Below are 72,089 nucleotides of genomic sequence, written 5' to 3'. Positions count from 1 at the left end.
CTAAATACTGCGGCAGAGAAAACATGGTTTTGAAATCAGACAGATCTCGGTTCATATCTTGAGTCAGCTTTTAGATGAAAAGCAATATCGTTAACCTTTTAAATTTCTGTTTCCCCATATATGATTTTCATTATTATCATTGATTAACTCTTCCACGAGTTATAAACTCCTCTAGGGCAAGAAATGTGTCTTGCTTGACTTTTTATTCTCATAAATCAACCATGGCTCCTGGCATACAGCTGCTAATCATTGATGCTATTTGCTGAATGACTGAAAATAATAATATCTACGTCACAATGCTAACATAAGAAATAAATTAAATGTGATAAGTGTGACTATATGTCAGGAAGCCCAAACAGCTATGTGGAGGGGCCCATGTTGAGGATAACCAAGACCCTCAGCTAACACCACTAGATGAGCTATCAATCAGCAGCCAGCACCAGCTTCCAGCCATGCAAGTGGTGTCATTTTGGACTTCCCATTCACCCTGGCCCTCCAGCCAACACCATAGGAAACAGAAAAACCACTTAGTCAATTGACAGATTGTTCATATATAATAAACTGTTATTGCTTTAAGTAACTAAGTTTTGGAGAAGTACAGAGATAAGGTACAACTGTAATATAAAACCTAAAACATATGGTATTGATTTTGAGCTTGGACTATAGGGAGGAATGAACAGGAGTAAGAAGACTCAGTAGGGGCTGAAAAGGCAATGAGGAAATTAATACTGGGGACTGAAGGAAAGGTGACCAGTCTTAAGTAGTGATGGAAGATTTGGCAGCCCTGTCACCTACTGTAACATGGATGATAGAAAATATAACTAATGAACTTGTGGATTTACCAAAGTGATTTCCAGGGATAATGTTGAAAGTGTCAGTTGTCTTCTTTTAACTGCTGATAATGGAATGATGAAAGAGAAAGAAGACCCAAAGAAACAACTTGGATTTCAAGCAAAATTTAGAGGAAATTTTCTAATCCAGAAGTTGCAAGGTTAGAAAATAAAACTGTTTCTCATTCCAAGCCTCTCCAGATGGCAAAAAGTTGGCAAAGTAAGAAATGACTCTGGGAAAAACATCAAACCCAGGGTGATGCTAGTATAATGTGGTCTCAGGTCAAAGCCAAGTCAAGGATGTGTCTGTAAGATTATTAAGACCTCATAAAAATTAAAGCCCATGTCTCTTACACTCTCAGATTAAAAAGAAAAGCTTCTAGGCAGAGACGCTCTGAGGCGGCGGTAGAAGCTGAGGTGCGGGGTCTGGGCCAGCGGACCAGGGACCTGGGTGAGCAGCGGCGGCGGCCCGAGGGGAAATAGATTCCAAGGGAAGACTTCCATTGGTAATTTAATCAGTGTAAGTGACATTAAGGAACAATGGATATAGAAAATGAGCAAATACTGAATGTAAACCCCACAGATCCTGATAATTTAAGCGACTCTTTTCTGGTGATGAAGAAAATGCTGGGACTGAAGAAATAAAAAATGAGATAAATGGAAATTGGATTTCGGCATCCTCCATTTACAAAGCTAGAATTAATGCCAAGGCAAAAAGGCACCTGAGGAAAAACTCATCCCAGGACTCTGGCAGAGGCGATTCAGTGAGTGATAATGGAAGTGAAGCCCTTAGAAGTGGAGTAACTGTACCAACCAGTCCAAAGGGAAGGTTGCTAGAAAGGAGATCCAGATCTGGGAAAGGAAGGGAACTACCAAAGAAAGGTGGTGCAGGAGGCAAAGGTGTCCGGGGTACACCTGGACAGGTATATGATGTGGAGGAGGTGGATGTGAAAGATCTTAACTATGACGACGACCAGGAGAACTGTGTTTATGAAACTGTAGTTTTGCCTTTGGATTAAACCGCATTTGAGAAGACTTTAACACCAATCATACAGGAATATTTTGAGCATGGAGATACTAATGAAGTTGCGGAAATGCTGAGAGATTTAAATCTTGGTGAAATGAAAAGTGGAGTACCAGTGTTGGCAGTGTTCTTGGCATTGGAGGGAAAGGCTAGTCATAGAGAAATGACATCTAAGCTTCTTTCTGACCTTTGTGGGACAGTAATGAGCACAAATGATGTAGAAAAATCATTTGACAAATTATTGAAAGATCTACCTGAATTGGCATTGGATACTCCTAGAGCACCACAGTTGGTGGGCCAGTTTATTGCTAGAGCTGTTGGAGATGGAATTTTATGTAATACCTATAATGATAGTTACAAAGGAACTGTAGATTGTGTATAGGCTAGAGCTGCTCTGGACAAGGCTACTGTGCTCCTGAGTTTGTCTAAAGTGGAAAGCACAAAGATAGTGTGTGGGGTTCTGGAGGTGGGCAGCAGTCTGTTAATCACCTTGTTAAAGAGATTGATATGCTGCTGAAAGAGTATTTACTCTCCGGAGACATATCTGAAGCTGAACATTGCCTTAAGGAACTAGAAGTACCTCATTTTCACCATGAGCTTGTATATGAAGCCATTGTAATGGTTTTAGAGTCAACTGGAGAAAGTACATTTAAGATGATCTTGGATTTATTAAAATCTCTTTGGAAATCTTCTACCATTACTCTAGACCAAATGAAAAGAGGTTATGAGAGAATTTACAATGAAATTCCAGACATTAATCTGGATGTCCCACATTCATACTCTGTGCTTGAGTGATTTGGAGAAGAATGTTTTCAGGCTGGAATAATTTCCAGACAACTCAGAGATCTTTGTCCTTCAAGGGGCAGAAAACGTTTTGTAACTGAAGGAGATGGAGGTTATCTTAAACCAGAGAGCTACTGAATATAAGAACTCTTACAGTCTTAGATGTTATAAAAAATATATATAAATATATCTGAATTGTAAGAGTTATTAGCACAGGTTTTTTTTTTTTTTTGAAGCACTTGTTTTGGGTACAAGGCGTCTCTGAAATTTTATAAACTTAAAATTTAAGGAGAATTTTTAAAGGACATGTTTTTTTCTTTTTATCTTTTTCTTTTTTTTCTTTTGAGGGTGTTAAGGAGGGACAGAAGAGTAACCACTTCTTAAGTGGAATATTCTCATAAGCTACCTTTTGTAAGTGCCATGTTTATGACCTAATCATTCCAAGTTTTGCATTGATGTCTGACTGCCACTCCTTTCTTTCAAAGACAGTGTTTTTGTAGCAAAATCACTGGTTTATACAAAGCTTTATTTAGGGGGTAAAGTTAAGCTGCTAAAACCCCATTTTGGCTGCTGCTGTTGGAATACTGTGCTTTGGGAGTAAAAAAAAAAAGTTATTTCTTTGTCTTGAAGAATTTTAAGAAAATGAGTTAGTTATAAGACTTATTCATTTTTCCAGGGAACATATTGATTGGTCTTAAATTCTAGATAGTTAAATAAATGGTGGCTGGAACATCTATTTTTCTACAAAACTGAAAAAATGAACCAGGTTCTAAAAGAATGTATGACAAAATAAAACATGTGAAGCAGTGTTGATTCTTTATTGGGAGTACATATACTTAGGTCTTTTTAAAAACTTTTATTTTACACAGCAAATTTTAAATCCTATAAGGGAGCATATTTGAACCTAGTGAATTTAAATTTTGTTCTTTGCAAACTTAAAAGTACAGTAGTAAATCCTTTTAATATTATCTGTGGGAAATGCATACATACTTGTTTTTTGATCTTCTCTAAAGCTCAGTGATATTTTAAAAATAAAAAAAGAAAAGCTTCTAAAAATTTTAAGGGTGTGCTTAATAGATGCTTCAGGTGGAAAAAAGAACTTGCAAAAATTTTAGGGACAGTGTTCCACAACCAACCCTCACCCAAAGGTTGGAAGGGCCCTATCTTTAAGAGTAAATATAGCTTTGGTTTGTAGATGCTAACGCCCCAAAGTGTGTGTGGCTGCCATCCAAGGATGCTCACTCTAGTAAGAGTCATAGGAAACCTACAAAGTTTCTAAGAGAAATATCAGAAGGAAGCTCTGCTTATTTAGACTAAAAGGGACTGAGATAGTTAAAAATTAATCAAGGCTTCTGGACCCCTAACATTCTATGGTCAAGAGCAGAATGACAAAACTTCTCAACTACAAGTGTGGGCTATTTCTTTTTTTTTTTTAATTTTTTATTGTTATGTTAATCACCATATATTACATCATTTGTTTTGGTGTAGTGTTCCATGATTCATTGTTTGTTCATAACACCCAGTGCTCCATGAAGAATGTGCCCTCCTTAATACCCATCACCAGGCCAACCCATCCCCCTACCCTCCTCCCCTCTAGAACCCTCAGTTTGTTTTTCAGAATCCATCATCTCTCCTGGTTCGTCTCCCCCTCTGACTTACTCCCCTTCATTCTTCCTCTCCTGCTATCTTCTTCTTTTTCTTTTTTCTTAAAATATGTTGTGTTATTTGTTTCAGAAGTACAGATCTGTGATTCAACAGTCTGGGCTATTTCTGTGGAAAAGAAAGGATGATTCAGTGGGCAAAGCCTAGAATTTAGAAGGTGGAGCCAAAAGCCAAGGGGAATCACTCAGAGGGAGCAGAACTGGGTCCTAATCAATGTACGTTGCCCAGTGCTGAAGCAGGAAGGATAAGCAACATGTGTCTGGCTGGGTATCAGAATTTCCATAAACAAGTGACTGCTAAGTACTACATATTCCTCCTTTATGAATTAGAGTGTGTGTTATGGTGATCCTAGCTCCATTTTCTCACTGTTGGGAATAGAATTGGGGTAAATAGTTCAGAGGTTTCTGAAACCAAGATGAAAAAAATCTTTGACCTTGAGTCTGAACCTGGTGTTAAAATGGGATAAATCTGGAGATAATAGGGTGAGAATACTTTTCATGGGAGAGGAATATGAATTGTTGTAGAGAGAGGATAGTGGTAGATTGTCTTTGCAAAGATGATTGCAATGGTGTCTGCTATCCCACATATCTTTGCAATATAATCTTGTGGCTCCCTTATCAAGCTCTGGAGTATATTTCTCCTTCCCTTAAATTTAGCATGATCCTGTAATTTTTTTTTGAAAAAAAGAATAGAATAGTTATGCTGTGTAACTTCTGAGGCTGGTACTTAAAACATGTTATAGTTTCCACCTTTGCCACTTGGAACACTCCTTAGATCCTCACTCCTACTCTGTGAGGAAGTTGAAACAGCCCCAAGGAGAGGCTTGAGGCTCCTGGCTGGTGGCACCATGTGTGTTCCCCGTCAGCAATCAGTACTAACTCCCAACAACATAATTGAAATCATTTTGGACCTTCTACCCTTCCTAGCTCCCCAGGTGACACCACTGTGAATCAGAAGTACGCAGAGAATCTTGTGCAATAATAAATTGATATTGCTACAAACTCTTGGAGTGCTTTGGTACACAGTGACAGATTATAGAAACAGTAGACATTTTTAGAGACAGACTGTAAATATCCCAAGTCACTATGTGGGGGCCAGTGGAATGGTCAGAGCAGTCAGGTCAGAGTTTTCTATGACCTTCTGTAGTTGACCTTGTGGAGTTGATTATGAATCACCCAGATATTTACATGTCTGGGGCTCAGTGAATCTTTTGAGGTTTGGAATTCCTGGTATCCGATAGAGTATCTGGTTTAGTAAAAACTTAGTAAGTGAAAACAAACCTCAATGTATGTATACAGGAATACTTAGGTCTCATATTTCTTATTTCTAAATGTTCAGAAACAGGGAATATATACTCAATTTATTTCTCAATCTACTCTCAATTTATTTTGTTGGGCTTTTCCCACTATTTCATATATATATATATATATATTCCCAGCCAGTCAAAACAAACTATTCATTTCCCCAAAATATCCTTTCCTCTTCAAACTCCATTTTTTTGCTTTGATCATTTACTCAAATCATTGATGTAGAAGTTCTCTATAAATTAGAGGGGACTATAACCTTTTATAACTCCTCATTAGATTTTATGGATATATTTTCTCTGCAAAATTATAAAATCCTAAAGAGCAATGGATGTCAATTTTAGTTTTGTTCCAGCCTCCATGCATAGTTGGTAATCAAAAGCATTTTATATATATATATGTATATGGCTGTCTCTCTATCATCTATTGTATCTAAGTTCCAGATAAACCTATATCCAATCCCTATAAATCCAAATTCTTTGATGGAATGAATGAGGCCCTCCATGACTGGTCCTCTGGCCTTTCTCCAGCTTCATTTCTGGCCTCTCAACTGGTCTCACTAGGGATTTGTAGTGATGAAAACTACAAAAAAACAAATAAATAAACACCCCCCCCCAAAAAAAACCCCAGACAACAGGTTCAAAGGATTTGAGGCAGCCATAAATAACAAATATCTATTGTGTAGAATCGGTGACAGAAATTTCTATTGATTTCTCAAGATTCATTCTCCCCTCTTCTTTAATAATAGAACCTTTGAATGTTAGCTGGGTATTTGACAATCCAAAATAGAAACTACATTTCCCAGCCTTCTTTGAAGCTAGATATGACCAAGTAACTAATCTCCCTCCACTGAGATATAAGTAGAAGTGTCATATGCAGCTTTTAGGAAATGTTCCTAAAAGTTGGGGCTGAGAACTTTCACAGATTTTTCTCCACCTTCCTGCTGACTTGTGGACCTCATGGCACTTAGGAAGTCATCTTGAACCACAGGGTGAAAGCCTCATGTTGAAGATGGTAGAACAATAAAATATAATGAGTCTGGGTCTCTAATAATCACAGAGTTACCAGACAAGCTCTGAAATGTTTATCTCTAGAGTTCATTTATATCTGAGAGCAATACCTTTGAAGCTGCTGCTATTTGAGCCTCTATATCACTTGTAGCTGAAACTAGTTTTTCCTAAAACCATGCATAAACTGGGAGGATTGTTGAACGAGTAATCCCCCTGAGTATGAAGGAACAAGACTCTTATTTCGATTGAAATTTAAGTCTGGTTTTCTATCTCTGGATCAACTCAACTCACACATAGAGAGAAAATTATCACTTTCATAAATAAAAAGATTTGAATTCACTTTCAGTTTTTTTGTTTGCTTTCCATTTAATCTAGTTGAAACTGCCTTTGTATGACTTTTTGACAATAGCATCACTTCCCTAATACCCATTTCAAGTGAAAAATCACTGAAATGTGACATGCAATTTCAGAGAAAAAGAGAGAAAAAAGAGCAGCATTTTCTTCTATGAAAGGATAACAAAGTGCTGATTCCGAGCACTGTCCCTACCCATTCTGTCCTTTCCCTAGATTCCTCCACCACCTTATTTCCCAAGTCCCTTCACAGGGATGATGAATGGAACACACTGGCATTTTAACTGCTACCAAGTTGTCAACATTTCCAAGATTATCTCATCTGGCTCATGTATGTAGCTTCTTCCTGGTGCTAAAGCAGCCATGGCAGGGCTCCTTGATGCCCATAACCTTTGCTGATAGCTGTATGATAGATAGCACATCAAGCATCAGGTATGAGAAACTTTTGCTATGCAAACACCCAAATACTCGTGCTCAACTTAGAAAATGGGAATAGGGATGCCTGTCTATATAATTTCTGATTTGGCAAAGAAGGTAGGATGTCAAGGGAGCATTGTCAGTAGCAAAAGCAATGGATATGCTTTATGTTTTCCGAAAAATAGTATCTATTCAGCCAGTTGAAAGGTCAAAAGAAAGATTAAATCATTAGTTGCCTTTATTATTAAAATAATTCATTAAATTTGTGCTGTTTTAGGAGTCAAGTTTTTCTGTAAACTTTTTTATTCCTGTTAAGATTGTTTTTCTTTGTGCTTACCCTGCCCTCCATGTCTTAAATGTCCTCCCTGTTCTTCTCTAATACAGCATATTCTTTACTTCCCTTGAGATTTTGTCACAAGGACTTGCTTTCTGCAATAAAAAAGTTAAAAATCAACTAACCACCCCCAAGGTGGGGTACCTGGTGGCTACCCTTGATAGATATAGAGAGATTAAAGAGAAAATCAGGATGGTGATTATGATGAGCAGAGGGGGCTTCTTTTGAAGCATGGAATTCTAGTCCCAGATAATTGCTACTCAGAATGATACATAGGCTCCCACACTTTATAATTTCTTTGTAAAGGTAAGTCATTGACTTCTTTGTAAATATGAGTGAGTGATCCATCAGAATTTGAGAGAAAAACCAAGCCACATCACTTCATGTCTACTCTGGTGAACACAATCACTGGGTATGCGATCATGATTAAGACAGGACCCCTGCCTTAGAAGATTCCTATGCTGGTGGGGAATACAGACATAGGGTTATTTCAGAAACTTGGTTTGTAAAAAGGAAACAACTTGAGAGTAGGAAAATTAAAGGAAAGATGCATTTTAAAATTTCAAGATTTCATATATGCCAAAGAACTCAACAAGAGCACTTCTCAGTAGTTATCCCAGAGAAATTAAAACTTGTGTTCATACATTCACATTCATGTTCATTGCAGCATTATTTATAATAGCCAAAAGATGTGAACAACCAGATGTCCTTCAGTGTGTGAATAAACAAACTGATACATTCATATAATGGGATACTACACAGCAACAGAAAGGAATAATAGACCATCAACACATGGAAGAACTTGGATAGATCTCAGGGACATTATGCTGAGTGAAAAAAGCAATCTCAAAAGATTTCATACCTTATAATTCTATTTACATAACAGTATTAAATAGTACAACCATAGGGATGGAGAACAAGTCAGTGGTTGCTATGTTAGGGTTGGGGGGAGGGTCTGACTATCAAGGGGTAGCATGAGGGAGTTTCTTTGTGGTGATGGAACAGTTTTATGTCCTGATTGTGGTGGTGGTTACATAATTCAGTGCATCTATATGTGAGATAAAATGTCATAGTATTATAAGGAAACACAAAATGAGTGTGGGTAAAAATTAATCAGGTTTGCAGTTAACAATATTGTACCAATGTCAGTTTTCTGATTTTGATAATGTATTGTAGTTATGTAAGATGCTACCTTTGGGGAGGTACAGCATGGTGAGGGTATGAGGAAATTCTGTACTATTTTTGCAACTTCTTGTGTGTCTTAAATTATTTCAAAACAAAAAATTTAAAAATTTAAAAAATTCCATTTATGATTTATGAGTCATGGGGCAGACATTCAGCCAACTGTCTTGGAGTACTGGGACTATGGAATAGGAAACCATCTTGAGGAATACTCTTTCTCTTATTGTTGCTTCTCTTGGTCATGACTACTTCATTCTATCTCTTCAAAATTGGCTTTTTTTTTTAATTTTCCTTTTCTTTTACTTCTCCAACCCATGTGACACAAAGTGGGCAATTTGCAGTGTCTTAAGTTTTTAAATCCTCTCCATTCACCAGACCAGACCAAGATAAAACTGGAATTTCCTGATCTACCTCTCTGAGTAATACACTTGATTTCACAGTGCCTGCTCACTTCCCATGACTTCCTCTAGCAATTTTACTTTGGACTATGTGAGCTCTCTAAGAGAGGGTTCAAACCCTTCAATTCCCTAACATGGTTCATTTTGGCTTCTGTTTGTTCTACATAAGTGGATACATATTGAGCTTGGGTTTCTTACATGAGGTTTTATCATCAAAAGTAAAAATAGATCTTTATCTTTACATTTGCAAATGACCTAGTAAAAATACTTTTTTCTTAATCCTCAGACATTTTTGCCTTCCAGATAACCAAAAGGCAAAGTGATGGGTCAAATAACCTCAAAAGCCTGTCTCCCACCCCACCCCCGCCCCGCTATATTTATAAAGTCTCCCTTATGTGCAGGGCTCTGTCCTGGGGAAGGAAGCAAGTACAAATAGAGACAATGTACAACCCAATGAGTAAGATGGAGACGTGGAAACAGACTATTATCATACAGGGTAGATAGTGAGGTGCTGTGAGAAAGGGACAACAGATTATGGACTTCAGGAGAAGTTTTTTTGGGGGAAGGATTCTTGTGACCAGGGAAAAGAGAAGAATACATTTGAAATTGAGCTTGAAAAATCAGTGGAAAGTGAATACATTACAAAAAAGGGAAAGGAACTCCCTATAAAAATCCTGTATGGTAAACAGTGGAAGCTCAAAAACTTTGTTCAATGAGTAGGTGCCCACTACATTAATGACAGCATAAAGCACCCAGTTTCTGGGTGAAGGGGCTGAAAGGCCATGAGAGGAGTTATGTGGGGGCTTTGGGCGGTAGATAGGAAGGAGTACAATGAGAAGTATTATTGTGATGTGGGTTTTTTTTTTTTTAATTATTTTGTTGCAACAGTTTCTCTATACTATTAATAACAAAGTAGAAAAACAGATTTCACTTACTTTGTTAGGCTAATCCTTAATGGAAATTTCTATTGCCAAATGCTTTAGTGTCTAAAACATCATGGATTTTCAATCTAAAAGCCATGGCCCATCTCACTTCTTATCACACTGGGTCTTAACTCACACGGGATTTTTCTATTACTTAAGCCAGTGGCAGAGGGAGAAAGCTCAGGTCATCTGCAGAATTAATACCATGGAGAGAATGACTGAGAGCATTTGTCCTTTGTTGGTTTATTAGATACATCCCGATTTTGTTTTTATTTGTGTACTTCTTTAACACACAAATTGCTCCAGGTTTTGTAATGTGTATCTTTAACTTACCTTGGTCTACTTTAATAGCATATGCTACTTCACATAGAACACACGGGCCGCTCACAAGAGTCTATCTCCACTCCCTACTCCCCATTACTTGTACAACTGTTGTGAAGCATTTTAGTACCACATTTATAAACCCTACCTTTTGTTTTAATTTTGGCTTTAAAAAATTAATAACTTTTAAATAAAGTTGAACATGAGATTAAAAAGCCTTACATATTTGCCACATATTTGTCATTCTGGTACCTTTTATTCCTGTTTTTAGATCCAAGTTCCCATCTGGAATCATTTTCCTTGAGCTCAAAAAACTTCCTTATCATTTTTTAACATCCAGGACTACTGGCACCAAATTTCTCTCAGCTTTTATTTGTCTGAATATGTCTTTATTATGCCTTCATGTTTAAAGATATTTTCGCTAGACTTTGAATGCTAATTTGGTAAATAATTTTCCACCACTTTTAAGGTGGTTTTTCATTTTCTCTTGGTTTATCCTATTTCTTCTGAGATGTCTGTAGTAATTGTTTTCTTCATTCCTCAGTATGTGCCATGTCTTTCTTCCTCTGACAGATGTAAAATTTCATTATCATGGTTTTCAGGAACGTATTTATGATGCATCTTGGTCTGGTTGTGTGTGTACCTGTATGTGTGTGTGTGCATGTGTTTGTGTGTTCATGTAAGTATATCCTCCTTAGGGTCCAGTGAATGCCATATACCTGTAGATTTAGTTTTCATTGCATTTAGAAAATTTCAGGGTGTTATTTCTTTACCCTACCCTTCTGGGACTCCATATATATATATATATGCTAGACCACTTGGCATTATCTTATTGGTCACCAAAGCTGTATTCATTGATTCATTGCTTAATCTTTCCTCTGTTTTTCAGGTTGTATTGTTTCAATTACAGTGTCTTCAAGTTCATTGATCTTTACTTGTACATTAATCTAATTGGCCATTATTCCCATCCACTGAATTTTTTACCTCAGGTATTTTATTTTTCATGGTTAAAATTTCCACTTGGAACCTTCTGATATCTTTCCTTTCCCATCAAATTATATTCATATTCTTTGTTTAACTCTTAAACATAGTGAACATATTCATAAAAGTTTTAAAGACTTTTTCTGATAATTTTTTATTTCTGTCATACTTTGGTCTCTTTCTATTGACTGATTTTTCGCCTGATTCTTGGTCACATTGTCCTTTATTTTTCATGGTTAGTAATTTTTTGTTTGTATGTTAGACACTATAAAGTTTATATTATATAAAATATATATATATATTATAGACTCTTACTTGTTTAGGCTCTTACTTCTTACAAAGAGTGTTAAAAATGTTTTGGCAGGCTTTAAAGCTACTTAAAGATTAATTCAACCATTTAAAGCATTATTATTAATAGTCTACTGTGGTTTTTATTATAGGCCAAGCTTTACCCTACTACTGAATGCCCCACTCTGGCTGATTGGAATTCATTTGAACTCTGGATATTTTTCTCCCTGAGAATTCTTTGTCTGGCTTATAGATTTTCACTTTATGCATGTATAGCTAAGTATTCAATAGCAGGTTCCAAGGTGCCTGGTGCAGATTTCTGAAGCTTTGTCACAATGTAGTTCTCTTCCCTCTGGTACCCATCCACAATTCTAGTACCCAGTGTTCTGACCTCCATCTCTACAATGCAATAAAAACACCAAGATCTGTCTGTTTGGGCTCCTTTGCTCTCCATCAAACTCCAGGAGGTGATTCTAAGCAGAAAACCTGATTTGTTTTCCTTCTCCCAGGAATCTGTTCTGTGCTGCCTGTGGTCCAGTGTCTGAAAACAGTTGTTTTATATATTTTGCTTAATTTTCCAGTTGTTCACATCAGAGACCAAATCTTGTCACACTTATTTCCACCTGACTGGAAAGCCAAAATTACCATATATTCTTATGGGAAGTCTGCCTTTTGTACCTGCAATGAACTAGACAGTGCTCCTCTCTCCATATGGTGCAAAATATGTGATTGTTACAATTTATCACGTTTCTGAATGACACACTGATCTTTATCTTATTTAAGTTATCCTGGAAACTAAAATGTCCATAGCCACTTAAAAGAGAAGGTGGCATTAGGTAGAAGCTAGACCTGAGCAGTGGAAGCAATGCCCTGAGGTAGAGTTCCAAGTCCCTGAAAGGGAATGATAGAGACCTTACCTGTTGTCAAGGATGGCAAATAAAAAGCTACACATTAAAAGGCCAGGAGTACAACATCCTGACTTTGTGGCTTCTAAGACCTTGGGGCTGACAGACCAAAAAGCTACAGGAGCAGACAGGGCTCTTCTCTTCCACCTCTGCCCTGGGGTAACCCCTACACTCATTGAAATACATTTGCATTGTGGGTACAAGCCTCCTATCCCCCCAACCCCATGGAGGAAAGGCTGCTGGGATAGTTCCAGTACACAACTTGTAGGGTCAAAAAGTCCTCCTCCCAACCTGTGGGAGGAGTTTCCAGAATGATTGGAAATAGTCTCCATTAGAGACGACCCCACCGTATGTCACAGCTCATCCCAGCCCAGAGAGACCCATGACAATCTCAAAACAATTCAGAGGCCAGGTCCTCCTGGAGGAACTTGCCCCACTCTCCCACCTTGAGAGTGTAGTTTCACTTTAGTAAACTGCTTTATGCTTGCCACTTTCCTTCTGGCTGTCCTTATTCAAGCCCAGATCCCCACTTAAATTTTCAGGGGAAATCCAAGGACGGAGACCCCTATTCACACAACACAGATTCTCTCACCTGTAACAATATTTGAAACAAAATTTTACAAAAGCTTTACCTCCAGTTTCCACTGAAACCTGCCTTTATGGGGTTCTAATGCACAGCACATTTATTTGGTTTAGCTATTGGCTGTTTGATACGTTTTCCCCATTTTCAGTAGCTTGCCAGATCAGTTTGTGCCCAGTGGTGACCGAAGCAGTTAGTCTAATACTACCTATTGTAATGCCACATAATTTATGTTTAATTTCAAAATTCAGTGAATACCAGGTTTCCCCTGTTATTCAAAAGTAGAGCATTCCTATGAAACATTGGCAAGAGTATCCCCCACTTTCTGCATTAGTACAGTAACAGCAGTTTTCATCGGATTTCTTTTGGTTAGTGAAAACAGATACTAACAGAGGTCTTTTGTGAGAACAAATTGGTATGATGCCAACTTTTGGAAAGCAGGAGATACATGTAGATGCTACCAAAAAATAGACACTTTCATAAATGCACAAAATAAATCATGAATGTCTCTTCCAAAGAGGCTTCCAGGTTTAGAGAGTTTTAGTTGGACAAACAGTGGAAAGGAAGAGAATGCAGAAAAAGGGAGGAGAGAATAAGTAGCAAGGAATTCAGCAAAATATATATTTCCTGTATGTTTCGGGGCCCTGTCTCACAAAATAATGCCCAGAGGGCATTCACAAATTTATATAGTCTTCTATGTTGGTGTATACCCAAAGGAATTCATCTTTCAGTCTCTCTGTATCTAACAATAAAAAGCTTTCCCTGGTTTTCTTCCTTTCTTCAATCTTTACAAGGTGGTTTCAAAATTATATCTCTTCTGTAAATATATGAGCATATGGATCAAACGTAAGTTGACAGATTTCTATGTAAAAATCATTGATTAATAGTAACCTGTGGCAGAGTGTGGAATGGCAAATGGGCAAAGGGGCAGGAAGGGGCTTGAAAGCCACTCAGCGTGGGGACCATCAAGATCAACTCCACTAGTTACTAAATTACTTAATGATTTTATTGATGACTTGCTATAAGATTTACACATATTTGAAATGAAACTTTTTAGCTTGTAAAATAAACATTAAAAGTGGGGGCAGAGGGAGGTCTAGTGCTTGACCTATAAAAGGTAGGAGAAGTCTGAAAGCAGAAACAGCAGAGAGACAAAGAACAGGCAGCGGCAAATTATAAATGAATCTGTAAAGCATCAGCCAGTTAAAAAAAAAAACCCAAAAAGTTCTATTCTGTAATAGCCCTGAAGATAGATCTGCCTCCAGTTCTTAGTGGAGCCTTTTGATTTTAGGGGTTTTTATTGTTTGTTTTTTGTAATGGTATTTGATGGATGTGTCAGCAAGAACTAAAATGTGTGTGTTGTGTTGTGTGTGTGTTTCAGTTCTCCAAATTTAAATTTAGAACATGAAGGCATTAAAGTTTTTTTTTACAAAGCAAGAGTTTATTTAATTAGACCAAAAATTGTACAACTATTTATGTGCCCTTGGCCGCCCCATCCTTGTCCAGATGAGAGCACTGTGTCTTCCTTCGTCCTTTCCTGTTGAACTTGAGCAAGGCCATAAGGCTTCTTGCCTGCTGAAGCTCACACTGGCCCTCCTTACCTTGAACTCCCAATATTCATACAGTCGAATATAAAATTTGTTTTAAATCAACTGGTCTTTATGATCCTTAAATAGATCATGTGTTATTACACTCATTGGAGGAATTGACTAACAAGATCCCCCAGGGCCAGCTCTCCTTTCTTTGTTGCTGCCCTTGCTGGGCACAGAGGGGCAGTGATTTATCTGGTGGTTTAGGTTCCAAAGGTCTCATAATAAATGTGGAGAGAAGAATCTCTAGTTTTAGTAAATATTTCTACCAGTTATTTATTTAATATTAACATCTCCTGTGACAGTACTTATTTCTTTTACATAGGTTTATAGTAGGCAATAAGGACTCTGAAAATACTTAACTATAAATTCAAATACCTTTAGGGACCAGGCACATCATAAGGCAAGCATTTGGGCCTATGACAAAAGGGATGTGAGGCTTGTGGAAAACCCAGAAAGCCTAACTCTTATATCAACTCTATGAAGTAAAAATAGCTTCTTAACTCCATTTTACAGATGGGAAACTGAGACAGAGAGAGATTAAGTGATTTATCCAAGGTCATAAAAGGGAGTTAGGATTAGAGCTAAATTCAATCCAGGCTGTCTGGCACCAAAACCGATGCTCCTGGTGGTCAGAAATGGAGTTGGATGCTAGATATAGCAGGAGGTCTATAAGGACTGCATGTTGCAGAAACAGATAATAACCAAAATTGGTTCAACAATCTGGACCACATTCAAGGGAAAAATAAAACAAAGACTTTAATGCCAAAGCTCTTTCCTTTTCTCCCTCAGGAAACTCGCACATCCTTCTTGTTAGAGGAGGAGTCCATCCCCGAGCGAAGCCATGTGAGGGCCAGCAGGAGCAAGTGCCCAGTGGGATATCAAGCAGGAGCGGAGTCCTGTAGGATGAAGGGTCCTGGAATGTGGTGGGGATGCTCAAAAACAAGCCAGAGGGATGCATGGAGAGAGGAGAGATAGACCATCTATCAAGTATCTCCAGAACCAATCGGAGATCGAGGAAGCATTTCAATAGGCAATGCCCATATGAAAATATTGGGATTAAGTTGAGGCACGCACAAGGAAAATCATCCATTTAGAGATGGTTCTAAGACAGGAAAAAAATTAACAAGACATTTTGACTTCCTGAAATAAGAAATTAAATTTTTTTCTAAAGATTTCATTTATTTATTTGATAGAGCGAGACAGCGAGAGAGGGAACCCAGGGAGGGTAAGTGGGAGAGGGAGAAGCAAGCTTCCTGCCGAGCAGGGAGCCCAATGTGGGGCTTGATCCAAGGACCCTGGGATCATGACCTGAGCCGAAGACAGACGCTTAATGACTGAGCCACCCAGGCGCCCCCCAGAAATTAAATTTCTTAAATACCTATTAAGAATGAACCATATTAATTAATCTCTTCATTAAGAATACTGGAGTACAGTACCCGGGTAGTTCATTCGCTGCCATCATTACTAAAAACCAGTCAGTAAGAAAGGCCATGAGCTTTTCCCACCATCACATTCTTCCTCAGTTTTCATGCTCCCTTCCTGCCACTCCATGTCCTCTTACCTCCGCACACACCGTAGGCTTTACCATATCCCTGAAATTTAAAAGAGCAGAGGCAGGTGCCTGAATATAGACCTTGCCTGACTTCTCTCTGGCTATACAGACTATAATGAAAAAAATATGGTGCACAAGGACTCTATGCATGAGTGTTGGATCAGTACTAGTATGTCAGTACCTGCTTCAGTGACCTTTATAATCCCAATCCCCAAGGTGGATGGGAAACTTAATTAGGACATTTCAATCACTGTAAGTACCTCCGATGAACAGGTAGTATATTGCAGTAATTCTGAAAAATGTTTTCTACTTCTGCAGATTTTCCAGGGGATGCTCTGTAAGCTCGACACACAAAATCTTTCTGCGTTTTGCTCTTTTATCCACACTCTCTGATGGAGCTGATTGCAGACTCAGTCAGCTTGTTATACCTGTTGGCCAACTGGAAGAAAGGGAAGAAAGAAAAACCACTTCTAGTTATTTGCCAGGCTCAATGCTAAGTCATGTAGTTCCCGAGTTGTAGCTGAAGGGGGTGTGTATGCGTGTACGTTACTGTTAACTTGGATCTATGTAACTGCACCTTGGGACAGGCAACGATTGAATGGGAACTGGCTTTCACAGCTGAGTATCTTTTTAATTTTTCTTAACAAAACATGCACTGGTATTAATAGGGCTCTGTTGGTAATCATGACTGGCTACATGATGTGGTACCTTGGCTGGTAATTCCCCTCAGTGGTTTCCAAGTGTTTGTGTATCCTAAGAACACATAAGCATCAGGATAAAAGGTTGATCTCCCATTGGTACAATCCAAAGCTCTGATGTCTGGGTGCTTTGATGAAATGATGAGGCATTCCAGAACTGTCAGAGCATCTGGGCTAGCTGCTTTAGGCCTCTGAAATGATTCTCTCTTCTAAGAGGCAATGGGCCAGGATTGAAAAAGAAGCCAAGTCACTTGGAAATGAACATACCTGTTTGGTGGAAAAGGGATTTTCCAGGCTTATTTCCCTGTAATTCTCCAGTATCTGTCCACGGCTGGAATTGATCATGTCCCCATATCTTCCCTTTAGCCTCATGTCAAAGCAATATGTCTTTTTCCTTGGAAAACTGCCTATTACAGGTCTGTACGGCAGACTGGCCCTCTTCCATTCCCTGTATTGGTATAACTCAAGGTTGTTTTTCTAATTCTAAACTTAATAAAAAAAAAAGTTTTTTCATCAATAAACAAAGTTTTAACCCTTCTACACTGTAGGATCAGGCAACATCATCTCCTATTTCTACGGCAACATTTTTATATAGGAGATCATTTCTTTTATCTTGACTGTGGATAGTGTTATTTAGTCTGTGGAATGGTTTTATTATTAGTTTCCTAAACTCCCCCTATCCTAGCTCCAACACTACTGTCCCTTCTTAACACCACTTATCACCTTTATTTGATTAACTGTGTAGCTATTGAATCAATCCTCAATAGCCATGCTCTCTGCCTAGCCATGGGCACCATTAATTACCTTTTCATATTTGGTTGTTTATTTATTCAAAACATACTTATCATTGCACCTGCTAGCTATAGGAAGCACGGCACAGTCCCTCTTTTCAAAGTCTAATAGAAAAGATAAATTGGAAGAAATTATGGCCACAAGAAAGCACATTTGAGTCAGAGGACAATCTAAGAAAATTAAGAGTTTAAAGGTAATCTATTATATGGGGTGCTTGCATGGCTCAACTGGTTAAGTGTCTGCCTTTGGTTCAGGTCATGATCCTAGGGTCCAGGGATCAAGTCCCACGTTGGACTCTCTGCTCAGCAGGGAACCTGCTTCTCCCTATCCCTCTGCTGCTCCCCCTGCTTGTGCTCTCTCTGTCAAATAAATAAATCAAATCTTTAAAAAAATTTAAAAAATAGAGATAATCCATTATCTACATCCAAGTGTGTGTGTTGGAAGTGCTGAAGTAAATACATAGGATATGTAAATCTAAATTATGTTACTTACTGAGAGCATTGATTGTTGGACACCACTTGGTACATTAATTCACTAAACATGCTTATTTTAGTATACCTCTGTGCTAGGAATTGTACTTAAAGACCCTGCAGATACTAAGGTGATGCCATCTGTCCTCTGCTTCAGGGAGGTTCCAGTCTAGTGATCCCAGAAAGTGACCCAAACGTTGTATTAGGGTGGGAAATATGCTATGACATAAGAGTCACAGGAGGGCCTGGCTGCCCATGGATGGGCACTCAGATTAACTGGGTAGAGCACAAATTTCCCAAGGAAGGCTTTATTTCTTTAGGACTGGGCTTTATCCAAGTTGAAAAGAGGAAAGACATTCCAAACAGAAGAAAGAGTATGTGTGAAGTATCAAACATAGAAAATTATCATGACTCTTTCTACATAGCAATAAACATAAACTAATAATATTACTCAGTAGGTTTTTTTGGAATGAGTTTCCTCTTTCAAAGCACCTGTAGTGCATGATGAAATTAAATCTGCATTTTGATTGGAAAAAAGAAAAGATGTGTATTGTTTCATCAGTCAAGAGGAAGCAAGCAAAACTCCACTGTCCTAATGAGCTGTGTTTGCCCTGCAGCTCTGCTGCCATATTGCTGCTGGGATGAAGCTGCTGGAGGAATTGTGTCTCTTCTCTGAGATGAGAGCTTCACCCTGTGCTTTGTCAGGGGGGGCCTTGACCAGTGAGGGATGTGGTGGAGACAGCCACACTCCCCTTCATGCCTCACAAATGATAATTTAGATGTTATTTGGAGCTTTGTCACTCAGAAACATATTTCTAAAAACAATTTTAACAAACTGTTAACTCAGTGGAATTTCAGCTAGAAGCTAAAATGCATGCACATGGCCTGAGGGTAGTTACTCGAGAGACTTCCTTGGAATCAGCCTAGGTGAACCTACAAGATGTGAGAGCCTCTCAAGAGAGATTTGAAACTGAAACTGATTCTATCAAAACTGTCTCAGCTATACTGATAAATATCTCCCCATCTGGAAAAGTAGAAATACCTAAGATTGGAGACAAATGTGAAAATATTCTTGATATCAAAGAAGACCTGAGGTGTACAAACTTAACGTAGGACATAACTAGCAGTTAATAGCCTTGTCAGTCTCTAGGCCCCTTCTTTGCTCTGCTCTATGAACACTGTTAGTAAAGCGTGTAAATATTCCAAATGCTTGCTACATGATAGAACTAAATTAAATTTTACTTGTTTATTTTTAATCAATTTGGAAACACGAAGGACTGGTAGGCAGGTAGGATGGCCTTAGGCCACTTAGTTTCCAAGCTTTGGAATTAGAAATGTATTTTAGGCGTCCTCCCACCATTTCTTATTCCAACTATTAGGATGTTACTCCCTGCTGTACTTGGATTAATTGAGTCACTACTGGAGTTCTAATTCCCAAGTTTCCCTGCAGGCTCCATGCAGACATTATTTTGGAAACCAACATGGAAGAGAGAAAATTGCTTGTGTTTTTTTGTGCTTTTTTCTAGAAAACTGAGAGAAATGTTGACCAACCAAACTATGAACAGACTTTTAGGTTTGATATTCTATCAAGGTATATGTATATAGTGTATTATTGATCTATGCACTATTATATAATTATTCCAATGCCAATCTAAAGGAAACATGCAAAGATGTGATCTTTCTTCCTCTAAAGATGAACTGTAGTTATAGCACATTTTGTCATCCTGACCGTCAGTATTTTATTAAAAGATAAATATTAAATTATATATTCATGTATTTATAAAAGGCCTGAGTTCACAATGTTTTTGCTAGATCACATTGACCTGCGTTTTGAAGCATTTGCTCCACTAGAAAATGTTTTCTCTTTCAAATTCTTCTAAGTGTAATGATTATTAATAATCTTGTCCTTTCTTTTAGAGAATTATGAATATTTTTGGTTAAAAAGATTAATAAGCTGAAAGTGTTTCTTTTAAAAAATATAAGAAACATCCTTATATGCTCCACTTTTATTCGTTGATTCTTAAATCTTTTTGTTAATATCTTAGGTCGGTGTTAGAGTCTCTTTTCTGTTAACTCATATCAATCTCAAAAACAATTTCTTCTTTGGATATATTTTTTAAACTCCAAATGCTCAGAATTAAGAATATTTAAGGATCTTTAAAAACAATAGTTTTATTTCATGCTGACTAGATATAATGATTTAATGATTCCTTCATGGATACCTGGACAAGCTCCCTGAAAACATCAGCTGAATCATAAGGACCTGAGGATTCTTAATGTGACAAAATTGCAAAGTCTGTGAAAGTGGTCCTGGTGTTTCAGAGACACAAGACATTTTCAATTAGTCAGTCAAATTCCTTTTCTGCTCTTCTCCTTTGTCTTTGTCTTCTTCCCCTAACTCTTAAAATTTTAAAATAAGGTAAAAGTTTCTTTGATATGAAAGATTGAATTAAATGACTTGCTAGAAATCATTTATTTGCAAGTAATAGAAAACCAAATTTCTACTGGCTCAAACAAGGATTGAACCAGAAGATTTTCAAGGACAATTATCTCTGAATTCGTGTTCCAGGTAGCAGTGGTACTAATCAGTCTTCTAATTGCTATGATGATAGAAGACTGAAACAGGGAGAAGATTATAAAATATTTTGATGATGGAAGAAGCATTCTGAAATATTTATAAACTTTTTTAAATGATACACTCTGACTCAGGTAGGAGTCCATGGAGCAACCATCATGGCACCAACATATCTCCATGAGTTTGTGAACCAGAATTCTAAGCATCCATGGATAGAGAGAAGGGAGCCCTGGATTAGTAACAAAGGCAAACTACACATCTTTCATTATCGTCTGATTTCCCATTTCTTGGACTGCAGAAAACTCTGGCTTATAAGGCCAATGGTGTGATGAGGTGTAGGGATCTGAATTGTTCAAGGTAAGAGTGAAATCTACATGGCTAGAAGAAGGGTGTTACCCTATGAGGGACCATGTGCAGGGCATACCTGGGGCTAGAAGCCAAATGTGATGGCAGAAATCATTGTTAGTCATCAGAGCAAGGGCCTCCAGTGCTCAAGAAAATGGTATGACTCAGACAACATATTAGGGAAAAGAATTCCAGTGCACATGAGGTGACAGAGTTCAGGATATAGGCCAAAAATATGCCAGTGAGTGAAGACATCTTTGCTTGAGAGCTGGCCGCATGCTGTGAACAGATTCATTATTTAAAGAAAGTGTAAGGTTCTGATCATTTAGCTTCTCTTCATGGAGAATTTGACTGGGGTTACAGAGTCACCTTAGTGGAACATGGTAAACAACAAATGCCCTTAATGGCTTGATTCGTGATTTGGATGTACAAAATAACAGTTAATAAGAAAGAAATGCTATTAAAAGTGGCCAAATTCAAGTATTCTCAATTCTTTGAAAGCAGAAGCTTGATGACATTTCATAAGACATTCACCAATGTCATGTATGTGACTTTATACCTCAAGAACAAAAATTGGAAGAGATCGTGGATGTCACCAAGTACAAAGCCAATACTAATCAGTTTTATTAGGCTGCTGATTTTTCTAGACTTAACCATTCAGAATATAATTTAATTCAAATTATATTCACCACTTATCATCATGACTAGTCTTTAATTACAAGAGGACTATTTCGTTTGTGAAATGCCAACCTGTGGTGCCCCAAATACCAAGGAGGCTCTGATTTCCAAGATATTAGCTAAGTTTAACATGTGATATTGGGTTTAGAGATATGCTTTTTAAAGTACATACAAACTTACAAAATTCACTATTCATTAAGAAATCCACATGCCATGCCTCAGCTGAACCATCTGAACCTTAGGAACACCAAGGAAAGCTGAATAAACCAATATATTCAATTCAGGTTCATGAAATTTTAACAGGGTTTCTGAACTTCAGCCCATAAGTACTCTGTTGAGGGTGTTGAAACTCTCAGGTTTGACTTAGGAAAAGATAAACTCAAAAAGTAGCAACTAAATAATCTTCCTTGCCTGGTGCCTCAGATATAAGTAAAAATGACAAAGGACCTATTCAAACTCTTCCACCCTCTCTGCGTAAGTCCCTACTGACTATAATGACTCTCTATTATTTAGATGAGTAAAATCTAAAGGGCTTGTGAAAGGAATAAGGTAAAGTTGATATGGCATTTTATTTGATTTCATTTTACTTGGTATGGTATTTTTAAAATAAGTTATTCTAGCTGAGTAATGACCCTCAGCATTTTTTTTTTTCTGATGGAAAATTTACTCTATTTTCCTGCTTGATTATTACTAGAATGTGATAGGCTTGACTAAAGCATCATCCTTAAATTTTCAACTTGGGATCAGGTTTTAATGAGATATTCTTGATACTTCAGTAATTAAGCTCCATCAAATTGGTCTGAACTACCTACCCAATATGTAATTTTACTTCACAGTAATTATAGGAATTCATTCAATCATTCAATAAATATTTATAGAATACCTACTGTGTATGTTTGAGACAGAGACTTGGGGTACCACAATAATTAAGACAAACATGTTCCCTGCTGTATTATTTTGCTAGAGGTGCTGTAAAAAAGTATCACAACTGGGTGGCTTAAACAACAGAAATTGATCGTCTCATAGTTTTGGAGGCTAGAAGTCTAAAATGAAGGTGTTGATGCATTAAATCCTTCCAAGGGCTGTGAGGGAAGGATCTGTTCCGGGCTTCTTTTCTTGGCTTGTATATGGACATCTTCTCCCCATGTTTCTTCAATCACCTTCCCTGTCTGTGTTTGTGTCCAAATTCCTCTTTTTATAAGGTCACCAGTCATATTGGATTAGAGACCCACCCTACTCTAGTATGACCTCATCTTAACTAATCACATATGCAATGAATGACTCTATTTCCAAATAAGGTCACATTCTGAGGTCACATTAGAACTTCAACATATAAATTTTAGAGGAATACAATTCAATCTGAACACCTAACCCGTGGACCTTCACTCTAATGGAGGCAGGTAACATTTAAACAACATATTACAATAAAATGTAATAGATGTTACATCAGAGCATGGATCAGGTAGTGGGTAAGCACATAACCATGGAAAGGAGTCCAGATTTTATCCAAGGGCAATGGAAATCCATTTTAAGGGTTTTTAAATAGAGTTTTGACATAATGAGATTTGCCTTTTGGAAAGGTCACTCTGGCTTCGCTATGGAAAATGTTATCATAGGGGAGACCAGACAAAAGTTGGAGTTAGTCTGGTTTAGCATAAAAGCAATGAGAATGGAGGAAATGGATGGGTTCAAGAAATATTTAGATCAGACTCAGTAAAACTTAGTATTTCATTAGAAAATTAGAATTGAAGGAAAGAGGGGGTTAAAGGTGACTTCCATGTTTCTGGCTTGAAAATAGCAAATGTCATTTCCTGTAAAGGGAAATACAGAGAAAGAAGAGGAGAAGCTTGTGTGTTCATTGATGTCCATGTTAGTATTTAAATACTCTAGAAAATCCAAATGGGCCTGTTATTGGGCACAGTAGTCAGTTCTTTGGATCTTGATCTCAGGCAAGAAAGATGGACTTGAGATACAGATGAGGGTAATTTCAGAGTGTGGGTCAGAGTTTTGGCAGCAAATAGATGGCATATTGGAAAGAGGTCACAAGAAAAGACCTTAATGAATAAACTATTTACAAAGCTGTTGACTAGGTTCAGGAACACAGCAAGAGTGAGGAAGTCCTCTGGAATGAGCAACAACTGAAAGCAGCTACCACCTCTCGGCTTGAGGGGAGAGGGAAAGGAGAAGCTTGGAATCTCCAAGACCTATACCTATAGAAGAAATCTGCCTAACAAGAATGGTCTCTGATAAAGAGATGCAACCACTGCTAACCCAGAGCCTGGCAGGAAAGGAGCCAGAAAAATATTGGTATCTTGCCTCTCTCCTCCTGGTATCTAATTTCCTGCTGGTTATCTTCCTTGACAAAAGCAAACCACCAGCCAAAGAACCAATGACACAGTTCATAAGAGATCAGCTTCCTGCTGCACAGAACAGAGTAGAGAGAGGTGGACAACAGACCTGAAGAGCAAAGGATATCAGCACAAGCAGCACAGGAATGATTAGGACCTGGAATTTTGGTAGAGATTTAGATCACCCAGGAAGAGATGTAGACAGAAAGAAGGCCTAAGATAAATGTTTGCTAAACATCAAAATTTGAGTGTCTAGAAAAAGTAAAGACATAAAAAAAAAAAAGAAGATTTAAAGAGAGTGATTAGAAAAGCAGAGAGGTGGACATTTCATGCAGGAAAAACTCTTCCCAGAGGAGAGAGCAGCCAACAATAATAAATGTTGTGGTGAAGCAAAACCAAGATAGAAAGGGTATGTGAAGTTTCACTTATATGGTGGCCATTTGGGAACTCAGTGGGTAGCTTCTTTGAAATGGTAAGGCTGGTAGCCATATTGTGTCCACATAAAGAACAAGAAGCATGTGAGGAAATGAAGAGAACAAATATAGCTAATTTATTCCTGCAGGGGAGTAGGAAATATGAAAGCATATTTTTCCCATCTTTTTTTTTTTTTTTTTTAAAGGATTGGCAACACAAGCATGTGTTGCAAATCCCATCAGTTTAGCTGATGTGGTCTTGGTCTTTTTCTGTGGAGACTGGCCAAGCCAGCTTTAGGAAGATGATTTTGCCATTGTTCCTTAGGTAGCTGTGGACCCTCCAGGGCTGGACTGCTTTGAACAAAATGAGGAGTCAGAAGGCTTGATGGATGGGCACCATTTAAAAGGCTGACATCTGGTTCTCTTTACTGCTCTGGGAATGGACTTTGTGTGTGGCTTTCCAGGGAGGGTCCACTGGACTACTAGGTCTGTTTGTTTAATTCAATTGAGATGATCACAGTATTCGCTGATGCCAATTTGATAGTAAGAAGACTTTCCAGCATTCCCTTTGCTTCCTCTCACCAAGGCATTTGATTATCCCACCTATCTGGGGATTTAAACATGAATCTCTAAAATGCTAGACTTCCTCAGAAGACCAGATGTTGGAAGAGAAAACCACTGGGCTGTTCTACTTTATCACATTTTTGTGTTATTGTGACATATGGTGTGAAGCAAATATTAGTGCATGGAAATATAAAACATCAGGATGCATCTGACTTATCTCTCCCTAGTTACATTTGATCTGTGAATGCCGGAAACACTCCATTTCATAGCCATATTTATCATTCAGAGTAAATCATGCATTTGGGTGGCATAAAATGAGATGTTTTAGAATGCATGCGATTACCAACTATTGCATATTTCTCCAAAGAAAGATTTGAATTATACGGTCAGTAAAAAGGGTTGCTGCTTTAGAGTGTGGCAAAGAGAAGCTGAGATGAAGGATACATTATAATAGATTCATATTAAGCAAATGTTATTTTCCTTTTCCTCTTCAGTCCCAGAAATCAATTCCTTTAAGAGTTGCCTTGTGGAGTATTTTTGTTTGTTTGCTTTGTTTATTTTGTTTCGTTTTTATGGTACGGTCATTCTTGACATTTAAAATCTGTAAATCAGACTTTTATAGATCAACTAATAGTTTTCAATAGATTTCCATTGTATTTTCAGAGGTGTGTTGTTTGTATAGAAATGCACTTGACTCTAAGGCATGTTAAAAATTACATTTAAAATAATTTGCCAATGGGAGAGAGTATTAAGATAAAAAAAATCAAGAGTCCGTATTAGAGAAACTGTGAGCACATGCTAAATCTAGTGTTAGAGGTATGGGAAATTTCAGGAGCGAATTTAAGGTCAGCTTAGTTTTAGGAGGTTAAATGGACAAGGTCAAGAATCCTGAGGGTCCAAATTAGGAATCAGCGGAAGTGTTGAGGTTACAGCAGTGAGGCTGTCTTAAGGAGGAGATCTCAGACTGTCCATCCTTGGTTATCTGAGTGCTCCTTCCCTCTCTGACTTGCACTGTAAAAACATCCAGTGGAGGCAGGATGAGGGTTCTGAAATTTATACAGAAATTACCCTGAAAATGAAAGTCAAATGAACACATCCTAAGCTCCTTATTACTTGTCAATATAAGGAATAGACTAGGGAATACTTACGTGTCATTTTTAGAAACTACTTTAAAAATTGTTGCCTTAAGAACCTTAAGTGGCTATCTTTCCCTCAGAGGAACTTTCTGATTTTATACATTTGTATATTCTGTCCTGACACCTCCTCACCTCCTCCCCCCACCTCTATCCCCCAATAATTTCAACCTAAGATATGTCATTATGATATATTTTAATAGTCCTGGTTATATAAGTTCCATCTGGAAATCAGCTCTTTGCTTTCTAAGATATTAACTTATCTTTTACTCAAACTCTTTGGTGCTAATGTTTTTTGTTTGTTTGTTTGTTTGTTTTTGTTTTTAATACAGTGACCTCACATTTGCAATGAAGCATTGGGTAAGATAAGAGACTTGGCTTTCTTAGAGGCAAAAAAACAAAGCAAAACAGAACAAAATGAAACAAAACAAAAAACCTTTTTTTTCTTTTTCTTTTCTCTCTCTCTCTCTCTTTTTTTTTTTTTTTTTTTTTTGGTAAGAGCCAAATTACTCCTGCTCACCAACTAGGGAAACCCATATGCAGTCATTCCTCTTGCTTTTCTCTCTCCCTCCCAACCTTCTGTCCTCATGATAGTCACTACACATATTTACATCTTGTTTCAAGATTTATGTCTTCTGTAATGAATCTGCCTCTACTCCTCCTGGAAGACTTATGCTCTTCTTTCTATGTGTTCCCATAGCATGTTTTTATTATAACATTAAAGCACATTACATGTTGTATTGTAATTTTATTTCTATGCTCCCAAACCACAATGTCCTTTAACTCAAAGCTCTTATTCTTGTCCATATCCCTAAAATTTGGTAGAGTACATAGCGTTTAACAACAACCACAATGCTAACAAGGAGATACAGAAACAGGAAAAAAAAATAAAGCAATGATGATAGTACCAAGTAAAAGATAATATTTTTGAGGGTTTATTATGATCCAAAGTTTGTCTTGGTTAATTTATATGTTAAAAATGTTAGGAGTAGGTGTGGTTGCAAGAAACAGAAAACCTCAAAATGACAATGAATTAAAAATGAAAGTATTCTACTTTTTGTTCACATTCAAGAGGCTCAGAGGCAGTAGGCCTGGACATAATATGTCACTCTGTGGTAGCAAAAACCCAGGCTCTTTGTATCTTGTGATCCTCCATTGTCAACCTCTACTCTGAAGGTCATCTCATGCTTCAAGATGGATGTTAGAACTTCTGGAGACCCATCATACCTAAATTGCTGTCAGCAAAGAAAGAAAAGGGGGGCAAACTCCTCCACTCACTTCTTTTAAGATCTCTTCTCAGAAGTTTCAGGTGTAACTTTGCTTATGCCATATTGGCTGGAACTAGTCACATGATCAATCTTGACTGAAAGGCATGGTGGAAAATGGAGTCTTTTTTTGTGGAAATAATGTGAAACATTTATTTTCTATATCAGACAAGAACACAGCTAAGTAATTCAATTCCACTGCAGCATTATAAAAATCATCCCTTCACCACAGTGTAAGATTTAAATGCATCTGCACAAGGGTACATGCTATATAAAAGTAGTAGTAAGATCGCTGCTGCCCTGCCAAGTACTTCTAGTACCTATCCAGGTCCTACTGCAATACTGGTAGTCCCAATGGTTTTATTGAAATAAATCATGTTTAAAAAAATGAAGCATGGGACGCCTGGGTGGCTCAGTCGGTTAAGCGTCTGCCTTTGGCTCAGGTCATGATCCCAGGGTCCTGGGATTAAGCCCCACATTGGGCTCCCTGCTCCCCGGGAAGCCTGCTTCTCCCTCTCCCACTCCCCCTGCTTATGTTCCCTCTTTCGCTGTATCTCTCTCTGTCAAATAAATAAATAAAATCTTAAAAAAAAATAAAGCATTTAAAAAGACAAGTCAAAATGCCTCAGAAACCATATATTCAACTCAAACTTTGTGTATTGAAATGTTATATTTGCCTCCCACTAAAAAACCTTTATTTCCCTCTAAGCAATAAATCTTCCATACTGAAGTATCTTCCTTGCCCAATTAATCCAAAGGAAAAAAAACTGAAATGATTAGTAAAAATAAATAAATAAAATAAAAATTGTAGGAATTAACATACACTTTTAAATTGTTTTTAAATATTTTGAAGGTTTAAAAGTGTTTAAAGTTTGTAATTCATAGTAAGAGAACATTATCTGAATGAATACCCTCATGGTAAACCACTATCAAATGTTTCAGTTGCATGTGGGGCAGAGGGTAGGGATTTTCATCACAGTACCCTAGCTTTCTCCATGAGAAGTTCAGAGGTACACTTGTTGGTATTACTGTGATGTCCATTAGGTGATCAAAGTTGCTCTTCCTTCGGCAAGGGCTTTATTTGTCAGAGGGGCATTTGGCTGACAATTTACTAATGAGATTCATAACCTTTGGGTTGCTCTGATATTTTGACATATTTGCTGGTTTCTGGGCCACATGCTGGAAGGCCACCATAATTTCTGGATCCTGCCTGGCTGTAAGAATCTCTGGATCACTAAGAATTTCACTGTGCCCAGGCATCCCTGCCACTCCAGGCATGCCCCCTTCCATTCCAGGCAATCCTCCAGGAAAGTCACCTGGGAAGGAGCCATCTGGAGCTCCGGATTGTCCTCTGGCTTCTTCTTCTCTCTGGGCTGTCTCATGTTCTTCCCAAGCCTTCTTAACCCTTTCTATTCTTTATTTGATCTCCTGCTCTTCCCATTTTTGCTCCACCTTTCTCACATGTTCAGCAATTTTCAGGGCCCTTGGTTGAACTTCTTTCAGCATGTATGAGCATCTTCTTCATAATCCAGTTTACAAGCATGGGCAGGATCATGTGCTGCTTCTTCCCAATGGCCCAGAGTCTGTGTGCTTTCCCTTGCCACTCATAAGGCTGACCTGAATCAGGATTTATTTCAATAGCTCTGTCACAGTCTCAGATGGCAGCATTTGGCTTCTGTAATTTGATGAAGACACTGACTCTCTTGGCATACAGACTGGCCAAGAGAGGATTCAGCTTGATGGCACCTGTGAACAAGTCAATGGCTTTCCGTAGTTCACCATCACTTAGGGGATCAATGGCAGCCACTATTTTTTATCATTTGCCTGATCCATCATTTCCTCTGTTAGCTCTACATTTTCATCTCCCATTTCTTTTTTTTAAAGATTTTATTTATCTGAGGGGCACCTAGATGGCTCAGTCATTAAGCATCTGCCTTCGACTCAGGTCATGATCCCAGGGTCCTGGGGTCAAGCCCCACATCAGCTCCCTGCTCAGCTGGAAGCCTGTTTCTCCCTCTCCCACTCCCCCTGCTTGTGTTCCCTCTCTTGCTGTGTCTCTCTCTGTCAAATAAATAAACAAAATCTTTTTTTAAAAAAAAGATTTTATTTATTTGAGAGAGAGAGAGAGAGTGCGAGAGAGATAGCACAAGAGGGAGAAGCAGACTCCCCACTGAGCGGGGAGCCCGATGCGGGACTTGATCCCGGGACTCCAGGATCATGACCTGAGCTGAAGGCAGTCGCTTAAGCAACTGAGCCACCCAGGCACCCATCTCCCATTTCTTGAGGGGCATCAGGAGGGTTCAGTCACACTTTCATTGTCAATTTCTAGACCACTTTCCTCACTTGATGGTTCATCTGTCTTTATGTTTTCCTCCACCTTATTACTGTTTTTTCTTCCTTGATATTGTCTTCTGATTTAGTTTTATGAGCAGCAGGTGACATTTTACCCACCATGCTATCCACCCACTCCCACAGGAAGCACATTTCCTTGGTGTACAGAATGCTCAGATCCTGCTTACACATTTTCACCAAGGCCTCAAGCTCATTCACTCTGTGGGGATCCATGGTCCAGAGGCAATGGGAGGTCAGGAGGTAGCAAGAACAACAGAGGTTGCAGCCTGATACCAGGTGTGGGTAATGGCTCAGCATCGCCATGTGGAAGGGATGGAAATGGAATCTTTATTCTGGGAAGCCATGTGACTAAATAAATGTTGGTGATTCTCGGGAAAGAAGGAAGGAAGAATTGACATTAGAAGACAATTGGCAGTCTTTGGCATCTGTATATTATCAAATTTAACCCTCTAAACAACCTTATGAGTACTAACCTTAGGGTACTCTATAAATACTTTTCACTTATTTGATAAATATGATTGTGCATTACTGCACATTAGATGTAGTTCTAGGGTCTTGGGATTGGGCGGGACACAAGACAGGCAAGCCCCTATCCTCTTGGAGGTTTTATTCTGGTTAGGAAGGCAGACATTAAACAAATACATAGATGATATGCTATACGGTGATAAGAGTAATGACGAAATGTTAATAAGAGTAAGAGAATAGTGTATAATGCAGTTAATTTAAATAGAGTGATCCTGAAAGGACTTTAAAGAGATGACTTCTGAGCAATGATCTAAATGGACCCATAAGAACATCAGGGAAAGGAGGTTTCCAGGCAAAAGGAACAAAAACACCTTCAGTTGGACATTCGGGAATTTGTAAAAATGCTGGTGAATATGGAAATAAAATCAAAGAGAAAGAAGCAGGGTCAGACTACATAGAATTGTAAACAGCAATGGGAAGTCTGAGTTTTATGTTGAGTTTGATGGGGCCACTGGCGTTTTGGGGCTGGTGAGTGAAATGATTAAATTTATGTCTTAAATAAACCATTTTGGTTGCTGCATAAATAATGGACTCAGAGGGTAAGGGGCCAGTGGGGTAGGAGGCAGAGTGAAAGCAAAGAAAGCAAAAAGAGACTCTTTCGAGAGTGTAGGTGGGAGATGATGATAGCTTTGATGAGGATGGCAATAATATCGAAGATGATAAGTGATAAGAGGCAGGATATACTCTGAAAGTGGAGCTGATGGATCTAATGTAGTGAGAGTGAAAGACACCAAGGATGACTTGTAGGTTTTTATAATGCTTCATTTTATGTGTGCCCAGTATTTGGAATTGGTTCTCTAATCTTATTAGATTCAAAAGCACTAATGACGACTTCCATTGGTGAAGAGAACATGGATAGTCTGTGGTGTGATGTGACAATAGAGATTCAAAAGTATCACCATCGGATACTCCTAATCAAATACTTATGAGGCAAATTTCTAAGTGACCATGTATTTAATATTTTAGAACATTTTTATCAAAATAGTGAGTATGATATTGGCTAGTTGCTCCTAATTGCACTGGACCAAGTGAGGAAAAAGAAGGATGAGTTTAGGAATCAAATTCCCAGCTCGTATGCCACGTTAATGCCCTGAATGTTTCTATTCTGTCCTGAAAGAAACCCTTATCACCTGTAGCAAAGGGCTGAGCGTGCTGGAAACCATCTCAGAGTCTCATCCTGCAAGTGGTTGAGTTACAATGCAAATTGAATTTTCAACCCCACAGGGTGTCTGCTATTAAAGTGAGGGCATAAATTGGGAAGGAATGAGATCCTGAAAATTGGAATAGGGACATATGGGAGGATCCTGATAAAGCTGGGGACTTTGAACACTTTAACTCCCATGAGTCTTCTTTGCCAGTAGAAGCAGCCACACCATCCTCATCTGTGGAGATTAACCTTGCTCTGCCTAAAGAAATTGTAATGGTCTCCTCTGAGGGAGTTGCCTTGCAAGACACTGATGATTCTCTTCAGGACCACCCCCACCACTGTCTTTGCTTCTAGATCTCTCACTGGGCTCAAGTTCCTGTAGGCCCCTAATGTGATATACAAAATGTGACCCATAAAGAGGTGTAGTACACTCCACAAGAACTACATGATTTTTCCAATTTATATAAGCAGAAATTCAGGAAATATGGGTGGGAGTCAACATGTAAAGGTGTGGCATAGTGGTGGAAGGACCATAAAATTGGATCAGGCAGAATTTATTGATAAGCAGAGATCTGGATTTAATGTTGCAGCTTAGGGGATTAGAAAGAGCTCTAACTGATTGGTTGGTTGACTACCTGAAACAGGAACCAACAGGTGGTCTACACTAAATGAACTGAAATGCCAGAACTGCTTTGATAAACTACAGAGGAAGAGATTCAAAGGCTTAGGGAGATTGGAATGTTAGAATGGATTTATCACTTAAGATCTCCTCATCCACCCTAGGAGGGTGCAGAGGACATACTTTTCAATATGACAATAAGCAGTAAGTTTGTGAGGAGAGGCCCAACATTCTTGAGGAACTCTGTGATTGTTTTCTCTATAGGTCAGAAATTATAGTGGGAACAGCTGTCACTGACTTGGAAAACCTAAATGCAGTGGAAGTAATTGAATCCCAAGGTGTCAAAGGCCAAGTGGTGCTATTTAATCACCAAAGGCAAAGTGGACATGGTTGCTCTAATGGACAGCAGAATCAAAGCAGCAATTAGAATAATATGACTTGCAGAGAGGAGCTTCAGCATTGGCTAGCTGATCATGATATTTCTAGGAGTAAAATGCATGGTAAGTCTACTGAATTCTTAATTTGTATAAGCAGAGAGTTCTAGGTCGAAGGAACAAAAATCAAATTTGAATCATAAAAGCAGAGAGTCACAGGCCCATAATTAATTCCTAAACTTGAACCAGTTTATAGGCTCAGGGCCCCTTGAACTGAATGAAGGGGAGGCCAGTTCCCCTTGAGAAAGAACCCTACTACACTGCCAAAAATGTCTACTGCCATTGTTTCTCCCAGTCTATTCCAGAGGGATATTTGGCCTTTTACCAAGATGACTGTGCATTGAGAAAAATAAAATAATGACTTTTTTTTTTTTTTACAAGTTGCCAATGGCACTTTATTTTTTCTTTTCAACATGCTGTTCTGTAGCTTCCTTGGGCTTTTTTGCCCAGATGCCAAAGAGCCAGACATTGGCACTGGCCATGCCAAGACTGGTGAAGGCCTTGACGTTGTTCTCCTCCTCTGTAATGACTCTGGCTTTCTCCTTCTTCTAGACACTCCCCAGAGGCATGACCAGTCCTGTTAGCTGGGTAGCCAATTTGAGTTCTTCAGCAGAGTTGTCTCCCTTCTTGGGGACAGAGGGCTTCCCAGCAAAAAGGATGAGCTTGGAGTGGTACTCCTTCAGCTGCTGCATGTTGGACTGCAGGGATTCCATGGACTTGTTCCACTCTTTTGGATCCACTGAGATCCCAATGACCCATGCCACATTCTGTGGATGCCAGCCACCCTTAACTCTTCCAAACTGAAGCCCCTGCCAGCTCGCACTTTGGCGTGATACCATACTGTGGGACACTTTACAATGGGCTGGGTGGGTCCGCATGCTGGGCATGGGGTAATGCAGCATGCCTTGGCTTGCCAGGCCTCGTGTCTGCGGATCTCCTGGCGCCAGTTGGTTGAACCACGTGGCCATGTGCCCCTGCCAGTCCTTGTGGAAGTGGGGCTTCAGTATCATGCCATTCCAGCTGGGTGTCATGGCTGCTGCCTACAGGCCTCCTCTGAGGAAGAACTGAAAATAATGACTTTTTGAGGATTATGGGACACAAGCTCTGCATAGACACCAAAAATGATATATATATGTATATATATATATCTATATATCTATATCTATATCTATATGGATATATATATGGATATCTATATCTATATCTGGATATATATGTGTGTATATATGTAAATGAATATATATGATATATGTATATATAATCTTTGTTTTTTTCCCCTTTTATCTCTTTATCATATAAGATGTATTCACTTTATATCACAAGATTTAATTACAAGATATCAAGAAGAAAACTAAATTATCACCTAAGGACTTTGCATCATTTTCTAGGGAAAATATGAGTGTGTTTTGGCTGTACACAGGATATCCGTATCATGTTAGAATTATGACCTTATTATGGTCTTTATTTGGAGATTAAATATGGTTTAAGAAGATGCATATGGATGTCAAGTTGACAAGGGGTGGACCGTGATGGTTAATTTTATGTCTGCTTGGCTAGATGTTGCAGTGAAGATACTTTTTAAATTAACATTTAAATTTTAATTTAATTTAGATTAACATTAACATGATTAATATGATTATCATTTAAATCAGTAGATTCTGAATAAAGCAGATTACCCTTCATAGTGTGAGTGGTATGCTCCAATCAGTTGAAGGCCTTAAGAGCAAAGACTATGGTCCCCTAAGGTAGAAGGAATTCTGCCTCCTGACTGCATTTGGACTTACGTTGCAACATCAACCCCTCCCTGAGTCTCTAGCCTACTGGCCTTTCCTGCAGATTTTAGACTTGCCAGCCCTCAGAGTTGTATGAGCTAATAATTCTTTAAAATACATCTCTTTCTATATGTTTACGTATCTTACTTGTTATGCTTTGTGAAGAACCCTGACTAATACAGTTTTGATCTGAGCAGGTAGGTGAATTGTTGTAATATTGATGAAGATGAAACAGATAGAGAAGTGAATTGTGGTGGGGAGGGGAGAGAGGAAATGGAGAGGAGCATGAGTTTTATATTAGACATGCTAATTTTGAGAACCTTATTAGACAACCAAGTGCAGATGTTGAATAAGCAATTGGTAAATGAGTTTAATGCTCAAGGGATATGTCAGAACTAGAAATTTAAAACTGGGAGCCATCAGCATATAGAAGATGTTTAAAACATTGGGACTAATGAGCTCAACTATAGAATGTTGATAGAGAACAGAAGAGAGCTGATGAGTGAGTCCTGAGGAAGTCCAATGTTTAGAGGTCAGGAAGAAGGAGAATCAAGCAAAAGAAACTGAATAAGAACAGCCAAAGGGAAGTACAACAAAACCCAGGAGAATATAGTGACCTAGAAGAGAAATAAGAAGGTGTCTTAAGAACAGGGGATTCATCAACTGTGTCAGATGCTGCCGAGAATTGGGAATTGTTCATTGGGTTTGGCATAGTGGAGGTCCATGGTGACCTTGAGAAGTGGAATATCAGTAAATGGTTGGGGCAAAGCCTGACTGGGATGGGTTGCTTCTACTGCCCCAGCTGGCTGGCATTTCACATGTTTTTCTGATCCTCAAAACCCTATTCATATTCTACATCCAGATGATAGCTTCAACTCTTATTTCACTGGGAGGAAGATTCAAAGCAATCAGAAGAAAACTACAGTATTTCCCCATTATAAAATCTAGTTATCTGTTGCATTTTCATGAATATACTCAGCTTCCCTGCTCCTATTTAACTCCTTGCTTTAATTTAACATTAGCCTCCCAGAATGCGCTTAGTCTCATCCCCTCTTGCCTATTCTATGACTTTCCAATTGCAATTATACTTTCTCCTCTGCATCCTTTTTCCCTCTTTACTACATCACTAACATCACTGTACAAAAATGCAGAAATATCTCCCATTTAAAAAAATCCTCCTTGGACTTTGTTGTGGTAAAGATCTATGGCTCTCAGGTACAATTTGATGTGTTATAGCCTTCTTACCCTACACTGTGCTAGAGCTTGTCCAGTAATGCATAAAAACCCAAGGAAGTATCCCTGCATTCAATGTTCAATAATTTGAAAATATTAACAGTGAAAAGCTGAAATTAAAATTTTCCAGGTGGATTCTTTTTTTTTTTTTAAGATTCTATTTATTTATTTGACAGAGAGAGAGACAGCAAGAGAGGGAACACAAGCAGGGGGCGTGGGAGAGGAAGAAGCAGGCTTCACGCTGAGCTGAGAGCCCAATGAGGCCCTCAATCCCAGGACCCTGGGATCATGACCTGAGCCGAAGACAGATGCTTAACGACTGAGCCACCCAGGCACCCCCTAAGTGGATTCTTTTGGATTTTCACACCAACTAGTAGTCATTACAAATGACCCCCTCTGCTTCCCCACAAATCTTTCTCTGCTCTTAAATCCCATGAAACCCTATAGCATTGCCCCATTTCTGTGTTCATCTTTATAGCAAAATTCCTTAGAAAGTTGTTTATTCTTGCTAACTTTACTTCCCCAATAGCTATTTTCTCTTCAACTCATCCAAGTCAGGCTTTGCTCCTATCATTTACCGATATTCTACTTCTCAAGGTCACCGTGGACCTCCACTATGCCAAGCCCAATGAACAATTCCCAGTTCTCGGCAGCATCTGACACAGCTGATGAATCCCTTGTTCTTAAGACACTTTCTTTATTTATCTTCTAGATCACTATACTTTCCTGAGTTTTCTTCTAGTTGTACTTGTGGTTGTTCTTTATCAGTTTCTTTTGCTTGATTCTCCTTCTTCCTGACCTCTAAAATTGGACTTCCTCAGGACTGGCATCAGCTCTCTTCTGTTCTCTATCAATATTCTGTTTATAGTTAAGCTCACTGGTCCCAATGTTTTAAACATCTTCTATATGCTGATTCCTCCTAGGGAAATACAAACTGATTGTTGGACTGTGCTGAGTCCTACTTGAGGTTTTCCATCACAAATTCAGAATGTCCCTGTTAGAACACTGAACGTTTTTCTTCAGCCATACTGAGAGGCTATGGAGCAGCCACAAAAGGGGTCAAGAGCCAGGTTTAAGCAAAGTTAGAGTTTATCATGTAAAAATTACATGGATGGTGGTAGGCAAAATTTTAAAGATGTCCCTCCAAGATCCCATCCTTTAGTTATTCCATCAGACACTAATCTAGGTCCTACTATAAAGGGACTTTGAAGATGTAAGGTTATTAATCAGCTGACTTTAAGATAAGGAGGTTATCCTGCATTATCCAGGTGGACTCAATGTAATCACATGAACCATTAAAAGCAAAGAGGCAGAAGAAGAGGTCAGAGAAATTCAAAGTATGAGAAGTATTCAACAGAACTTGGCTCTGAAATGTAGTGGTCCACACGCAAGGACCAGAAAGTGTCCTCTAGGGGCTAAGGGTGGCTCCCAGCCAACAGCCAGCAAAGAAGTGGGACCTCAGTCCTACAACTGCATGGAACTGGGTTTGGCCAACAACATAAATGAGCTTAGAAGTGGTTGATTCCTCAGAGGCTCCAGGTAAGAGCCCACCAGACTCTGACTTATAGAATGGTGAGATAAATAAATGAGTGTTATTTCAACCCATTACATTTGTAGTGATTTGTTGTGGCACCAATAAAAACTCATCCATAGGTAGCAAAGTTCAAGTTGTTGAAAAAATATGCAAAGGGGTGGTAATTAGTAATGGACTGTAGAATCCTACCTAGCAAGGTAAGGAAGGAAGAAGTAGGAAGATTGGAATTTTAAGAAAAGTGGATTAAAATTCTTGATGAACTAGAGAATTATTGGACCCAGTGCTAAAGGAAGTAAGCTGAAAAGATATAGGATCCAAAATATGGCTGTAAGAGTGGATGGTAGAGATGGGATAAAAGACAAGATTGTTGGAAGAGGGAAGGAGAATTTATTGTTAGAAGCCAGGATAGTGGATGGATTATCTGTATGTGTGGTAAAACCCGATAACATAGTGACAGGTATAGTAGTAGAGGAAAACCTATTGAATGAGGCAAGTGCTAAAGTCTCATGTGAAGAGTAAGGAAAAAGCAGGGTATTGATGCATGATTGTGTTATGAAGGGATGTAGGCAGAATCTTATGGCATTTGCTTCAAAGAACATTGGATATGGGGATGGTGAGAGAAGAAATTATTTAGACACAGTAAGAAAGAACAAGAAAGACAATAATCCTACCACAAAGCCTTTTACTACATAGGGTGGTAAAAAACAAAACAAAACAACTATCATAGGAAAGAGCTTTAGGAAACCGTTTTCCTTTGGAGAAAGAAGGTAAAGGAGATTGCTTAGAAAATAGTGGGGGTTTTTTGTTTGTTTTGTTTTGTTTTGTTTTTTCTGATGATGACCATGAATTCCAAAGGGAAAAGCAGAAGAGTTTGGTGCTTTGCTGGGGCAGGGGTGGTAGTCATGGTAAGAGATGAGAGCTTGAGTTAAATTCAGGGTTATACAGAAACATAGGGGAATAGGACTTCTTAGTAATATATAGGTATAGGTCTCGGACCTCTTGTGGAGATAAAATGTTTGGCAGTCTTTTTGGAGAAGGTAAGCCATTATTATTATTATTTTTTAAGTAGGTTCCATGCCCAGTGTGGATGGAGCCCAATGGGGGGCTTGAACTCACAATCCTGAGATCAAGACCTGATCTGAGATCAAGAGTCAGACACTTGAGCAACTGAAACACCCAGGTCCCCCAGTAGGCCATTAATTCTAATTTTACCTCCCTTCTTCGGGATTGATTTTTTTTTTTTTAGGCAATGGGGCTGAGCTGGTAGTACTACAGGGGTAGAAATTAGTGATCTTACTAGGTGCATGAGAAGTTCTCTGGACCTCCTTAAATCCTGATGTTTTACATTTTAATAAAACTGAGGCAAAGAGAGATTGAATAAACCTCCCTAGTTTCATCAGCAAGCAAGTGGGAAAAGCTGGATACTCAAGCAATTGGACTCCAAAGCAGAGTTCTAACTATTGTGCTAGGGGCAGTCAGGAATGCTTGTTGACTAAACGAATGGATGCAGAGAAACGTGTTATTTGGGAAAATGCCTTTCTGGGGGTTAGGGTAATGTCAGTTTGCTATAAACCCAACACAAGTGAGAGGCAGACCTGGGCATATGGGACTTCCAAGACTACATCATCATAATGCCATGTTTTTCTATCTTGTGCTCTCTCTTAGGACATTGTCCTAGAAACCCAGTCACCATGCTATGAGGAAGCCCAATCTGCACAGAGAGAAAAGGAGGCCACAGGCTCTCAAACTCGGCTATCTATCATTGGATAAATAGCACCAACTTGCCATCCATGGAAATGAGCCATCTTGGATATGGATCCCTAACCCTAAATTGTTCTCCCCAAATGATGCCATATGGGGCAAACACAAGCCTTTCCTTGTGAGTCTTGCTCAAATTTCATGAGCAAAATAAAGACCTGTTGTTATTTTAAGCCACAAAATTTAGGAGTTTGTAATACAGCAATAAATAACTGGAACATTTATATACCAGGCTACCTGATGTCCCTGAGCCTTTGCTTCCCGAGCTGTAAAGTGAGGATCAGATTATCAGGCCAGAGGACTGTCATACAGATTCACAAAATGGAAATATACATATTGTGGCACAGGTAGCTACTCAATCAAAGTTGCCTTTCTCCTCATCCCTCTGTAGCCTCCCAGATTAGACAAAGCAACCAGAAGTGTTTTATATGTACATAAGTAGGCAAAAATATGAAGGGAAGAAGAAAGCCTACTCTATCTGCTGATTCTCATTGCCAAAATAGCTCAACTTTTACTTCATTTGGGTCTCTGCTCAAATGCCATTTTCCTAAAGAGGTTCATCTGGGTTCCCCTCTATAATAAAGCAGCACACACAGACTCTCCATCTTGCCCCTTTCTACACATTAATATTCATTATTCTTCTTCATAGTGCAGATCACCTGAATATTATATATTTGTGTGTCTATTATACTGTCTCACTCCACTGACATGGAAACTCCACGAAAGCAGGAATTTTCACTTATGCCCCACTCTCTCTGCAGCGCCTGGAACAGTGCCTGACCTACAGCAGGAATTCCATAAATATTTGTTGAGTGGTTCAATGAATGAATTCTTTCTGGTATAGTCCCTCCTCTTGTTTTAATTTACTTCTTTCAGATGGCATGCAGAAGAACATGTTGAATGGAACACTGACTTTAAGATTAGAAAGTCAGACAGACTCTAAGAAAGGAAAAGGCAGTCAAATACGCCAATTACTTCAGAAGGGTAATGGCATATTTTGAAATTTGGAGGCTGCTTCATTAAAATTCATTTTGCGCTACATAAAATAAGGAATAGGGAGCCTGACAGAAATGAAACTCAAATAGGCATTCATTTCCTTTATCTTTTTACAAGACAGATCAATTAGTAATTTTATGGTTGAAAAAACTCATTTTTAAATGTTATGTGGGACTTACTGTAATATCAAATCTGGCCTAATGTCACCTTTATTAAGGAATTGAAAGCACTTTTACATCTGTTCATTCCACTAAAGAAAAATACTGAGCAGTACATTTTTGCCATCTAAAGTTTATAACGGAGGAGAAGAATGGGCACAGAAATGATCTTGTTGCATAATTAACATCCCCAAAAGTAAAGGCGAATGATCAGCACTGGACTGGAACATTTTGAGCTACACTTACATTTGTAAACCAAGCTACGGAAACCCTCCCAAACAGGTGTGTTAGAGAGTCCAGATGGCCTCAAGGAGAGGCCAGGAAGCCAACACCTTCTGCTGTGTTTCTGGCCGCTCTCACAGGCTCAGTGGGTTTGGCTGCATTGCTGCCTTGTGCTCGGGGGCAGCCAAGGGGACACACAGGTGGTGCCGGATGAGAAACAGGGTTTCCAACAAGAGACTGCTGTGCTGCTGGAGAATTGCCTCCCCTTCCACTACCGGGTTATACAACTAAGATCCAAGTCATTTATGGCTGGTAGAGATCCTAGACACTTTTAGATAAGAGAGCATAGGTGTTATTTAACCTCAATATCCTAACTCAGGATTATGCCTAACATTATGCCACCTGAAATTTTCCCTGCGGGTTCAATCAAATCTGGTATTTGCCTTTGCTCTTCAGTCCTGTGTACAGTTGTTGTGCTATTAAGCAGCTGCTGAGCACCACTCTATACAACACAAACAGTGCGTATTCTTTATGAGCTGGATGTTGGGATGAGGATGTGTGATGCTGGCAAGCCTTCATGTGGATCTAGTTCTAACAGGATGTTTTGCTAATTATAAACAAGAAAACCTTTGGCCCTTTTGATTGCAAACAGAGCCTTGGGCAAGTGATGCTGATTGATTCATTTGGTCCCTTCCAGTGAGAGTGAGGCAGCAAGGGAGTTTTGCAAATCACAAACCTAATGATGGAATCTTTATCTGGTGGAAGGAACCCCATGGAATGTCTGTTGTGCAAACAAACCTACTGAGAGGCATAGGCAAAGTACTGTGATGGAGGCCATGCCTTCTATCCCTTTTTTTCCACCAACTTTCCTCCATCTAGCATTCCTGTTCTAGAAGAGGCTTACCCATGGATGTGGAACCAATTTTGAGGAATGCTGAAAGGCCCCAATTCTCCAAATACCCACCTTCTCATTCTCGTACAGGATTCTGTTGGGTTAAGATTTCGCATTTTCAGAAAGGATCGTTAAAATCAGTGTATTAATTTAGAAAACTAATCACAGCTACATGTGTTATTCCAGCAGTTTTTAAAGAGTTCCCTGGACAAATGGAGCAAAGGAGATTCTCACAGAGGACAAACTCCCAGGGTGTGTCCAGGGCTGTGTCTGATTTCAGGATTACTAGAGGTCCACCCTTCTATCACTAGCAGGGAGCTTCAATGGACAAGTGAGGGAAGGAGGCATTGTAGGAATAATATTCAGTGCATTTTAACTTACATAAAGAGAAATAATATACTATACTAGTTCCTTGGCAAAGAAAGTGAATAGCCAAAATGTCTGTGTGTAAGTCCTTTTATACATCTCTTATTGTAAATTTATAGTTGCAGAGAGAAATTTAACTTGCTCAACCAATAGATTCTCCTGTATAGAAGTCTGAGTTAGTCCTCAAAGTTTTAAAATAAAATCTTTCAAGCATTTCCCCCCCGCAATGGACCACTTTTTATCAATATTAAAATCTGTTGGAGCAGTTTGTGTCACTTAGAATTGGGATGGCTTCACACAACAAAAACCTCAAATGTGGCTTAAACAGAGTTTTCTCACATGACTAGAACTCTAGGGGTGGGCAGTCCATAACTGGGGCAGTTGTTTTAGGAAGTCATCCAAAGCTAGGCTCCTTCTACCTCCTGGTCTGCCATTCTTAGCCTATGTCTTTTAACTTCATGATTGTAAGATGACAGCTATACTTCAGACACTGCAGCTGTATTCCAGCAAGAGGAACAGAGAAGAATAAACAGCAAAAGATTCATACAGGCTGAGTCTGTCCCTTTTGACAGGAAAACATTGTTCTCAAAATTTCCACTGCGAGACTGCCCCTCACTAGACACACCTGGGCCACATAATCCCCTAGTTTCAGGGAGGTGTAAGGTGGTAAGTTCTTTTAGTTGGCCTAAACTGTTCATCACTGCTATCCTGAATGAAATCAGAACCGATAAGGAAGTAAGGGTTATAAAGAAAAAAATTCATTATGAATAAGAAATTCAAGTTATGAATAAAAAAAGGAAAATAGATATTGTAGGTTGACAAGCAGTGGGTGCCACAGATGTCATTGACAAACTTCACAAACTCCATTGGGTATCTTCATTTTCCTTCTTACCATTGACCTTGAGGATGTGCAGATGCAAATTGTCTTGAGTATGAACCAACATCTACGGTCCCCAGAAAAATTCCCATCAGCACTAACTTTACTATATGAAGGATTTATAGTCTCAGACATACTGCTGTCCTTCTTCTGTATCAACCTTAGGCACACAGTGTCGAGACTTAACTTCTGTCCACTGTTGGAGATGAAATTCTCTTCCTCTATCTCTTACATTCAGTCTTGGGAGTCTGTGAATTTAACAAAAGATAGATCAAGAGGAGAAAAGGCACAGAATTTTTAATAGTTACATGCATAGGAGTTCATAGAAAAGTGACAGTAAAGGGGCACTTGGGTGGCTCAGTCATTTAAGCATCCGACTCTTGATTTTGGCTCAGGTCATGATCTCAGTGTTGTGAGATGGAGCCCTGCATTGGGCTTCCCACTCAGCAGGGAGTCTGCTGGAGAATCTCTCCTTCCCTCTGCCCCTCCCAGCAACTCACACACACATTCTCTCTTTAAATAAATAAATAAAATCTTAAAAAAAAAAAAGAAAAAGAAAGAAAAGTGACAGTCAAAAAAATGATTAGACTCGGCGGCTTATACACCATTTTAACAAAGGAAGGAAAGTTGGGGCTTCAACGGACAATAAATTATAAGGAAGGGACTAGAAATACACCAGGCAGCTGATGGGAGATAAGAGTTATTTTAGTAAGGTCTGTTTGTACAAACTCACCTTGGTGTTGACTCTCTATCCTAGGTGACAGTTACTCCTCTTCCTGGTAAAATGGGGTCACCTTCACAAAGGGAAATTTATGTTCTGCTTTTAGGCAGATAGCAGGGAGGGCAGAGAACTCTTTCTGCATCTGTTGGTTCTCAATTGCCTTCAACTCAAAGTAATCCTTATGTCAAAATGGCATATTTTGGGGTGGCATATCCTGATTCCCCCATCAACACCTATCTGCAGGATCCGTCCTATATTATCAGTTGCCGAGGAAAGAAAAGTTGACAATTTTATAGTGAAATTTTATTTATGTCTGTAAGAGTCTGTAGTTGAAAGTCTTTAAGTAAAGGAGTCTGTGTATAGGTGTTAAATTAATTATAATAAACCTCACAGTTGGTTGTGGTCCAACAATGTATTGACACTGAAAGCTTGGAACAGCTGTACTAAACAGTAAAGTTAGTCCACTGTTCTTTACCATGGGGTTAACATTTCATCCAGTTGACGGAATGAGACCCAGGACACACAGTGTTTATGGTTGAGTACGAGAGGCACAGAGAAGAGAATATGAAATGCTGACCTTGAGGATGCTGCTAGGATAAGCAGTCACCAGATGGGAGGACAAAGCCCGCTGGAAAGTAGAAGGTAACTTTGAAATCCAACTTAACCTTCTCCCTGAAACCAGGAGGCCAAATTTGCTTCTGTGGGCTAGAGCCAGATGCCCTAATTGTTACACTATTTGCTTTAAACTGAATCCTTTTAGGTAAGCATTTTTATATTTAACTGAGAAGCATTAGATTTATGAATTATGTTTCAGTGAGCTCTTCAGTTATAAAACATTGTCTTTTTTTTTTTTTCTTTTGCCTTGATTTCAAGAGTCAGTAGGTGAAATTATTGACCCAAGATTGGGTCATTGTTATGAAATGCAAACTACGGTTGTTAAATTGAATGGAGGGGAGGAATCATGCATGCACTTGAAAAAATTCAAATTCATTTTCACTTCCCTCTGGTCACTAGTGGCCTAGAGCAAGAACTCTTCCAGAAAACACTATGATTAGCATTATGTAAACAGAGCCTTAATCTAGGCTCTCAATGGCCCCTTGGAAGTGTCCTCAGGCCTGACTCACGTCCAGATCTAGGTGGGAAAATGTTTATTCTTCACTATTAGGTGTTTGTTTAAAAGCTAATTCTTCTTCCACTGCTACTGAGGAATAGAAGAGTTTCTGAACAGTCTGTTAAAAGGCAATTTAACTAAGACAAAACACAAGGTAACCATTTCCAGTAAAACTGCAGGAAGAAGTCAAGAAAGCAGAGTGAATTTTCTAATATGGAATCTGGCCAAAACAAAGGCTAACTCATTTCCATTAGGTCTTTGATGGCCACAATTTTAGGGCCACTGCCTCTTCCATTAACATGTTTCTACTATGGTTTTGAACTGTCGCTCCTCAATGTTGCTGAATCCTAAGGTATTAAATTGGCCATTCTGCTTTCCATGTTTCGTTGTATGTGTGGGTTTTTTTTTTTTTTAAGATTTATTTATTTATTTATTTTAAAGTGTGAGAGAGAGAGCACAAATGGGGAGAGGGGCAGAGAGAGAATCTCGAGCAGACTCCCCGCTGAGCACAGAGCCCAAAAGAGGGCTAGATCCCAGGAGCCATGAGATCATGACTTGAGTCAAAACCAGGAGTCGGGACACTTAAACAACTGAGCCATCCAGGCACCCTTCACTGTGTGTGTGTGTGTGTGTGTGTGTGTGTGTGTGTGTGTGTGTGTGTGTGTGTGTTTTAAGATTTTATTTATTTGAGAGAGAGAGAGAGAGAGCACATGAGAGGGGGAAGGTCAGAGGGAGAAGCAGACTCCCCGCTGAGCAGGGAGCCCGATGCGGGATGCGGGACTTAATCCATGGACTCCAGGATCATGACTGGAGCCGAAGGCAGTCGCCCAACCATTAAGTTTATTTATTTTTTTTTAGTAATCTCTACACCCAACGTGGGGTTCAAACTCATGACCCTGAGATCAAGAGTCACATATTCTTCTGACTGAGCCAGCCAGGTGCCCCCCATGTTTCATTGTTTTATTATTATTTATTAACCTCAAAGCTTCCCTTTAAATGTTCACCAGTCCAGCTGACAGACAACAGTCCTGTCTCCATTTTGCTGTTTCTGTTTGCCATAATTTCTCTCATTAGCCTAAAGTACATTTTAATTGAATGAAGCCATCATTTTGTATTCAAGTTAGATAAAAACTCATAGCCTTCCCTTATTGTGGTTCACCTTATTAAATGGCTGGTACAAGATATGCTGACCTTGAGTTTGAAACGCCAGGTTCAGAGATTTGCAAATTTCTGGGGATCTTGAGGAGAGGGTCACAGGACAGAGGGCATCAAGAGCTTCTCAATTTTAATAGTAATAATAGTAAGATCCTACCTCAGCTGGGCCCCATTTAACCTGGAAATGGAATGAAATGGAAAACCAGATTGTTTTATAATTGACAGCTTTGTCTCTCAGCAGATGGCTGTAATCTCCTGCATGTGCCAAACACAGACTCTAGGATTTTTGAGTTTGTAGTGAAAACAGAAAGGACAAATATTTATCATAATTACAACATTTTGTGCATTGGATATAGTTTCACAGCCTTTCAATCCTCCTTGATTAGAAAATACAGAGTGTTTTTTTTTTTCTCGCCGTTTGAAGAAGTTTGTTTACCAACACTTCGAGAAACATTTCAAGTTTTAATAAATATAAAGCTAGGTCATACAGAAGTAGAAAACATCTCTCTCTTTAGTTTACTTCCTAGTGAATTTATACGTCCCATTCAGGGAGTTTGAATCAGCACTATAGCCCCCAGTCAGCAACTATAGCACTCAAATTCAAGAAGCATTATAGTCAACTCTGGATTTATCTGAGGAAATGATCCAGTTTTTAATATTTTTTCTTTCCACTCATTACTATTGGTTAGTTCTTGTCAAGAGGGTCAGTTGGGGATCTCTGGAGTGATTTACATAATTAGGTTCTCTGTGTAGTTTATGGAAATTACTTTTGGGGCAACTTGACCCGCACCTGATTAATCCCATCAGATTATGTCCACCTCCATTGTTAATAAATCATTAGTCAGCATCTGTATTATGATCATCCTGAAAAGTACTGAGCTATTTCCAGAGAACTGCAAATTGTAACTCAAATGTAAAGTCCTTGGATGAAGTCAAGGTTTCCCTTCAGTTTTGGAGTAATGGGTGAAAATAATCAGAAACTGCACCAGCAAATGTGAGTTCAAGACACACCTCCTTCACTTTAAGTTTTGGCGCCTTGGGCAAGGCAATTAACATTTCTTAGACGATTTCCTGACTTGGTAAATGCTAAGCATTTAAGATTGTTACTTTGAAGGGCACCTGGGAGGTTCAGTCATTTGGGCATGTCTCCTGGTTTAGGCTCAGGCCATGATCTCAGGGTTGTGAAATTGAGCCCCAAGTAGGCATCCGGGCTCAGTGTGGAGTCTGCTTGGAATTTTCTCGCTCCCTCTCCCTCCCCACCCCCTTTCTAAAATAAGTAAATAAATAAAATCTTTAAAAAAAAAAAGATTGTTACTTTGACAAATATGTCCAAGTATTATATACATGACTACCCGGATTCTTACTTCTAGCCTTTGATTATCACATTGGTGATATTTTGCATAGTACTATTGCCAGATCACACCATAGACTATTAGTGTTCTCTTTACTACTTAAAATAGAGTCATTAATGTCTTTAAATCTAATCAGATTAAAAAGCCAATTCTATAAGCCCTAGAACCAACTCAGAAAATTCATCCTTAAGATTCTGTTCTTCCAGAACGACTCTCAGTACCAAAATTTGCATTAGTCAGGGTTCTCCAGAGAAACAGAACCAATAGAGAGAGAGAGAGGCAGATAGAAAGACAAGAGAGACAGAGACAGAGAAAGAGAGACAGAGACAGTGAGAGAGGAGGGAGAGAGAGAGGAGGGAGAGGGAAAGAAAGGGAGAGAGATTTATTATAAAGTATTGGTTCACACTGTTATGGAGGCTAGCAAGTCAAAAATCTGCAGGGTGGGCTGGCAGGCTGGAGACCCAGGAGAGCCAATGTTCCAGTTGAGTCCAAAGGCAGTCTGCTTTAGAACCAGGAAAAACTGATGTTGCAGATACAGTTTGAAGGCAGTCTGCTGGAGACTTCTCCCTTGCACAGGGGAGACCAGTCTTTTTATTCTATTCAGGCCTTCAACTGACTGGATGAGGCTCATCTGCTTTACTCAAAGTCTACTAATTTAAATGTTAACCCCATCCAAAACACCTGCACAGAAACACCCAAAACAAGTTTGACCGAATGGCACCCCATGGCCCAGGCAAGTTGACACATAAAAGTAATCACCATACTCAGTAAAAGTCACGCCACAATAGATTTTCCCCGCTTTCCACTTCTGCATTCATATTACCCCTAGAGTGAACCTTAAGGGCAAAGCAAATCACTTTGCATCATTTCCTGCTTAAAACTATTCAATTATTCTACCTTTCCCAAAGGACAAAGGCTCTAGGCCTTAAAACCAACTGTAAGCCTCCTCCATTTCTCACCTGACTTAAATCTCTCTTTCCAAGTGTACTTCCTACCCCTCAGAACTATTCCCATCCCACCACGTGAGCTCCTTCTATCCTAGCCTACAGAATTATTTATATTTCTAACAACACACCAAATTTTCATACCTCCATCTTTATCCATATTCTTCCCTCTGCTTTCACCCCTCCCCAATATACCTCTCCCCAAGTCTATTTGCCTATAAAACATGTGTTCAAAATCCAAGAATCATCTTAAACATTTCCTCCTCAGACATCCCTTTATTGACTTCCAGTCAAAGTTATTTCCTTCTTGATCATACCACTGTAGCATCACTCTGAAATACCCTCATTTTCTCTTTGTGTCTGGCTATAAGCTCTGTTAAGCCCAGGAACTATCTTCTTTTAATCCTTGGTGTCCCACGTGGTGTCTGATTCCCATTAAGAACTCAAAAATTGTTTGTAGAATGAACGAAAGAGGAGGTATTAGATGAATAAATTGGGGCCCACTTTGGTAATCAGTGGGGGAATCACCAAAGGTTTTTAATTTAAAATCTCTTCTTGAAAGAAGTAAGAAGGAGTTGTATTTTAAGATCAATCTGTCATTGATGGAAAGAAGGGCTGAGGGCAAGATGGAAGAAAGAAAAAGGAAGCAGGAAGCCTATGTAGGTGATAGTAGTAATCCAAGGATAAGGTAGGAAGGAGTTAAACCAGACAAATGGAGTGGAAATAGGAGATGCTCCTATTGATGAGTATTTCCTCCTTCTTTAGAGCATGTGGTAGAATTGCATTTTCTTTGACCCCTTTGAAATTAGGTATGGCTACATGATTTTCTTTGGCCACTGAGATGTGATTGGAAGTGATATGTGCCACATCTAAACAGAAGCTCAAGGAGCCAGTACATGATCTGCCACGTTCTGATTTTAGACTCAGTGATCATGACCATGTGTCAAGATATAACCTCTGTCAGTCTGGTTCTCTGAAAGACAATATTGAGCAGAATTCCTCTGCCAACCTGTACTGCACATGTACTGTGAGTCATTAAGATTTTGGAACTGGTTGTTACTACAGCAAAACCTAGCTTATCCTGGTTTATCAGGATTTGGAAACTGATGGAAGAGGGCGTGAGTAGCACAAAACACTAACATTTAGCATGAGGGAGTATAAAACTTTCAGCTTGAATGACTGAGTCTGCCACATGTTGTCATGAAATGCACTTCGCAACTGCAGCGCTCCTGTTCACATCTTAATCTATCTGAATTGTGGCCCCTAGAGTTATGTCATGCATAACCTGCACGGATGTACGCAGCAGCCCTGGGAATGTTTCGTTCAGAAAATATATATATTATTTATTGTCCACTGACTCCTAAATGACATTCTGAGTGGTGCAAATACAAAAGCAAAATAGAGTTTATCACTCTGGGTGATGTGGTCAGAGTCCAGCACAATGTGGTAGATGCTCTGATAGATTGTGCACAGAGGAAGAGGCGACCAGCTCTGTGAGTTGTAGTTGAGCTGCAGTTTGAAGACTGATTTGGAATTGTTCATGCAGAGAAGGAAAGTGGGTCATTTAAGTGCAAGAAACAGGTAAACGTCCATGACACATTGGAGAAACTGCAACAGGTCTTTGTAACTATGGTTTGGGTATACATTTTGGAGATGAGTAGAAATGGTAGGGAAAAGATTAGAAAGTGAAGTTGGGGTCATTTTGAAAGATTTTGTATTTTGCTGATGATTTAGTCTTCATTTCTGGAATAAGAGACCCCCTATCTTTTTAATCAGTTGAGTGTTGTATTTAAGTCTTATGTTTTAAAAACACATTAGTAGGAGATTTCTATCATATCATTGATAGAAACAAGGATATTAGATCTAAAAGAGGAAGCTGATATACTCTGCTTGGTTTCTTTTAATTAGCTTTCTGATTTGAAAGTTCATTATTATTCGCAAAAAAAAAAATAAACTTGAGAGTTAAATTTTGTTAATACTGATCACAAAGGATGGATCCAACTCCATCATAGGTGCTACTTCGAAATTTTACTGATTTGAACGTAGCTTGAAATACATGGGCCAGTCATTTAGAATCTGGAAATCTTTTTGTCCTGCAAAGATTGCCTCTCCTAAGGGGACTTGATATGTAATCATGCAGGACCATAAACAATACCACCCAGAGCTAGAGAACTTTTCCAGAACTTAATAAAGAGCAGAGGTCACCCAATTATAACCTGAATTTATAATTCCCCTAGAGAGCAACGTCCAATTGGATCAGCTTTGTGTCTGATCTTCTTTGTTTTTTGGCTTTTAAAGTCTTCTCCATACTGACATTTATCATGATAGATTCCCACCTGTACCATGGGCAATGATTTCTGGTTAATGTTTGTCAGTCCAGGCATTACTATAAAATACTAGAGTCTAGATCTGCTGCATCATCAGAATTTGAAATAAGACCTTTAGGCATTCTTCCTGCCATGAAATTACTGCTTTCAGCCCTGTGTAGCCCCTTAGTTAACCTATTTACAGGGTTTTTAGATATAGCATTCAATGCTAACAGTTTTAACTGTCTTCTGCTTTTTCACTGAATAAACTAAAAATTGGGCAATAAGGAATATCCTAATGATGTTGCAAATGACCCACCATGATAACACAATTGGTCCCTGGAACTCTTCATCTGACTATGAAAAAGCACTGAACTTTAAGGCTTTCATACATTGGTGAGGAATTCATGAAAAAACAGCCTTCAGAATGAAGAGAAAATCAGGGAGTTATAAATGGCCTGGTGAGACATAGATGTCAAAGTAGCTGCCAGATGTTGGCATATCCAAAGTCAAAGGAGAACTTGATTTGAATTTTGATTCATTTGAGGAGAAGGCAAGATAATTATTGCCTACCCAAGGATTATTGTCCCAGGGACCCTGCAGAGCATTCCCCTAAATTGAGAAATATTTGTGCTAGGGAATCTAGTGCCTGGCACAGAGTAATCACTCCATTAATACTAGCTATTAATATCACTATTCCACTGAACTGAGAAATAAATTGAAAATTTCAAGTTGAACCTAAAAATCAAGTATTCCTTTGGCTTTTATACTAATTAACACATAGCCTATGATTCAAGCTATATACATTTTTAATCCTTCTGCCAAATTCACAATGTGATGAGGTGGCTTCCCTGCCCCCTGATAATGCTACAGATGGCAAGACAGCACTGCTGATGTCTGATAATACGTGCTCCCCTACCATGTTCAACAGAGATATTTTGAAAAATGTGATTTAACTAAAGGAATCTGTGGAACTGAAAGAACCACCCTTCTCATAATGACATTGACCATTTTGCAGCCTTTAGGAATAACTATAGTTACAGCTTTAGGAAAATGCAACGTATTCCAGACATTTCACTAGGTCTCATATTTACAACCATTATCTCATTTGATTTTCTCAGCAGTCTTATGAGGTAGATATTCTTACTTCTCTTCACATATGAGGAAACTGAGATTCGGGCCTTGGCCCTCATCACACAGTCAGTAATTGGTGGGCTGTGATTTGAATCCAGACTGACGGAATCCAAAGTCTGTGTTTTTAATCACTACCATTCACAGCTCTTCCACTAGTGCAAGTTCAGTGTGAGCTTTATTCCTCTCTTTGCATTATTTTATGCATCAAGAGGCTTCACAAATGTGATTCCTTAGACTGTCTAAATGATTGAGTGAACCTCAATGCAAGGATTGTTAGGTTTCTCTGAAACACCCTTTCTTTGATAAATCTCTCAAAGGGAATAGTCCAGGGATAATAAATCGAGGCATCTTGGGGACTCATGGGAATTTACCTCTGTGATTGATGGAATGAGCGGGCTGTCACCTGCACACGTAGTAAACAAAGCCATGGAAATGCATGAGATTGCCACCTGAAAATTGACATTGGTTTGTTCATTTTCTTACAGGAAGAATACAATTGAAATGAAGGGAGCTGAGGGGAACCATAAGAGTGATTGATAGAAAGATACAGAGTTTAGATTAGGAAACTGGAAAAGAAAATAGAAGGCTTTATTATTATTATATTACTATGTCTTCAAAGTATGCCAGCACCCTTTCCTCAGGGCAATCACAAAGTATACAGCATGCTACCAGGCACCATGGAAAAGAGAGACAGAGAGACTGAGGAAGAGGGAAGGAGGGAGATGTGCTCTCTGCCTTTAAGGAAACAATGTTTTAATTAATATATTAAAAATTAATTTATACTGGGTTGAAGGGCATGCACTTGAACAGTACGAGCACATGTTCATCACCCAAGGCCACCTTTCCTGATCATTTCATATAATTTGTCTCTAAGTAAATGGACTTTCTAAAAAAAATTCAAGCTCTCTTGACCAGCAAAGGTTAAGCAGGATGTGAAATGCAATGTGTCAAAGGTATGCAGACAAAGCATTTTTTAAATAGGCAAAGGAAAGAAAACCAAGGCAAAAGCCTGTCTTTTATGATACGGCAAAGGAAGGCAGATAATTAATGATCCAAGTGCCAGAGAACCTTGGTGCCTTCATTTACCTCAAATTTTAGTAAGGTAATTATTTTAAAGAACTGATTACAAAAAAGACTCACCCAGGGTTATTTAAATATGGATATTTCAGCCTTATATTTTAATACTTCAGAAATGTATTTACTTTTAATTTGTATGCGATATAAAGTGCAGACATTTTTGTGGGTCTGAGATAATCATCAAGGTACCTTCCAAGGGTACTTGGCCAAATCTTTAGAAATCGTTAGGTATCAACTTCCAAACCACAGTCACATGGAAATGATAATGGAATTGAGTAAGCATTATGTTAAGAGGAAATAACAGGAGGTGAAAGAATCAAAAGAAGAAGAAAAATATTCTCCTTTAAATGCAAGGAAACAGGAGGATAACAACTTCTAACAGACCCTGAATTTGGGCTTCCATGGAAAATTGTGAATATTCCCTTTGAGACATTTCAAACTAGGGTGAATCATGTTTCTAGTAAAGTCTTTCTAATTAAGTCTTCTGTATCTGTCTGTAGGATGTGGGATTAGCTGTGTCTCTGACTCCCATGCCCTTTCCAGGATTTAATTCCAGCTGGAAAACTTTAGTGTGAAACCACACTTCCATCCTTCAAGGTCATAGCTGTTAAGAACTTGCTCATGAGTGTGGGCTATTGTTTCCTCTGAAGGAACAGTTCCCAGAGAGTGATGTGGCTCAAGGACAACAGTGCACATGGTAGGCATTAAACAAATGCATGTTGAGTGTTTTTGAATTGATAGACCCTGACCACCATTGGAGAACACCTCTCTCCTGTTGACCTTCCCTAGTATAAAATCTATCTCCCTTTCATTGTCCTCATGACAAAGGATAGATTCAGAATCCAGGTTTAAAATTCTGTCAGTGGTCAAGCCCTTTGCCATTTAGACTAGTCACCACTCATCTGCTCACTTGGGTTTTGGAGGCAAATAATGACTGCCAGTCAGGTTTCATGATAGTTTCACTTTGAAGTGTTCAGAAGAAAAAGACACCTCAGCACAAAATAATGTTCTCTCTGGATTACTATGATCATCTGAGACTAGAAGATAAAAAGGAAGACTCTTTGGTACTATAAGCTATTTAGTACCCATCAATACACAGCTCATCCTTTTTGGACAAAGGATATCACAGAGATCGGGCCAAATTAGAAGGTGAGGAAGCCATTGTGAGCAAACAGCTATTTTATTGCACAGACCTCTGCCCAGAGGGAGCTTCAAAAATTCCTCATACCCTGGGCCAGATGAAGGCTTTAAATTTCACCAAAGAGCATTGCACATCTGGACTGGTATCTTCCAGACTATGCATTAATCCTGGAAGACTGGATACGCATATTGTTTTCCCATAGCTGAGATTTTAAAATACCCCATAGTGTCTCTCTTTTTACTTTTTGGATTAGTGTCATTTAAATGTCTTGGTTTAAAGGTGTCAGTGAAAAAGCTAACAGAACTTCATTTGAAAAAGAAGGGTGTTAAGAGACGTGATAAATTAAAATCAACCTCAATCCAGTTAATACTGAGGCTTTTTTCAATAAGAGAATGATTTAAACTGAAATGAGCAGAACCCTTGATTAACCAGAGATTCAGTCATAATTTCTTGCAAGCTTAAAATGAGGACAAAAATCATATTTTTAGGCAATTTAGAATTTAAATACACATATAAAAGCACACATATAAAATTCATTCCTTGGTAACTTAAAAGCCTCAGCATATCAGTGAGAATAACTGATTTATTAAAATTCAAGGGAAAAAATCAGAAGTTAAAGTTCACCCGATCAACATAACTGGTGGTCATTTTTACGACAGTTTAGACCCCTGAAGGGAAAAAATGTCTTTAAAGTTTAGTTATCTGTTTTTGTTTGCTTGTTTTGATTTTTGCTTTTCATTTTTCTTTCATTTGCTTTTTGCTTCATGGTTCCTTCAAACCAAACATTTTTATCTTTTATTACAATAAGATTAAAAAAAAAATCCAATGACTTAAACAATCATAAGACAGCTCTGAAGTGGCAGAGAATGAGTCTAAGACTGTCTGACACCAATAATTTTGCTATTTCCACTACACATGGTGACTATGATTTCTTCATTTGTAAAATAAGGGTAATGTCTACTTCACAAGGTTTAAGAAGATAACATACATTTAACATGTAAAGCATGTCTGACATCTGGTAGGTATCCACAAAAAAAAGTGTGATGATAGTAGTACTAATGGTGGTTATTGCTATTATAAGAAAATGGACTGGAAGGACTTGTCCCCTGAATGGTCTGAGAATAATATCCTAAGCTCTTTAAAATAAAAATAACTGTGACTGTGGAGTACAAACTAATTATCTCCAAAATCTGCATGCACTTATTTCTTGCAAGAACAGATATTTTCTCCAATAGATTTGGTCACACACCATAGATCACAGTTAAGTGACGACTGGGTGGAGGATATTTTGCAATGGTCCATAAAGAGGAAGAAAAAAATTATGGCCACTTCAAAAACTCTATCACAATGACTAGAAGGCACTAGATTAATTGCTTAATAACTACCTCTTGAAAATTCTTTACATGGGCTAGAATATGAAGCTCAACCCAGAATCAGAGGAACCTAGTTTAAACCAAAATAAACACAAAAACACATTTTATACAAGCATGCTTGTATTTTAGCTTATAATAAATGAAGATGTTCTAGCTATGTTTACTATGTTCAGAGGTCTCATATACATAGCTGTGTCACAGTGGCAGGAAAAAGGTTGGAAACTGCCAAAAAAGAAGTCTGCTTAAGGTAGGAAGCTTATGATAGCCCACTAAAAGGTCAGAAAAAGCAGGTGTAACATCCTGTATGGGTGGGCTCTGTCCCACCCTCTCAGCTCTACAATCATCTGAAGGAAAAATCCTGAAGTGGACTAGAGAGAAAATTATCAATAACCTCAGGGCCAAAGGTTTTTCCTATTTGCATGCAATTTCTCTCAGAGGATATACTTCTCTGGTCTTTGTTTCATTTTATAAAATACACATGTATACATACATACACACCCAGACTGATAAACAAAGTAGCTGTAGCAGTGAAAATGCCTGGCTTTCAAGATAGAATGGGTAGAGTGTATCAATGTCCCATTTTAAATGGGAGGGGGAGATGAACCATGAAAGACTATGGACTCTGAGAAACAAACTGAAGGTTCTAGAGGGGAGGGGGGTGGGGGGTGGGTTAGCCTGGTGATGGGTATTAAAGAGGGCACGTACTGAATGGAGCACTGGGTGTTATACACAAACAATGAATCACGGAACACTACATCAAAAACTAATGATATAATGTATGGTGATTAACATAACATAATAAAAAAAATCACTTTTAGCCATTCTAATTTATTAGTTTGTGACTTAAAAGTAATACTAGCCTATTTAATACACTTGGAAATTATTACTTGATTCTAACACCTCTGTAACATATTCATCTTCAAATCCGCAGCAGCAGCCCATTACCTACACCTCACCTAGGAAAATAAGGGACCAACATGAGTAGAAAATTTTCCATCTGAGGAAACTGAAAAAGGAATGCCTCTTAGCTGCTTTAGATCAAATCCCAGCAATGGAATAGAATCTAGTTTCTCACGTCTTTTCCCTGCCTTATTCACACAGCCGTATTGGGTAATTAAAGGAAAAACAGATATGGAAAATTCCTCTGAGAACATTAATTCTCTGTGAAATTTCATTATTTTATCCATAAATGGTATGGTGTAGGTTATAAAGTAGTCAGATAGCAATTGTGTTAGAACAGGCCACCGTGTAAATTTTTTTAAAACACTAAATTTCGTCACCAAAACACAATTGGAGATACCATAAATGAACGTGGGCTTTAACCTTTGATTGAATATAAGACTCACACTCAAGTCTGTGACTATTTTGCACATCATCAGAAAGAGAGAAAATTTCCCATTAGCTGTTGCATCAAGCTTTTAGATCAGGAAAAGAGTCTTGCTCAGTAAAACTAAAAACAAAACCAGGTCTTAGCCAATTTGATTTCTCTTTGCAGAGCTGACCTAATAGGGTGGCTTGGGTAAAACCTTTACTGGTTGGTTTTGCTTTTTTGGTGTTTTTTTTTTTTGGTTTTTGTGCGTTTGGTTTTTTGTGAGCTAAAGGAGAAGGGATCATTAATAGATGAGCCTAAGGCATTCTGAAATATACTTGCTAAATAATAAACTTATCAATTTCTTCCAAATGAATAAATTATTAATTCTCATCCAACTGGACCAAACCTAACAGTCAGAGAATGCAGGTGCCAAGGAAGAGAAATGAATCTCAGCAGAGTGTATAGTAAGTAATGGGAGGGTCAAGGCTGACATTAGATAGGAACCTTAGAGACAATGCCTTAAAACACAGGAAGGGCAATGTTCAATTAAACATTAGGAGAATCTATTGCAATTTTAAACATTTTCAGCTACACAGCAGAGAAAATGCCGAAGGACAGGAAAAGGTACCCACCTGAAACTTTTGAGATCCATCAATATTGGTTCACATCTCTAGGAAAAGTATTAATTCCACACTAGAACTAACACTGGTGATGGAGAGAGGTGAGTGTGTCCAACCCTTTTCAAACGTGACATTTTAAGCATATATCCTCACATATTTATTTATTTCAATAACTCAAAGCAAGTTTTCCATTTTTCTAAGGGTGAAGGTGGTTTTTCCACGATTCTCCCAAATTCTCTATGTGTCAGCAACTTGAATAGAGCGCAGGAGAGAAGACTTGTCACTGATCCATACTGATGAAGCCTCATCTGGAGGATACCCTGAAGGAAGGCTAGGGACTAGAATCATCTGAAGGCTGTTCACTTTCATGCCTGGTGATTGATAATGGCTCTTAGCTGGAACTTGATCTAGGACTGTCAACCGGATCATTACAGGTGGCCTGTTCATGGAGCCCGGGATTCCTCAAAATTTGGTGGCTGGGATCCAAAAGTGAGTGTCCTAGAGAAAGAGCCAGATGGAAACTATATCACCCTTTGTGTCCTAGCCTCAAAAGTCACACCGTGTCTTCCTCTGCATTCTATTTATTGGGCAGTCACAAAGGCTGACCTACATTCAGGGGGTGAAAATTAGACTCCACCTTCTGATGGGAGAAATGTCAAGGTTCTACAACTGTAGAACTGGAAACACAAAAACATGGACAGTTTTTGAAACACGGTCTGCCGCAGTGATTATTTCTTTTTCTTTTTCCTTCTCTTTTCTTTCTTGTGTGTGTGTGTGTGTGTGTGTGTGTGTGTGTGTGTGTGTCCTGTCTGTGCTTTCTTATAGTTTCTAGAAAAAAATAAGTCATGCATGGAGCGCATATTTCCAGTAAATTCTAGTGTTATTTTGGTCATCTGCTATGAATCAGCTAATTTCAAATTAATAACTTCTGTACCTGGGGTTATTCTGGTAGGTCTACCAGATGTTTGTTCTGACACAGATATTTTGGAGTTTACACTTGAGGATAAAAAACAAACAAACAAACTTGAAAGTGTTAGTTGTTGGAAAGAAGTCCAGAATAGGTAAGAAGATGTTTAAAAGTGCAATGAAGACAGATGTTGGATTTGAGTCTATTGAGAAAAAGGATTTAGGATGTGAAGGAAAGATCTCTTTGCTGAAAAGGATTAAGTGTTTCTTGGTGTGTGTAAAGCTTCTGATAATTTTTAGAAATTAGCTGTTTGACTTCAGGACATGTTATTTTTCTGCATATTGCTAAGTCAACATTTTAATTAAAAAATGTTTTCATTTATTTATCAATAGATATCGTAGGCTCCTTTTAACATTCTGGAAATACAAGAGGGATGCTTTCTTTTTGCATCATGCTTCTCCATGTTTTTGAATACCCTCTTCTGTCCTAGTGCTATTGCTCTAAGCAAGAATGCTTATGGATGATGAGCCTGTCGCACAAACCCTGGACTGAAAAAGCCAGAATGATAAGAACCTTGAGCTAATGCAAATGGGGGTTAACAAAAACGTGGAGAAGAAAGAATGATCTCTTTCTTTGAAAACCACATTCCATGAATATTACTTACTGACTTTATAAATCTACATTGAAAATTCTATTCTATAGAAATAATTTCAAAAGTACATGGCATACTTATTGCAGTATTGTTTGTAACAGTAAAAACTGAAAAAGAACTAAAATGATCATCTACAGGGGGATGTTTATGTGGCATATTCATATCTAGAACAGTATTGCAACCTTAAAATAATGTATATCTACTTTCGTGGAAATGTGTTTAATTGGTTCATTAAAAAATTTCCAAAATATAAATAGCAGAATGTCATTTTTATAAAAAAAGATATAGAATTTCATTCTAGAGGGCAGACTTCTTAGCACCACTTTAGCTATTCTATATCATAAAAAATCTCTAGAAATGATCATATATTTTCTTTTTAAAATTCACATCTGGTATGTAAATCAAGAAGGAGAATTCTCAATGGATTATAACATATAAAAAATTCTTGAAAGGTGGGAAATGAGAAGAATGAAAATTCCCAAGACATAGAATTTTTCTTTTAGAAAAGTTGGGAGTAGTACCAAGGGTACTTCATACCCAAGTGTAGTGGATCCTGAGTTCAAGAGTGGTCCTAAGAGTAACCAACTGGTAATCAGAAGAGGAAATCAAGCAGGACAGATTCTGACCAACCCCCCTTCCCAGGCCAGCGAGCAACCACAAGGTTTTCAGGCTCAGGTGGGATAGGGATGGGAGGCTGTCAGGCCGTGACAACTTGGGGTCAAGGAAATAGGATAACACTAAAGGCTACATATTGCACCAGTGGAATATCCCAAGTCTCTCTACTCTGGGTGAAGCCTGCTCAGTCACAGGCCACAGCAGTTCATCTCACCCTTCCTCATCAGTGGACAATCATTCAGTCAACCCAGCAAGGTGTTTCAGCTGTAGAGATGAGAGGACACCAATAGTCACCAATCACATCGTGCTTTTTTTCTGGAACTGGTCCTTTTAGAAGTGTCCCTTTCCTGTTGTGAGTGGTATGGAGTCAGCTCATATGTCTCTGAGACCCAAAAATCGAGAGGTTCTTTGTGCCTGGCAGCTGTACCCAGTGGCTTGGTGGTCATCACCATGCCATAAAAAAAAATGTATTGAGAGCTACACCTACACCGTAAGCACTATGGACACTCATTTGCATTACCAAGAGAAAAAGAGAAAAAAGGAAGGTCAAGAGGCTCACAAATGTTCAAAGGCAAAAAGATGATTGGTCTGAATGCTAAGCTCTACCACAAACATGCCATGTTGAGAAAATACAAATGAAAAAGACTATTAAGATGCGTGAAAAGAGAAACACCAAACAAAAGAATGATAAAAAGACTCCACAAGGAGCAGCACCTGAATATCTATTGGACAAAGAGGGACAGTCATGAGCTAAGGTACTTTCCAAAATGATTAAACAGGGGCGCCTGGGTGGCTCAGTTGGTTAAGTGTCTGCCTTCGACTCAGGTTATGATTCCAGTCCCACATCAGGCTCCTTGCTCAGGAGGGAGTCTGCGTCTCCCTCTGCAATCCCCCCCAACTCATGCGTGCGCTCTCTCTCTCTCTCTCTCGCTCTCTCTCAAAATAAATAAATAAAAATCTTTAAAAAATGATGAAACAAAAACAAAAAATGAAAGCAGGAAATTTCTGCCCAAAGTTCCTGCCTGGGAAGAAATAGGAGTATTAAAAGTGATTCGAACAGGAAAGAGAAAGAAGAAAATGCAGAAGAGGATGCTCACTAAAGTCTGCTGTGTTGGAGATGGCTTTACTCAAAACCCACCTAAATATGAAAGATTCACTAAGCCAATGGGCTTATGTTTCAAGATCAGGTGCATTCAGGGTGGTATGGCTGTAGACGGCTGTGGCTGGGCTTATGTTACAAAAAGGCCGTGTAACTCATCCTGAGCTGAATGGCACCTTTTGCCTACCAATACTTGGTATAAAGAAGAGTCTCCTATCCCCAACTTTGAATGTCATTACCAAAGGAACTGTCACTGAGATGAACATCAGCAAGTTGGGCCTTGTGACACAGTGACACAGGAGGCAAAGTATTTGGGGAAGATATGCCCACAGGTTACCAGCAATTCTGAAAATGATAGATGCATAAATGTGGTCCTATATTTTGACATTAATTTCATACAAGTAACTCCTTATAATTATTGAAGACTACACACCAATCAAGGAAACCAGCATTACTGTGATGTTTCTGAATACTATCCAACAGCCTTACATGTCTGCAATCATCAAGAATACTATTTATTCTATTGTTTAAAAAAAACATAAAAATGGCCTAGTTTTAGAAAAAAAAGTCATCAATCATTCGAGAAAAGCCAATACTTTGTTGTTCCTCAATAAAAGATTAACTTAATCATGAGGACAGAGACTTGGAAGAATAAGCATAACAGGAAGTTTAGAGTAAATATAATTTATATCCTAAAAAAATGTAAGAAGATATTTAACCCATAGTAAAATTAACCTAATATATAATGGAAATTAAAACTGTCATCATTGTTGGCAAGAATATGGAAAAAAATGGAACCCCTGCACACTGTTGATAAGAACATAAAATGGTGCAGCTGTTATAGAGAATAGTATGGAACTTCTTCAAAAAAAATTAAAAATAGGAGTTCCTGGGTGCCTCAGTCGGTAAAGCATCTGCCTTTGGCTCTGATCATGATCCCAGAGTCCTGGCATCAAGTCCCGCGTCAGGCTCCCTGCTCAGTGGGGAGACTACTTCTCCCTCTGCCCCTCCCCCATTTGTTCTCTCTCTCAAATAAATAAATAAAATCTTTTTAAAAATTAAAATTACCGGATGGTCCAGCAATCCTAATTCTGGCTATTTGCCCGAAAGAATTGAAATCAGGATCTCAAACAGATATTAGCCCTCCCATGTTCATTGCAGCACTATTCACAAATAGTCAAGATATGGAGACAACTTAAATGCCCATCGATGGATGAATGGGTAAGGAAAAGGTGGCATACAGATGAAATGGAAAATTATTTACCTTAAAAAAAGCATATGTGATAACATGGAGGAACCTAGAGGACATTATGTTAAGTAGAATAAACCAGCCACAGGAGGACAAATGCTTCATGATTCCATTTATATAAACTATCTAAAGTGGTCAAACTCAGAGAAGCAGAGTAGCATGGTGGTTTCTGGGGCTGGAGGGAAGGGGAAATGGGGAGTTGCTATGGATGAGTATAAAGTTTCAATTATAGAAGATGAACAACTCCTAGAGATCTACTGTACAACATTATGCCTGTAGTTAACAACACGTAAAAATTTAAGAGCATAAATCTCATGTTAAGTGTTCTTACCACAATACAACTTTTAAAAAAATTTAGAAATAAACGAAACCCTCATCATTGAAATAACACTCAGTACTTGGGTTGAACAAAAGAAAGGCCATAGTTCAAGAGACACTAGTAAGCTAGAACCAAGGAATTTTCTGGAATTTAAATAGTTGGAGAGGCAACATTGTGTGGTGGTTAAGAGCACAGACTCTGGAAACACACTTCCTGGGTTTGAATGTTAGGTCTGTACTTACTGGCTGTGTAACATTGGAAAAATCATTTAAATTTTTTGTGTACAAGCTTGTTATTAAAACTTTTTTCTTTAAACTCCAAACATATTCTACAATACTTTTATTTTTTTTATGAGACTGAGGTTAGGAATTTGTAGATTTATTTCTCCTTTGTCAATTTATTAACTGTATTTGCCCACAGAGAGCACGAAAGCACAATGAAGATGCTGGAGGCAGGGGTAGGAACTCCCTGTTTGCTTGTAGTTAATGTCACTATGGTCCTGACAGTAGGAGGTAATCCTGGCAACAGCAGTTGCTTCCAGTCTCTACCTTCCTTTGCGATCCCAAAACAGGCTTCTTCACCCTCCCTCAACCAGTATCCATACAGTGGGCACTGCCTCATCTCCTAGAGACCCCTCCTCTGCCTACATGACCGACAGTAACACCTGCTGCTCAGAGTTCTGTACTCCAATTCTATGGAGTTTCTAGGTTCTGAAAATCTTTCATGAATTTCCCCACACTTAACAGGTGGCAGCCACTTTTACTTCCATATACCTCTAGGTCAACTCAGTGTTCTCATTTTGCCTTCTCAGTGTTCCAATACTTGCTTAACCAATCCCCTATGTAAGTTCTCTCTGCTGAAATATCTAGGGTGTTTTTGTTTTGCCAAATCAATCCCAACTAATATAGTTTATCACGTTCTACCAGAACTAGGTGGTTATGAAAATTGAATTGAGTTAATACATGTAAAGCACTAAGAACAGTGTCTATATATAAAGAGCTATGTAAGTATTCACTATCATTTTCAAATGCTATCTCAAAAAGCTAAGGAAAACATAAGAAAAAGTGAGAGTCACTGAAGATAGAACTAAACATTTCAGCGGCTATTTTAGAAGATGAGAATCAAAATTACTCAGAGAACACAATAGTAGATATATAGATGAATATATGATAGAGAGAGAGAAAGATGATGGACAGAGAGATAGATGAGGAGAGAAGAATTTGCATGAATTTAATATTTAGATATGTCATTGGCAGAAGAAAACACACATATAAACAGGTACATACAAACACAATAGCTTATACCTACGTATATCATCTGCAACTCTTACACCACCAAGCTGGTATTATAGCTAACCCTCGAACAACATGCAGGTTAAAGGTGCTGACGCCACATGCAGCTGAAAATCCACATATAACTTTTGACTCTCCAAAACTTTAACCATGAATAGCCTACTGTTGACCAAAAGCCTTACCAATAACATAAATAGTTAATCAACATATTTTGTAGGCTATACGTATTATATACTGTATTCTTACAATAAAAGTAAGGTAGGGAAAAGAAAATATAACTAAGAACATATTAAGGAAGAGAAAATACATTTACAGTACTGTATCAAAAAAAAAAAATCCACATATAAATGGACCCTTGTAGTCCAAACCCATGTTGTCCAAAGGGCAGCTGTTATCTGTTATCAAATGTAGATAAGGAGAGAATAAGAAAATAAAACTATTGAAAAGTTTCATTTGTGAACAGAAGCATGATATCTAAAATAAAATACTAGTAATAAAGCTAGCAGTGTTTTAGAAAATAATACAACATAGCGTTTATTTCAGAAATGCAAGAGTAGTTAAATATCAGAATTTATGATGATAATTCAGCTCATAAATAAGAAGGAAAACTGTATGATGATCTCAATAGATAATGAAAAAGCATTTGATGATATTCAACACCCATTCTTTATTTAAGAAAAAAAAAAAACTCTGAGAAAATGAGAACTAAAAAACAACTCTAATTTGATATGAAATTTCTACCAGTAACCTACAGCAAATATCATGATCAATGGTGAGTCCCTAGAAGCATTCCCATCAAAGTCAGGAAGTAGATAAAAATGCCTGCTAATGTCTTTAATACTCTACATTGGAGTTCCAAATTAATAAAATAAGAAAAAATATGAAGTACACATACTGAAAGGGAAAGGTAAAAATAGTGATTTACAAGTGATAAGATGACCTATATAGTTTGTCAGTTGATTGTCTTCATTTTCCTAGTAGAATAAATAAGGAAGTTCAGTATTGTGGCCTGATAAAAAATAAATGCTAAAAAAAAAAAAATCTAGAGCTCTTCTACGTACCAGTGGAATATAATAGATTTAAAGATCCTTCTTCTGATGGAAACACAATATATAAAACCACAAGGAAGGAATCAGAAGTAAATGTATAGTAACGTAGAGAAAATTATAAAATTTTGCTGAAGGTGATGGAAAGACCTGAGTAAAAGAGAAATATAACATGTTTGTTCCTGGGAAGATGCAATAAATAAAGTTGTTAAGTCTTTCAAACTTATTAAATTCAATGTAATCCACCAGAATTCCCCACAAGATGTTTCATCCTTCTTGACCAGAAAGTCTAAAACTCAAGCGAAAGAGGGGCACCTGGCTGGCTCAGTCGGTAGAGCATGCGACTCTTGATCTCCAGGTTGTGAGTTTGAGCCCCAGTTTGGGTGCAGAGATTACTTTTAAAAAATTAAATTCAAATGAAAGAACAAATGTGAAAAAAGATAAAGGCAGTTTTGTAAAAGAATAAATTGAGAGCAACTTGATCTAACAGATTTCAAATTCTAAAGATCCAGGTAGTAAAGCAGATGGTACACGTGTGCTTGTTTAGGAATAGATGTAGGCTCACTGGGATGGGGATATTTCCAAGCTTTACTGTTGAGTGAATAAAGTAAAAAGTGAAGAAAGTAAAGATTTTCTCTTTTCTAATTCACAAAGCAGGAATAGATCCAGGTGAGCACATATCCGCTAAAGACTTGGATGGTGGCTACTGATTATAGGGACTCTCTCACCTTATGAGTAGTCTTGCGATTTTTAAGGAATGTAATCATATATGACTCAAGTAAAGATGAATAAAAATATTTTTAACCCTGGATTCTTTATATACAGAAATACAAACCTATTTTTATCTATATAGTTATGTCTTTCCATCTTTATGAACTAACTTATAATGTGCAACAAACCATTTCAAAACTCGGTTACTTAAAACATCCTTAGTTCTCATGATTCAATGGATGGGTTTGGAAGTTGTTCTGACTTAGCTGAGGATGGACTGTCTAGAATGACCTCACTCACCCGTCCTGGCCTCTGCTGGAATTGCAGGGATGGTTAGTGTGGCTGAGGCTCGCTGCACATGGTCTCTCATCCTTCAGGAAGCCATCTAGCCTTGTTCACATGGTGGTGGAAAGGTTTCCAGCAGCAAGAGAAGGCACACCTTAATGCACAAGCAGTTTTCAAGCTCCTATTTGTATCAGATTTGCTATCATCTCATTGGCTAAAGCAAGTCATCTGGCCACACCCAGGCAGTGTGGGAGGGGACTACCCAATTGAAGGAAAAAGCATAAAAGAATACACACCAAGCAATAAAGTGGATACACCCGGAAGGTGGAGATAATGGAGGATGAAGGAGGATGTTTACTTCCTCACATACCGGCATGATGTTTTGTTTTGTTGTTTATGATGAACATGTATTATTTTTGCAAATTATATAATTTTGAAAAGTTAACAGAAGAAAACATTCTTTCGCAGGCATGGACTGAGTTTCCACACTTTGACTTCACTCCCCATATCTGCAAACATTTACCTTCCACAGCCACTGAATCTTCATGCCCTCACCTATGTTAACATTCATTCTCCTACAGTGAGACACTGCAAAATGCCTACCTCCTAGAAACTTCACCTTTGCAGTCACCCTAGCATCTGCCTGCACATAATGCACAGAGAGTATGGAAACATGCATAACAAAGTAAAGAAGGACAAAAAGGCTTTTAGAAGTCCCAATTGGTGGCAGCTGCTTCTGTCCCCCAAGGGAGTGGTACAATTTTCCTCTAGAGCCAACAGCGTTTTGTAAAGCAAAATGCCTCCACTGGTTGATTTAGAGTACGAACATTGAGCGTCCCAGGACGCGGTTTAGAAGGACACAATGTAAGAAAGAGAGTCACATTTCTTATGACATTGGAGAAAATAAAGATGATTCAGGAAGGAATGAGAAGAAACCAAAGCAAGAAAAAGCAAAATAATGGCTTTGGGTAATGTGGGTGGCTAAAATTATTTTCAGGACTGAGTGTGTTAATTATTAAATGGTTGTCTTTCTCCTTTGTTGCCCTTCTATACGCTGCTTTGCTATGCTGATGCTTGGATGCTGCAAAGTACATTTTCCTTTGTCAGCTGCCTTTGTTAGGTTTTGCCGCAATGAGTCCGGGGACTTGCTCCTTCCTCTTGCTTGTTATTCCTGTCATTGGAGCCATTTGCTGTTTGTATAACCATCCTCCCGAACAAAGAACTTCATTCAAGTAGCAGAAGTCAGCTTCAGTCTCTATATTCTGGCACTGCCAGGACCAGCCTCATTGTACCCTCATTGATGTACCACCCTAGAAGGGCAGCAGACTTTTCTCAGAGGGCTCAGCCCCAGCCTAAGCCACGCCCTCCCCAAGACCCTGATTTGCTGGCATCAGCCAGATGGTAACCCCTTCCTCAAGGATCCCTCCCAACTGTGTGTGTTCTGAGCTTCTATGTTCTCATATCTCCCCTCTTTTGTCTCCAATGTTTGGGGTGACAATGGCTCGCAGTGATCATTAACTTCGTATTACCTCAGTGTAACCTCCTTTTTTTATGCCACTGTGGAAATTAACAAAAAACAAGTAAGAACAAACAGAGGCTATTTATCCAAAGCTTGCTAGAGCAAGGGAGTCAGCCACCATCACTTGCAGTTGGCAGAGACTCACAGGCAGACTGGGAAATGGAAAAATCTTTATAGTGAAAAAGGGGAGGTTTCAGGTGTGCTCTGACTGGGGGTTGTTAGAATGGGGAATCTTGGAGGCAGGCTAGCTAGAGGCAGGGTATCACGGGATTGATTTGGAGAGCATATTCGGCTTGGGATATGCTCCCCAAAGTTGGCAGGTGGCAGGAGTGGGGGATGGATGATGGATTTAAAAACTGGGGAAGCCTGTGGTCATTGGTCAAGTCCTGACCATTCTGGGCTGACTTTTACAGAGGTCAAGGGTCAGAGTTCTTTTGTCATACATGAACAGACCAGGGTTCATTTGTATGTCCAGTTGCTCACCTCCCGTGCCTGTTCGGTTAATTCCCTACGTGAAGTTCTCTCCGTTTAAATGTCTAATGTGCTTTCTGCTTTCCCTGACAAGACCCTGACTGATACAAGGAGGGGTCTCATATTGCATTTTCAAAATTTTCCCTTTTTTGAGTGTGTGGACCCATTTTGTCAAATCCTTCGTGAGTCTGACACAAATGCAAATGGATTGTATGAATGGCGTTTGGGGAAAATCGATGAAATGAACCCATCTGTAAGAGTCCAGGACAGAAAGAGCGACAGCAGAAGGAAGTGCGTTAGTGACCCCAGAACTTCAACAAAGACAGGAAGGGGAACCTTGAAGGGATAGAGAGAACCAAGCCCCAAGTGCCTTTCCATATCCGTATTCTGTATTAGGAACTGCATGAAGGTGCCTCATAAGCATTTTGGTTTGGTTAATGTTCCCAAATTAATAAAGCAATTTTTGTGTCTTAGTGTTTTGGTAGTACTTCTGTGATTCATTCATATTTGTGGGCAATTCTCTTCAATTTATTTTAGCTTTACTGAGTTCCTGGTCTGGGCTAGGTATTGTGAGATATTTGTAAACTGGAAATTACCCCACCTCTGTCTTCTAAAGGCTTAAAGGCTTTCTGGGAAGAAATGAACAAGGGGGAAGTTAAGTGGAAGTGATAAAAACAATATGTAAGGTCCAGAGTAAGAACTACAACTAAATGGCACTGTATAATTTTGAAAAAGGGAAGAAAATGTGTGTGATTTTAGTTCATTGGGAAGCTGTTGCACAGTGGATCAGACTCTGATCTTCATTTTTCAAGAAAGAAAAAGCCAAAATAAAAAAAAATTCCATCTTTAAAAAAAAATTCCAAAAAATTGTCATCACAAAAATTGCTAATTCTACTTCATTAAAAGCTCATGTTTTGCTTTAACTTTCACATATGCACAGTTTAAATATTCACAATCTTGATATACAATTTAGTAAGCCTTTGTATTTACATTGTCATAAATATTTTTCATGTCTTTACATGTTTTGTATTTGTAATCATCATGTAACATTCCATCATCTGGTTGTGCCGTAAATTATTCAGCCTTCCATTTGGGGTATTTGTTTTAAAATTTTGCTATCTTAGATTTACCCATGAAGATATTAATTGTGTCACTAAATTTTTGCTTCCAGCATATTGCTTCTTTTTGAAATACTTTTAGAGAAGACAAAGGGTGCTAGCTAAGAGCACATTTATGGCTTTTACTTTTGAAATATTGCTTTACGAAAAGATTGTAAAGTATTGTTAGTAAGGAACTAGTTTATCTTAGCCACATCAGTTCATGTTATCTTTTTTTTTTTAAATCCTCATTTCCAAGATGCTATAATTTGCATTTTTAACTACTAATGAGGAAAAGAATCTTTCCATCTGTTTTCTTCTTGCATTTGTTGATGAGGATTGTAAAATGTGCAGAGGAAAGGAAAATACCTTGAAAAAAGACAGAAATGAACACAGCTGGGGGGTAAAAGGGAAGATAGCTGGATGGTAGGAGGATGAGTAGAAATATTATTTATAATATGCTTATGTATTTTTATAGCTATGCATATGTACACATATTACATGTCTCCATATTTCTCCCTGATCAAGTATTTGCTATAAGCCCAACACTATATTAAGTGATGCTTTTTTTAAAAAAAGATTTTATTTATTTATTTGAGAGAGAGAAAGAGAGAGAGAGAGCATGTGCAGGGGGGAGGGGCAGAGAGACAAGCAGATTCTCCACCTAGCAGGAAGCCCAGCATGGGGCTTGACACGGGGCTCCATCCCAGGACCCTGAGATCAGGACCTGAGCTGAAGGCAGACGCTTAACCGACTGAGCCACCCAGGCTGCCCTTAAGTGATGCTTTCAATAAATCTCATATTATCCTCGTAACAATCCAATGTTTGTTTTCCCCAGTTTTCTGGCAGGAAACTGAAAGCTCATGGAGGTTAAGTCACACACACAGCCACCACATTTAGTAGCAGTGTGGGATTTTTCCAATTTCTGTCTTACTCTAACACATTTCTAAATACCAGGTGATGCTCTAAATATTTTACTGAAGTGAAGAATCAGTACTGAGAAATAAAGGCACACATGAAAAGCTATCATAAATTGGTAATAGTGGAACCTTCCTGGGTCCTGGTAGGATCTACCAAAATGAGATCCATATTGTCTGTAAGGACTATATTCACTTTCTGCTGCCAAATGGACTTGGTTTTAGTTTAATTCTCTTTATAGAATTGATGTTTGTTCTTGGCTAACCATCTATGATATTATTATACTGCACACAATGAATTATTCACCCGAATGTGCCTTACAATTAGCCTCAGCAGAGTATTTGTTCCTTTCATCCAAACATTTTACTTTATCTATAAAGATTAAATTAATCATCTCTGCCAGCAATGAATGACTGAGAGAATTAGTTTTTATATCTGGAGTAGAGAAGGGGAAATTGCAGGCAGAGCAATACATTTTGCTTGACCAGTGTTCCATGTTTCCTTTTATAATTTGTATTCTGTATCATATGCAGCATCTTTGGCTGGGGAGAGGAAGAGATAGGATACATTATTTGATCAATGACGGCCAACCTTTAGGGAGGAAGACAGCTGAACAAAGATGATTAATTAAAATGCACTTTAACTTTAGTCATCTTATTTCAAAGTCCCATCGTTTAATTTTTCCAACAATGCTCTAAGACAGATACTATTAGTTCCCTATTTTACAGTTGAGAAAGTAAGCACGGTGGATTTAAGTGATTAAGCCAGAGAACGTGCTGAGACCACGCAGCATCAGTATTCCAATCTTGACCATGGTTCAGGTGCTTCCTGAAGGTGTTCTGCTCTGGGTCCACTCCTCTTTTCTGTTCCAATCCACCCCTCCTTGTGATTTCACAGAGCAATGAAATTCCCCAGAAGGAAAGCATCAGGAGGAAAGCAAGCGGGCTATCTGTCCCCAAAGACAGGTACTGTTTGGTACATTATCAATAATTATTCACATTGAACATGGGATAATCCACTTGGAAACAAGTTGTCCTGTTGAAACAGCTTTTCTGGTTGTTTCCACTTCCATGTGATTGAACTTAAAAAAAAAAAAAAAAGTAGGAGAGCTAAGTTCCTTACCTTGACCCCTGTAGGGGCCAAGGGCAAGTTGCCCGTAATGTGCCACTTTGGCATGCAGATTATATTTCAAGCTGAAGATAATCAACGTCCAAAAGATTCAGGAAGACATTTTGACCTTCCTGCCTAAAGAATTTAGATAAAGGACCTGCTCCAGGAAGGGCGCTATCACTATAGATAACTACAGTATAAAATGAAGTTAGCAAACTCCGTTTGTTAAAATTCCTTTTTTGGTCCCATTGTTTCCGTATGGCTCAGCAAACATTTGTTTACCAAACATACTCTTTTCCGTCTTCCCATGAATTGCTTTCCCTCTCTCTGAAGTCCCAGATCCCTATCCCCTTCTTGGATGAGGATGACATATGTACTTCATTTTGCCCATCTCTGGAACCTCATGTCTGTGGGGATTCCCTGTACCTACAGAATTAAATTTTATTTTCTCCTATTAATCTGTCTCATATCAATTTAATTCTTAGACCAGCTAAAGTTTTGTGGGTTTTTTTTTTTTTTAAGATTTTATTTATTTATTTGCCAGAGAGAGAGAGAGAGAGAGAGAGGATGGCAGGCAGAGGGAGAAGGAGACTCCATGCTGAGCAAGGAGCATGACGTGGGACTCAATCCCAGGACCCTGGGATCATGACCTGAGCTGAAGGCAGATGCTTAACCGACTGAGCCACCCAGGAGCCCCTAGACTAGCTGTAAGTCAGAAGTTCAAAATGTAGTCAGTTGACCACTTAACATCAGAATCATCTGGGCACCAGCCCCACATACTGATTAAGAATCTTTGGGCGTGAGGTCCAAGAATCTTCATTTAAAACCACCCTCCAGTATTTGAGACCTATTCATTCATTTGAGACCTACTCATTAAACTATACAGGTTTAATGATGGTGGTGGTGATGGTAAATAAGCTAGTAGCTGGCACCTACTTAGTGATGTATATAAATGTATACATGTTGTACATTAAGTTATCTTGTTTAAACTCCTAAAACCCTAGAGGCAGTTACTATTTTTATCCTCACATTAGATGAAGGAACTGGAGCTTCATAGAGTCAATTCTAGGTATCCTATTTCTAGACTTTATTATGCCTCCTTAAACTCTACATTTTATCAGTGTTTCAGTTACAGAAAATTTCAGGCAAGGGTGTCCAAACCAAAGTATTGCAATTTACAATGAAACAAAAAAATTAAACAAAATAATGCTATACACCTCATTTTGATTAAGTATTCTGCCGTTTTCCTAGGATTTACCGAATGACTAGATGAAAAGTAATTATAGTGTGATTAAATGTTTTAAAATCCTACACTTTATTAAAAGACTTAACTAAGGGGCGCCTGGGTGACTCAGTCTGTTAAATGTCTGCCTTTGGCTCAGGTCATGATCCCAGCCTCCTGGGATCAAGTGTCGCCCCCCCCCACCTCAGTCTGACTCTCTGCTGAGCAGAGAGTCTGCTTCTCCCTCTCCCTCTGCCCTTCCCCCTTGCTCATCCTCTCTCTCTCAAATAAATAAATAAAATCTTAAAAAAAAAAGATTTAACTAAGGACTTGGCTAAAGTCTACAAAGTATTTTAAACATTAGCATGGAAAAACCAGACAAACAGAACTGAATATAAGTAAAAACTGTTCTCAAACATGAGAAAGATCCAGACATAAATTACTTTCTTTACCTAGCCCACAGAGATTGGAAGAGGTCTTCAAGGGGGTAATTGAAGAATGGTCTCACTCAGAGCAGTCACAGCTTTTTTTTTACCTTGACTACATAAACTAGTGGGACTATATCTCCTGGGGATCTCTACAGAGCTTCCTAATCAGAGAAAACAGGCAATTTCCAAACACACTTGTTACCATGCTGAAAAGCAGAAGCACGTGACAATGATTTCTTCTCAACTTCTTTGCATATTTACTATAGTAATCATAAAACACAATGGATTTTAGGACCACAT

General features: G+C 38.6%; 4 pseudogenes; 2 read left to right on the top strand and 2 right to left on the bottom strand.

Annotated features, from left to right (window-relative positions):
* The first annotated feature begins 1,218 nt into the window (after positions 1-1,218).
* LOC112822132 (programmed cell death protein 4 pseudogene) lies at positions 1,219-2,869 on the top strand (annotated as a pseudogene).
* Positions 2,870-28,795: 25,926 nt separating this feature from the next.
* LOC112821872 (hsc70-interacting protein-like) lies at positions 28,796-30,283 on the bottom strand (annotated as a pseudogene).
* Positions 30,284-33,190: 2,907 nt separating this feature from the next.
* Positions 33,191-33,857, bottom strand: LOC112822723 (large ribosomal subunit protein eL13 pseudogene; annotated as a pseudogene).
* Positions 33,858-37,655: 3,798 nt separating this feature from the next.
* On the top strand, positions 37,656-60,544 carry LOC112821873 (ribosome biogenesis protein NSA2 homolog; annotated as a pseudogene).
* Positions 60,545-72,089: the final 11,545 nt, after the last annotated feature.

This window comes from Callorhinus ursinus, unplaced genomic scaffold (genome assembly GCF_003265705.2).
Source record: "Callorhinus ursinus isolate GAN/ISIS: 27379988/994484 unplaced genomic scaffold, GSC_fseal_2.0 scaffold8, whole genome shotgun sequence".
Taxonomy (NCBI): Eukaryota; Metazoa; Chordata; class Mammalia; order Carnivora; family Otariidae; genus Callorhinus; species Callorhinus ursinus.
The sequence above is the reverse complement of the archived record's forward strand: the minus strand, read 5'-3'. Positions and strand labels throughout refer to the sequence as shown.